Consider the following 63,050-nt stretch of genomic DNA (forward strand, 5'->3'; position numbering starts at 1 on the left):
CTGCAAGTGGATAGAAGGACATAAAAAGGCACAGCCCTTCCAGCTGCCACCACACCCCTGGGGCATGTCCTGCCACATCTTGCCCCCACCCCTACCAAGGTGGGTATTCATATTGCACATCAGGTGATGGGTAAGAATGAGGTTCCTTTAACCTGCACATCCACCTTTGGAGGGACTTCTGGTGCACACCCCTGCCGACCCTTTGCAGATGTATCCCAAGTAGGCCTGTCTCCCCTGTTGATAGGAATTTACTTGGCTTTCAGGTTTTTTTGGTTGGTTGTGGTTTGGTTTTGTTTTCCCTGCTACCAGCGTGCTGCAATGAAGCTTACTGTACATCTTAACTGCATTTGTGTTCTGCAGTCCTGGATTTTAATATGAGTCACATAGCTTTCAAAAGGTGATCATGGCCAGATGCAGTGGTGCACACCTGTAATTCTGGCAGGAGGATTCCAAGTCAGAAACCAGCCCGGGCAACTTAGACTGTCAAAAAATTAGTTTTTTTTTTGTTTGTTTTTTGATTGGTTTGTAGTGCTGGGGATGGAATCCAGGGCCTTGTGCATGCAAGACAAGCTATATCCCCAGCCCTAGACTCCAAGGGCACAGGACAGAGGACGGGAAGAAAGTGATTTTTCAGAGAAGACTGGACAAACTCTGCCAGCCAGGCGGTCAAGGTCGCCCTCAGCCATCGTGTTCTGGTGCTAGAGTGTCACTAGAGTGACGCTTGGCCGCCTCTGGACTTCCCCAAACACAAACTCCAGTTGAACCAACATAAAGCTGATCAAGCAAAGCCCAGTTGGGAGAAATAACAAAACAGCTGACCTGACCTCAAAACTGTCACCCAGGGCTGGAGCTGTCACTCATGCCCTTGCCTTGCATGTGTGTGAGGCACTGGGTTTGATCCTCAGCACAACATAAAAATAAAGAGATTGTATTGTTGTGTCCACCTACAACTAAAAAAAAAAAAAATGTTAACACTGTCAAGATCTTTAGAAGAAATTCTTAAGAATGTGGCAGAGCCAGTAGGGGCCTAAGTGTTGACTGGGCTAGTTCCCAGGATGGGATCTTGGGACAGGAAAAACAAAAGGTTGAGGGAAAAGCTCAGGAAGACCGGATAAAGCATAGATTCAGTGAATGACATCAGTATCAGTTAACTGACTAATGTGCCACACCAAGATGTTAATGGGGAAACGGTGTGGGGATGATGGGGAGTGTATTTGCCACTTTCTGTCTCAAAAATTTTATGTAGGTGCATAAAATAGCCAGACATAGTGGCACATGCCTGTGATCCCATCATCTCTGACACGGGAGGGTTGAAAATTTGAGATCAGTCTGAGCAAATTAGTGAGACTCTGTCTCAGAAAGTGGGGTGGGCTGGGGGTGTAGCTCAGTGGTAGAGTGCCCCCCTGTTCAATCCCCAGCACTGAAAAGGAAAAAAAAAAAAGGCTGAAAAACATAAAATACATCCTTCACCCATGTTTCTCATAGTACTTTCTTAATTGACAAAAACTGCATTGTGTAGCACTTTATCACATTTATTTGGCCTTCTCTCTTCCTGCTGTTCATATTTAGGTATCTGTAATGAAACAAGGGTATTTTCTCACACAGCCAGGGTCCAGTTATCAAGGTCAAAAAGTTAATGTTGCCACAATGTTCTTGTCAACAGACCTTAATCAAATTTTACCAATAGTCACATGTAATGTCCTCATAGTTATAAAAAGCCCTGGCTAATGGATCCACCAGGTTCCCACACTGCATCCTCAGGTTGGAAGCTCACAGGGTAAGTATACTGCAGACTGTGTTCAATCAGAGCTTATTGCCTGATGTTTCCCCAGAGTTAAATTCCAACTATTTGGGACAGAGTTTCCAGAAGTGACATACCTTCCTGAGAGCACACTATGAGGAGGCACAGGATGACAGTTTGTCCCTTAACTGGGGATGACTCTGATCTCTTGGTTAGGGTAGTATCTCTCTGGTCTCTTCACCATCTGGGGGACATAAAGAGGCCAGGGTTTCTCAAGTGGAGGTGGGGGAAAAGAAGGAAATGAGGTGACACATGTAACAATGGGCAAACGGGTTTCACTGTGTGACTGGAAGCCACTGATCCAATATCCAATTCTCTCTCCTTTTCACTTTTCCCAGTGTTGTTGACTTGGTGCCTGAAACTAGCAAGCTGTTTCCTGCCTCAGGACCTTTGCTCATGCTGGTCCCACCTCTTGGAATATTCTGCCCTCTCTTTACAGTCTGGCTCTTTTCTCCTCCTTCAGGTTTCAGGTCCATTGTCCCACCTCAAAAAGGCATGCTGGGCCACTATCTATGTCTAGCCTGTTCACTCATTCGTTCAACAAATATTTATTGGGCACTGACTATGTGCCAGGCACTGTTTTAAGTACTGGGGATACAGCAATAGGAGAATGGTAGACAAGAAGCCCTGCCATCATGGGGCTCAGGAACATTGGTTGGTTAGAAAGCAATAAGTGCTAAGGAGAGAATAAGTGCAGAGAATATGGGATGGGAAGTGCCTAGACTGGCACTTTTCGTGGAGAAGGTGACATCTAAATAAATGCCTTAAAGGAAATTTGGAAGGGAAACAGTCTGAGGGAAAAGCATTTCTGGCAGAGGGAACACTCAGCGCAAAGGCCTCAGGAATGAGGAAGAGGCAGAGGCCAGTGTGGGTGGCTGGGGGGACTGAGTGAGGGGGATGGACAGATGAGCTCAGAGGCTTATGTGGGGGATGGAAGCAGAAGACATAGGTGAGCTGGGCCTTCAACTTGAGGGAGAAGGGAGCCCTGGTGTAGCTCTGAACAGACGGAGGGTGTGTGTGATTTGGGTTAGGTGTGCACAGGATCCCTCTGGCTGCATGTTGGGCACAAAGTGTGGGGCATGGACCCAGGGAGAGCAGCTGCAAGGCAGGACCCACAGGTGATTCAATCACTGAAGAGCCGGCGCACAGAGCCGTTCCTTAACACTCCCACGCCTCCAGCTTTTCCGGTAGCAGGCTCCGTGCTGCACAGTCCTAGGAAATCCTTAGGACAGCCCTGTTGGCTGCAATCCCTGTTATGGTTGAGGAAAACGAGGCTCAGGGCGGCGGCTTGGGGCAGCAGGATGAGCATTTGTCACTAGCCCCTGACCTTAGGCCTTTGGAGGAGGCAGAGCCCGCCTACCGACCCTTGTCTTAGCGTTTGCAGCTGCCCAGGTGAAGGGAGCCCACTGCGCATGCGCCCGGACTACTTCAAAGCGCCCGGCGCGGGTCCCGCCCTCCAGCTGCTCGGCTTGGCGCGCTGCCTTGGCGGGAGGATGCTGGTGAGGGGCAGGGACCCGGGACGGGGCCCAGCTCCCGCGTGGGCCTCTCTCCAGGGACTGACCCCAGCCCCTCTTCCTTTCAGGGTCCTGATACCTCCCTCGATTCAGAGCTTCCGAGCGCCCCAGTCCCCGACGGGGACACCAGTGTCTCCCCGGGACGCCCCGAGAGGCTGTGCGCGCCGCCGGGGCTGGAGGAGGCCCTGAGCTCGCTGGGGCTGGAGGGGGAACGCGAGTACGCTGGGGACATCTTCGCTGAAGTCATGGTGAGCGGGCGACCCCGGCGCCGTCCCACTCCTGGCGGGCAGCCAGGGTTCGGTTGGATGGCGCCGGGCCTGGCGGGCTCTCCGCTCCGCGGGGCGTCCACACCTGCGGCTTCCAGCGCCGGCCCCCACCCCAGATCTCAAGTTCTAGGCGGTTCTTTTTTTTCCCCTCGCACAGTTACCGAAACCCCTTCCCGCCGTCCCTGGCTGTTGGCAGCCCTTCCTTCGAAAGCCCGTGGCTACCCTATTTGTGCCTCCTGAGTTCGCTTAACAAACACTGAACCCTTTATTATCGCGCTTTTGAGCAGGTCCTAGGCACCGGAGCTGCTGCGATGAGCCACAGTCTGTCCTCGTTCTGGGGAGACAGATGAGCAAATAGACTTGATAATTACAGAAGGCCACAAAGGCCAGCACACAGGTGGTGGCAGGCGTCCGTCTCCACGAGATGCCACTGCCTGAAGAGGTGCTGGAGCGAGCTTAGCCAACACCCGCCAGTCTCTCCCCAGGGCCAGGTTCTCTGCCAGGAGCTGAGATGCACCTGTGATCGGAACACAGGGCTCAGCCTTTGCTGGAGGCTGAATGCTGTGTTCCCAAATTCTTAGGTTGAACCCACATTTCCGGTAGGAAGGGATTAGGGGTTGAAGTCTTTGAGAGCGGACGAGACCAGAGAGACCGAGCCTCATGAATGGGATGGTGTCCTTACAAAAGGGGCCAAAGAGCTGGGCATGGTGGCACATGCCTGTAATCCCAGAAACTCCCAAGGCTGAGGCAGGAGGATCACAAGTTTAAAGCCAGCCTGGGCAACTTAACAGACCCTGTCTTAAAAAGAGCTGGGGGTATGTAGCTCAGGGCGTTTGTGGTGCTGGCAGCCTAGCAGGGCCAGCAGACAACACACTCAGAGAAACAATGGATATCTTTAGTGAAAAATACTAAGGAAATAGGAGTAATGAGATAATGAGGGGTGGGATGGAGGGAGGAGTATGGAGAAAGGGAAATTTTATCTGAGACTTGAAGACTCAGAAGGTAATGCAAAGAGTAAGGGAAAGACAATTACAGGCAGAGGCAAGGTAAGCACCAAGGCCCTGGGGTAGGAATAAACTTGATGTAGCCTGAAACAAGAGAAGGCTGGTGTAGCCGAAATGTGGGTTGGGAGGGAAGAGGTGACATCGGTTAGAGGCAGGGTCTGAGAGTCTGACAGGAATTAGGATTTTCTCCTAAGGGTCTGAGGTTCCTTGGTCAGATCTGTCTTTGGATGGACCCTTCTGGGTGCTCTGAGGGGGATGGATTGGAGGATTGGTGGCCAAGAGTGGAATTTGAAAACCCAGACGGGGGAAGATGCCCAGGAAGCTGTGTGGCCATGGGGGCTCCACAGTGGACAGGTGGATAGGGAGGTATCTACAGTGAAGTCCAGGATTCCAGATGGGGTTGTGGAAGAAGTGCAGCTGAGGCGGGTTTCGGTGTGGCACTCCTGCTACATCCAACTTTGCAGGAGGAGGCTGTTGCACCCCGGGCTGGAGCTCAAGAGCGACAGAGGCACAGGTGTGGAGAATGAGGCCTGTCTTGCCCATCCCCAGGTGTGCCACGCGCTGCCCCGGAGACCCCTGCCCCGCCCCGTGACTCCAGAGATGCGTGCGCTAGTGGTGGACTGGCTGGTCCAGGTGCACGTACGTAAGTGGAGAGGGGGCGAGGCTGGTTCCCTCTCACTACCTGAGACCGTGATGGTCACCTGTGCCCTTCCCCAGGAGTACTTGTGCCTGGCAGGGGACACACTTTACCTGGCGGTGCACCTGCTCGATTCCTACCTGCGCGCCGGCAGAGTGCGCCTACACCGCCTGCAGCTGCTGGGCATGGCCTGCCTGTTCCTGGCGTGCAAGATGGAAGAGTGCGTGCTTCCCGAGGTATTCGCGGGCTGGGGCTTGGGAGGGTGGAGCCTTTGCTGTAGTCACTGATTAAATGCCCACCGTGCGTTTCGGACACAAGTCAATGGCCCCGTTTTACAGACCAGGAAACTGAGGTCTGAAACTTGGACTGAAGCGACCCCAGGTGCTCCAGGGCTGGGAGTCCAAGGCCACCTCACTTCTTTCCCCGCAATCCTCAGCCTGCCTCCCTCTGCCTTCTGAGTGCCGGTTCCTTCTCGAGGGCAGAGCTGCTGCGCGCAGAGCGCCGCATCCTGAGCCGCTTGAATTTCCGACTGCACTATCCCGGGCCCTTGCTGTGCCTGGAGCTGCTCACCGCGCTGGCCGGGAGTGGCCCCCAGGTGCGCATGGGTAAGGGCGTGGCCTGTGCGAGGGAGCAGCGTGGCCAGCGGTAGCCCGAGGTTCTCACCCGGCCTCTCTGGCAGGTGATGCTGCTGGCCACCTATTTCCTGGAGCTGTCCTTACTGGAGGCTGAGGCTGCGGGATGGGAGCCTGGTCGTCGCGCAGCTGCGGCGCTGAACCTGGCGCAACGCGTGCTCGACGGAGCGGGCTCCAGGCCCAAGCCAATGCTTTACAGGTGTGGCCTGGCAGAGGGCGGTGGTAGGTCTCCGCCGCTTCAGATAGCCTCCCCTCTGGGTCGCCGTCTTTCCCATGTCAGGATGAGACAATTTGGGACGGGGAGCAACTTAGACTCGATGTCTCTGGGTGGGGGAGAGGATGTCATGTCTTCCGCCCCGAAGGGTCTGCCTTTCTCTGGGGATGTGAGTGGATAGGGGTTGTGCGCAGGCTGGGGGGCCCTTCGGCCTGCCTCAGGGGGAGATGGGATCTCTGGGTTCCCTGTGGCCGCATTCAGTGCCCCCATCACGACCTCGAGGGGGCCGCCCCCGGGGCCCGTGTCAAATGTCTTTTCAGCTTCGAGCCTTCGGCCCGGGGATAGGCTCTCCCCGCCCCTTCCCTGCCTCAGTCTCCCCATCTCTCCACTGCAGCTCCGCGGAGCTGGAGCCCCTCGAGCGGTGCATGGTCCGCGCCTCTCTGCGGGGCCCCGCACCTGGCCGCGCCGCGGTCTTCCTCAAGTACGCGCGGCCCCAGCGCCAGGGCACCAGCCTCGCCGCCGCCCTCCTGCTCCGGCGCCCCCAGCCTGGGCCTCCTTGAGCGCCACGACCCACCCAGAAAACAAACGCAAACTCTCACTGTGTGTTCGTCCCCACCTCAATAAAAGAGTGTCTTTTATTCTGAGCGTTCTTGGTCCTCCTTGTTCCAATTCTGTCCCCTTCTCGCTTTTGATTGGTCGCTTCCCTAGGCCTCTCCTCCCTCTGATTGGATGTCCTCACCCAGTCCTTAGTTGAGGAGACAGAAAATGCAAACTCTCAACTCCTCCGCCAGGGGGCACTGGAGGACTTCACCGGAGCCTCAGCTAGGAAAACTGGGGGTCTCAGGCCTGGGAACACAGGAACTGAGGACAACCGAGATGCCCGCCCCAGTCCTGAAGAATTCTACCTTCATGGTGCCAGCTTCTCAGATTTCACTCAAGTGAACCTCAAAATCTGAAATTCCATAAACACCTCTGCCTTATGTTCTTAACAAACTCTAACTTATTTATTTTTCTTTATTTTGTGCCGGGTATTGAATTTAAGAGCTCTTATCCACTGAGAGACATCCCCAGCCCTTTTCATTTTTCGAGATAGATAGGGTCTCGCTAAGTTGCCTAGGGCCTCACTAAATTGCTGGAGCTGACTTTGAACTTAGGATCCTCCTGCCTCAGCCTCCTGAGCAGCTGCAATTATACATATGGTAGTCACCATGGCTGGCATAATTTAGTCCTTCTTAATGGCTGTACAAGCCCAACACATCACATATGCTGGCCTGTGAAGGTCATCAGTTGGTTAGAGTCCTTGAGAGGAAATCAATAAATGGAGTTTGATTTACTTAACCCCGAAAGTGCCACATGTCAGTACCTAGAGCAGCAACCTCACAATTATGTGAGTGAGTTAATATGTATGCAAAGCTTTAGGGCAAGGGGGACAATAGGAATAAAAGTGTTTGCATTGTATCCTAGAATGACTGGGAGTGAGGTACAACCACCCCCATTTACCACTGTGCCCTAGCACCTAGCTAGTTAATAGGTCAGAAAACTTTAGTTATAAATCAATGGATTTCCATGTTTTCCATTTTGAAAAAACACACATACACCCCTGAGGTGCAAAAAGGTTAGTGTGATGTTTGGGATTCACACTCAGGGATTTTAGACTCCTAACCAAACCTGAGTTTGGAGGTGCAGAGAGGAAGATATTTCTGTGTCTGGGGTGTTCAAATTGGACCCCAGGAATAGGGGAGGGGCTTATTCAGTAAAAGAAATTTACAAAAATTACAATAACAGAGTCAGCTGCTGCCATTGGGATGGGAGGTATTGATTACAGGTTTTGGCTATTGGGTGGGGCCTGCCATGGAATTTTGGAACTCTGCCAGGGAGAGGATGTGCCCTTAAGGTGGCAGTGGGGACAGTGGAGATACATAAGATTATTCACTACTAATTCGACAATTAGATATAAATGTTAACGCTGGAGAGAATATGAAGAAAACTTTTACACTGTTGGTGGAATTGTCAATTAGTACAACTTCTATGGAAATTGGTATGGGGGTTCCTCAAAAGACTAGACATAAAGCCATCATATGACCCAGCCATACCACTCCTCAGTATTTATCAGTATAGTCTAATGACATTTGCATTTTATGTTTATAGCAGCACAATTCACAATAGTCGAACTATGGAACTATCCTAGGTGTCATCAATGAATGACTGGGAGAAGAAAATGTGATACATATGCATATGTACGTCTATGTTTACACATCTATACATGTATCCCATATACATACACACATACATAATGGAGTTTTAGTCATAAAAATGAAATTATCATTTGCAGGAAAATGAATGGAACTTGAGAACCTTATGTTAGTGAAATAAGCCAAACTCAGAAAGTCAAGGGCCACATTTTCTCTCCTATTTGGAAGCTAGAGGGGGAAAAAGGAAAGAAAAGGTGTGGCCGTGGGAGGGGAGTCTCATGAAAACGGAAGGGAGATCAGTAGAGGAAAGGAACCAGGGGGAGGGAAGGGGAAATGCTGGGGTGGGTATGGCCAAATTATTGTTCCATTATGTACAAATATGTAAAACAAATCCTGCCATTATGTGCAACCATAATTCAGTAAAAATTAAAAAAACAAGTACATACCAATGCTGAGGCCAAGTCAGGTATTTGTGGCCAAATACCTGAGGATCTAATGGTTGGTAAGAAATCACCTATGACTGTACCAAGGCCCGGTGCTGAGTGCTTTGCCTGCATGATAGAATTCAGTCCTCACCTAAGGTAAACTTACTTGTCATTCTCGTGTCACAGAAGGAAGTCAAAGTGGAAGATCCGAGAACTTGTGGAAGTCACAAAGCTGAGTGGGGGGCTAAGAAGGGCTGCAGGGCAATCGTCCCCTTCACCCCGTTTTGCTTTTGTGAACCTCCACATTTCCTTCCCTGCATATTCTTTCATTAGTGTGCCCCTCTCTCAGGGACTTCTTGGGGACGTGTCTGCTTTCTCACAGGAGGTGAGCTCGCTGAGCACAAGAGGCCGATTGCTCTCGGTTGTAGAGTTATCCCCTCCTCCAGGAAGCCCTCACTCGCCACCTCTGCCAAGGGCAGGTGCCTCCTCTGAGTCCTCGCCGTCTGTTATGCCTCCACCATCTCAGTCCTGAACCCTTTCCTTGCGCTTTCTAGCTAGTCCATTGTGGGCTGTCACTGTTGGTCACAGGTCTGCCTCTCTTCTGGCCTGGGGGGCCTGGTGAGAGTAAGGTCTGAAGTCCTTGGGCTTTAGTGCATCCCAGAATCATCCAGAACAGAGCCAGGCACAGAGAAGATAAAGTGAATAGTTGTTTGTTGCATAAATAAGTGAATGAATTCCAAGGTGGATATTATTAACCCACGTTACTGGATTCTGAGTTCCAGGTAATTTAAGTGAGATACAACTAGCGAGAAAATAAGGGGAATTTGATGTAGACAGCTTGAAACCCTATTCCGTGTTTATATCCAATACACCAAATGTTTAGTGGGCTGAAAACCAGCTTTTTTGCGAGGTTGATATCTTCAGGTCTTCCCCTGGGCCCATATTTTCCTGCTCAAAATCTTCGGGAGCTTTGGACACGGGGGAGGAGAGCAGACAGAGGGCGGGCGGGTGAGAGGAGTGTTGAATAAGGGAGAGGAGAATGACTGGGGCTGGTTTGAAGATAAGAAGGGAAAGTCTTGAGGGGCTTCTCTAGACCCATAGGGGGCAGCCGGAATCGGCAGCCGGAGGTGCGGGGGCGGAGAAAGGGTGGGGACCGGCCCCGCGGGGGGCGATGCGGTAGCTGCAGCGGCGGCCGCAGGAGTTTCCCACAATGCAGCGCGGCGCGCTGTCCCCGGTGCTGATGCTCAGCGCTGCCCCGGAGCCTCCGCCGCGCCCGCCTCCCGCCCTCTCCCCGCCGGGCCCTGGCCCAGGCCCCCGCCATGGCTCGGCTCGACCGGGTCCTGCCCCAGAGCCGTCGGGGGCGCTGGCTGCGGCGCTCGACAGCAGCCTGCGGGCCGCCGTGGCATTCAAGGCGGAGGGCCAGCGCTGCTATCGAGAGAAGAAGTTCCGGGAAGCCATCGGCAAGTACCACCGGGCTCTGCTGCAGCTGAAGGCGGCGCAGGGGGCCCGCCCTGGAGGCCTGCCCGCCCCCGCCCCCGGGCCCGCCACCAGCCCGGGGCCCGCCCGCCTCAGCGAGGAGCAGCGGCGCCTGGTGGAGAACACGGAGGTGGAATGTTATGACTCTCTCACGGGTACGGGGCCATCGGGGGACACGCAGAGGGGCATGTGTGAGAGAAGCGGGAAGTGAGGGACCATCAGGAGGTCTTGGGGACCGCGGGCGGGGGGCTGGAGGCTAAAGGGGCCACAGCCATGCATGGTCTGTTGAGAGAGACCTCAGAAACTTGATCAAGGCAAGGAGTTGGGGCAGATGATCAAAGCTCTGGGTCTCTGAATGGAGGGAGCTGAGATGCAGGAAATGGGCTTTGATCTGGGTCTTCAGAATCCCACTTCCCCTGTTATTTTTCTGCCCCCGGCCAATAGTGACCCTAAGATGAGAAGGGCTATCCATTCTATGCCTAGTCCCTCGCCTCTGCGGCGACCCTTAACACTCTTGTCTACCGAAACCTTGCTAATCACCGGAGTGTATCTGTGTCTTTCGCGCCCTCTAGCGGCGGCGCAGATTGAGCCTATTCTGATGGGTCAGCAGATTGGCGCCTCCTGGTGGCCTTAGCCCCCTTGGGCGATGGGGTAGGACCCAGGTTCCCTGTAGGTGGGAAACCAGACTCCTCGAAGTCACCTGGGTTCTAGATTTGCCACCAGACTCTAAGAGTACACGCCCGGCGCCCCTGCAGCTTGCCTTCTGCAGTCGGAGCTGGTGAACTATGAGCGCGTGCGTGAGTACTGCCTCAAGGTGCTGGAGAAGCAGCAGGGCAACTTCAAGGCCACCTACCGCGCCGGCATTGCCTTCTACCACCTGGGCGACTACGCACGTGCGCTGAGATACCTTCAGGAGGCCCGCAGCCGGGAGCCCACAGGTGAGGGGCAGGGCGGGAAAGAGGTGATGGCTGGGCCCCCGGCTGGGAAAGGGCTTAGAGAGAACCGGGTCGGGATAATCAGGGCAAAACAGAGTCAGCACTCCTTCCCCCCAGAGCTGCCCGGAAGGAGTGCTGCACCCCGCACTGGACATTGTCTCCCCATCCACCTACTCCTTGCACCCACCCACTTACTCCGCCCATTCATTCACCCACCCTCCACCAAACATCCGCTCCCCCACCATTCCTTTGCCATCTACTTGGTCACTCCTCATCTAGTCTGTCACTGACCTATCCTGATACCTCCCGTTCACCTACTCAGCCACTTCCCTATCCACACAGTTATCCTGTCTCCATACTTTCCCACCCCAAATACACTCATCCTTCACTTGTTCACTAACTATTCGCTCATTCACTTACTCATCCACCCAGGGCAGGTGGTGCCAGGAAACTAGTGTGTGGAGGGACGGGGCCGAGGGGTGGCAAAACTCCAGGCTCGTTCCCTGGCGTTCTGGAGGTAATGGCCAGGTGTATGCATGTCCCCACGAGCATACAGACACTTGATTTTGTATCAAGAGTCAGGAGAGGAGAGGGCTGACCGTGGGTGCATGGTGCAGAGCTGGAGCAGAAGCAAGATTAACTTCCCTGTTAAGTGGCTGGAGAGCAGACTCCTCACAGATGTCACTGGGGATGGGTGGAAGTGTGGCAGGAGCCTCTGAAGAGGCATTCCTGGCAGAGGGTGCAGCAGCTGCGTGAGCAGGGAGGTGTGAAATGTTCCTGGCTGCTGGTTGCAGCTGGGCTTCTGGGTAATGGCTCTGGCAATATGGGCTGTTGGGGAGCCTCTGGAAATGGGGGGCAATGGGTACAAGCTGAGGTGGCATGGATGTCACCTGCTGACCCAGGGGACACCCAGATAATGCCCTGCAACCTCCCCTGCAGACACCAATGTCCTTCGTTACATCCAGCTGACCCAGCTGAAGATGAACCGCTGCAGCCTCCAGCGGGAGGACAGTGGCGCTGGGGCCCCTGCCCGGGATGTGGTTGGCTGAGGGCGAGGGGCTGCCTACCCCCCCCCCCCACACCTCACCATGGAACTTCCCAGACTCTTGCATTTGCTGGTAAAGCACTTGTCACTGATGACCTCTTTGTGTGTTGTTCTTGTGGGGACAGGGAGGGGACATGGGCCTGGGTCTCATCCCTTGACCACAGAAACCCAGAGAAGCCCAGGGAGGAAGTATGGGTGTGGGAGTGTCCCACTGGGGATGAGCCAGCACAGGGGGCCTGGGCTGGGGAAAAGACATTCAGCCAAGCAAGGTAGGGGGCAGGGGTTACCTTTAATGCTGCATTTGTGCCAAATCCCCCATGATGCCCTGTCCCTGAGTATCCCTGCCCACCCTCCTCCCCACTGCAGGGTGGGCACAGGGCTCCACCCCCTGGGGTACAAAGAATAAATTAAGTGTCCCCCCTCCCTCCTTCCCCAATAAATAGTGAGTATCCTGCCCAGGGCCTCCCCCTCCTTGGGGCACGGCAGGCTGGGGAGGGGCCTGGGACGCTACATTCATGGCTGCCCAGGCGGGCGGTGGTGGGCAGGCCTCAGTGGGAGCCGTGGGCCTCACACAGGGGCACAGTGCTGTCCTGGCTCTGCCCCTCCATGTCCATGTCCAGCAGTGTAGGCTGCATGCTGGGGGGCCCAGGGCTCTCTGGAGTGTCTGGCCTGCTTGGAGGCGAGATGGTGAGTGTCCGACCAAAGGAGACCAGTTTCCAGGGGTCCAGACGGGGACGGCTGGCAGCCGGCCGGGGTCTTGGGGCAAAGGTCAGGGTAGTGGGACGGCCAGGGAACTCGGGGGGCCGGCGGCGGGTGGGGAACAGGGCCTGGGGGTCAGGCAGGCGGGGGAAGTCCAGGGGGTCTCGAGGGCCTGGGGAGAGAGGATCAGATGAGGTGAGTGGGGTGGGTGAAGGGGGACTTCCAAAGTCAGCAACAGTTACAGCAAGAGTGGAATTTTGGGCTTCCCTTGAAAAACGCTCAGATGCTGGGCCCACTGGCCAGCAGGGCCACTACCGTCTGAAGCCCGGAAGCACCGGGCTCTTGCCCTAGGCCGCCACCACTCCCATGGCTCACTCAACTCTGGGCATGATGCCACTCTGGGCATGTGCTTTAGCCCTTTGAAACAGGTTTCTTAGTGGCCCTCTAGCCAAAGCCCTGACCCTCTTACACTGGGCAGGGTGCAGGTAGACAGACATAAGGGAGAGACAGTAAGCATGACACTGTCTCTGAATCGGGATCAAAACAGCACCTCACCACCTAGGGAAGGGCTGAATAAAGCAAAGGTAACTAACCAAACCAAACAGCAGCCCCAGCCTGACAAGCACTCAACTCCCGCCCACTGCTGTCACCTTTGCCGCTGCTGGCGATGGAGTAGCTACTTAAGCGTTAGCTCCGTGAGCGCTACTGCAGTTAGAGCCACCTGGCTGCAGTTTGCCACCCCTAATTCATCTTAAGTCTCAGTCACCCTGGTGGGACTCACAATGCTGCCAGCGGTGCGGTGCATGAGGAAACAGAGGCTTCCCCCTGCGCTAGGTAGGAGGCTGCAGCCTTAGAGAGTGCCTGGGCACGGACTCTGGACATGGCGGGGACAGAAGGGTGGTTTTCAGCGCCATGGCTGCGCGGTGCCTCACTCACCCGGGCCGTGGCTGGTGGGCTCCAGCGGCCCCCGCTGCCCCAGTGCCCCGTCGGATGGCGTCCGCCGGTGTCCACGGCTCACGGCGCGCGCGGCCGTTACGTGGGTGGGTGTGAGCGACTGGCGGGGGTCCTTCTTGAAACTCTCCAGCTCCAGGTCCACCAGAGGGTTGCTGCTGGGCGAGGGCGCAGGCGGGGAGGGCGGTGGGGAGGGCACGACCTGTGCAGCCTCGTCGCTATCCGAGCGCAGCAGAGAACGTGTGGAGTTGCAATCGGACACGGACGACAGGGATACAAGGGTGGCCGAGGGCGCCAGGCCAGGGGCTGAGTCGTCACGGCGTCCCGGGGATCGCCCGGTCGGGCTCAGGCCCCGCGGGAAGCGGCCGGCGCGAGGGAAAAAGAGGCCATCTAGCCAGCGCCGCTGCTCCTCGCCATCGGCCGCGCGCGCCTCGGCCACATCGGCACCCAGGCCCACCGCGCCCAGCAGCGTGGCGCAGCCCAACAGCGCGAGGTCGCAGCGCCGCCGTGTGCCGTGCCCGGGCCGGGCCAGGGGCGCGGCTGGAGGCAATTCCCACGGCGCCCGCGCCCCTGGGGAGGGCTCGGCGGGCAGTGGCACCGTGAGGTAGGACGGGGTGGTGTAGGGGGAAGGGGGCACGCTGCTGCCTCCATCTGCCTCGGCGAACTCCTCTGCGACCAGAGAGGGATGTCAATCAGCTGGGGTGAGGGTGAGGGTGGCCCTGGCTCTGCTGCCCGCAGGGACCTCAGGGGCCCACAATGACCCCTCCAACAGCAAGACCCCAGATGCCCAGGCAACGTCTTTGAATCTTTCTCCCCCAAAAGGCTCAGGGTAGTGTGGTCCTTGCTGGGGGAATGACCTCCAACCCCCAGGGACCAGCCATCCACCTTTCCAAGAATGCCTCCTACCCGGGCTCCAGAGCCCTGCCCTCCCTCATTGCCCTGTGTCCTTCTCCTCTTTGGCAGGGACTCCCCCCCCCACCTCTTCTTCAAGCACCCACACCCTCTTACCCATCTCGTTGAGGCTGGCAAAACCAGGGGCGATGGGTGTGTGTTTGGGGGATTTTCCCAGGTTGGGGGCACTTGATGACCACTGTTTGCTCCCTTCCCCCAGAGTCTTCAGCCTGCAGCAGGCATGGGGAGATGGGGGTGGTCAGCCATGGCTGCCTGGCCCAGGATGGGCACAGGGGCCCCGAGCCCAGCAAGGCCCGTACCTCTCCTCTCCTCCAGCTCTCTCCTTCTGCAGGGTGGAGCTGGGTCCCCAAGTCCGGCCTTTCTTCTTGCCCCCAACTAGTTCTTCCTTCTTTGGGGGCCCACTGCGGCCCCATGTCCCACTGCCACCACTGCTGCTGCCACTGCTGCTGCCACCACCACAGTCCACAGGAGTCACTGGGTCAAGAAAAGCCACTTGGTTACTGGGTCTCGGAAACTCAGTCCCAACCTCTAACCTCCAAACCATTCCCCCTGGAGCCTGGGGCTCTTTCCCACCCCAGTGCGACACTCCCTGCTGTAATCTTTGCAGCGCCCCCGCCTGCTGTGGGGACCCAGCTGCTCTCCACCATCTTCAAGGGGTTAGATCGCTGGACCCTGGGCTGTTCTCTTCCCTGTCCATCCCACTCTGAATGTACCAACACTAGTATTTGCGACTACTATGGTTGTCTCTGTGTCCCCTGCTAGCGTGACCTTCCGGGACTATTATGAATCTGGTGTCCAAAGAGAGGCATGCAGAGAGACTGCAGGCTGGGGCAAGGCTGGGGAGCACCATAGGTGGGACAGACTCAGGAGTCAGCTTTGTATTCATCAACTACTCTGACATGTGACCTGGACTGTGACCATCGGTTCCTTCTGAGTCCCCCACCCAGGTCTAGTCCCTGTCATCTCAATGGCCTCTCTGCCTTTATTCCTCACAGTAGCCAGTGGAAAGAGGTCAATCTGATCACATCAAGCCTTGCTCACAGCCCCCAGTGGCCTTCCTGATGTTGGGATTGGCAGCAGAGCTTAGAGGTAGAGCGTGTGCTTGGCATGTGTGACTCTAGGTTCAATCCTTAGCACTGGGGAAAAGAGTCAAATTCCTTACCTTGGATCTCAAGGCCTTGTATGATCTGGTACCTGGGAGCCCCTTGACCACTGAACTAATGCCGTCCCTCCCATTCCCTCTCTCCGGGCCAAATTGGTCTTCTCCTCCACCCTCCAGTACTAGAGCCTGAACTGAACTACACCCCCAACCCTTTTATTTTTTGAGACAGGGTTTGGCTAAATTGCCGAGGGCCTTCTTAAATTGCTGAGGCTGGCCTTGAACTTTCTACTCTCCTGCCTCAGCCTCCTGAGTGGCTGGGATTATAGGTGTGCACCACCATGACAGGCTTTAGCCATGTTGGCCTCTGGTCTGGTAACACTCCAGGCTTGTTCTGGATTTTCGTGTTTGCAGTTCCCTCGGTTTCCTCAGATTAGTGCATGTCTCATTTTTTCCATGAAGGGCCTATTCAGACCTCACCTCCTCAGACAGACTTTCCTTCTCTGATGGCTAATTTTACTGGTCAACTTGGCGAGGCCAGGCTAAGAGATGCCAGGAGAGCTGCCAGATGTAATTTCTGGGTGTGCCTGTGATAGGGTTTATGGGAAAGTCGCTAGCATTTGAGTGGGTAATCAGAGTAAAGATGCCTTCACCAAAGTAGGTGGGCCTCACCCAATCCCTTGGGGGGCTGGGCTGAACAGAAAGGCAGAAGAAGGCGCTCTCTCTGCTTGAGCCGGGACGTCATCTCCTGCCCTTGGACGTGGTGCTTTTGGTTGGCAGGCCTTTGGACGTGGACTGGAAGCCCAGCACTAGCTTTCCTGAAAGCCATCTTGCAAACAGAAGATCAGGGAACTTCCTAGCCTCCATAATCCTGGGAGCCAATCCCTAATTTTCTATCTATATATCTAAAGACATCCTATTGATTCCATATCTCTGTAGAACCCTAATACATCTCCTCTTTTGTCTTTTGGGTACTGGGGATGGAAATCGTGCATCCTAAGCATGGGCTTCAACACTGAGCCACACTCCCAGCCCCAGAGTCTTCTCTTATATTTTCTGTCCTAATTTCTACTGGAAATTATTCAGCTTATTGATTGGTTGTCTGTTTCCCCTTGATGAGAATGAGGGAAGGGATCTTGCCTGTTATTCCTTTGGCCTGGTGCCAGGTCTATGCTCAGAGGTGTTGTTGACTGACTGGCTGACTGACGGGGCCTTGCAGATACTCACGGCGAATGGCCCTCAGTCTTGGGATGATGCTGGGGCTGGCAGGGGGACTGGCCCCATCGGATCCTTTCCGCTTGTCCAGGGTGGGAGAGGCCTGGACTGTGATCTTATGCTCAAAGCCTGAAAAATGAAGAGACTTTCCTAAGCAAATGGTTCTCTGGTAACAGAAGGGAAGTTTCCTTGTAGAAGTACAGTAGGAATGACAGCATGGGAACACCACATCTGTCATTCCCTAACACCACATCTGTCATTCCTTCCTGCAGTGGTTCTAATATGCAGGCCAGACCAGCACTACCACCAGCAGCTGGAAGCCTCTTGGAAACGCAAATACATCCTCTCTTCCTTGATTAGCAATGTGGGGGTGAGGCTTAGATCTTCACATGCTGGGCTAAGGATCTAGGTCCAAGGGTCCAAGATAGTAGCCATTGGCTCCATCAAAGGGGCACTTGAAACATGGTTGGTGCAACTAAAGAACTGGAGCTTAACCTTTATTTATCTAACCATAATTAAGTTTAAACTTAAAACAAACACTTAATTTGGTCATTGGAGACAAAAGCATGCTTAGAACAACCTGGGTATGTGAATCTAGTTTTTCCAATTCTCAATTTTAGAAATCTAAATGCAGACAATTTTTGGGGTGGTGGTGCTGGGACTGGAGCCCAGGGTCTTGCCACATACTAGACAAGGGCTTTACCACTGAGCTACATCTCCAGCCCCCAGATGAAAAATACTTTTGTGTGTGTGGTTGTAGGGATTTAACCAAGGGGTGCTCTACTACTGAGCTACATCCTGAGCCCTTTTATAATTTCATTTTGAGATAGGTTCTCATCAGGTTCCCAGGCTAGCCTTGACCTTGCACTCCTCCTGCCTTAGTCTACACAGCTGCTAGGATTACAGGTGTGAGCCACTGCAGCCAGCCCCAGATTCAAATTTCTAATGAAAATTTACCAACCAGCTTGAGATGTGATATACATATTAAAAACACAATGGATTTCAAAGATTTAGTGTAAAAAAGAGAAAGTAAGCTATCTCAATTTTGGGGTACTGGTTACATGGATGTATTAAAGCTATTGATCATCACCTGTTTCTTTTGGCTGCTAGAAAGTTTAAGATAACACACTTGGCCACATTTCCATAGGCTGCTGCTGCTACAGGGTTGGCTCTATGGCTTGTAATATCACAGAGAGAACCAACCAGACATGATGCATTATGTGCTTTCTGATGGGTGGACACATTATCTGGGAGCCAGACTTTGGGGAAAAGTTAAAAAACAGAAGAGAGCTGGGGATGTAGCTCACTGGCTTGCTGGAGGCCCTGGGTTCCATCCAAAGCATAGCAATCAATCAATCAATCAATTAATCAAGGGAAGAGTTAAACCCTGAGTCAGAGACAGTCCCAAGGCCCCTCGGAGGATGCTCAAGGAACGGGGTGTACCGGAGGGCAGGCTGATGTGGCTGCTGCCTTCCCGCAGCTTGAGCAGGCGGCTGCGCTTGAAATTGCCCTTGCGTTTGCGGACCCGGGGCTTCTCCTGGCTCAGTTGGCACATGAGCAGGTGCAGCTCCCGTTCCACGATGTCCATCTCACGCTCCGCCAGCTCCTGCTCCCGCCTCCGAAGCTGCTCCTCCTGGAAGCGCTGCTCCTGCGCAGCACGTAGCAGCTCCTCCTCGCGGCTGCGGAGCTCCTGCCGGGAGACCGGGAGACGCAGAGGCTGGGGAGGGGCTGAGCCACTCTGCCCCAGTCGGTGTCCCCTGGCCGCTGGGTCTTCGAGGTGCTCAGCACAAGAGCACCCAGCTGTGAGGCACACTGGGTTCACACTCCAACTCACACTTTGCAAGCCAAGCTGGGCGCCAGGGCAGGGCGTGTGTTAGCTCAAGAAAGGGCTGCCTCCCGCACGCGCCCGCCCCTTTCTTTTTAAACTCTTCAATTTGTAAAATTTCAAACATCCACAAAAGCAGAGAATAGTGCACCCCATCTACCCATCATCCAACCTCAACAATCATCTGTACTTTGCCAATCTCAGTCGCCCTCTCTGCAGTTTTGCTGTATATTTAAAGCCAGTTCCAGACACCATGCATATCACCTGTAGGTACTCAGCACAGGGGCTTTTTCTTACTAATCCACCAGCAGAGGCTGTCTTTTCTTAATATGCAAAAGACCCTGCATGGACCCAAAGGCTGGGGTTCAGGGGGCAGGGCTGAGGCACCAAAGGCAACAACTCATGGATCCTGCGCCACCCACCACCTTGCCCTCTCCTTCACCTTCTCCTTGGTGCGGAGGTCATCAAACATGTGCTGAATCTCCAGCTTCCAGTCCTCCTGCAGGGAGTGGAAGGACTCCAGCGGCATCTGGAACAGGGCTGACTGCTCTATGACTTCCAGCCGCTTCAAGATGCTGCCAAAATCTGGCCGCCCGTGTGGGTCTGGGTCCCAGCATTCTGGGGTGGGAGGGGGATGGCTTGTCAGCAGTCACGCTGGGGGAATGGGGCTGCTCAGAGGAAGGCAGGGCTTCTGGGGACTGTGGACAAACAGGTCCCATGGAGCCAAAGGGAAGGACTTCAAGCTAAGCTTCCGGCACATCTCAGACACTGGGAGAGGAGCCCAGGCCCTGCTCCCTATGGGGAGCCCTTGGTGGAATTAAGGATGGGATTGGGCAGGAATCCCAGGGCCAGTGGATCCTGACAGGATGCCCTCAAGGGCTCTGGCCTGCAGAAGGTCTGGGGAAGCAAGGAGCGGGCTGCTGGGAGTGTCCGCAGCCATAGCCCCTGTGTTCCAGCACCTTCTCCCTCACTCCTGGCCCACGGGTGTTGGGCAGGTATGAAGGGGAGAGAACTGGGCTCAAGGGCCCCTGCCACCCAAAGCTTAGCCTACCCTCTCCATGGGGCCCTGGCTCACCCTCCAGTAGGCGGGCAAAGGGCTCGGGGCAGGTGGAGGGGATGGGCAGCGTCAGCTTGTTCATAGCCACACCATATGCCACGGCCAAGGCGTCGATTTCTCGGTAGGGGACCTCACCCGTCAGCAGCTCCCAGAGCAGCACCCCGAAGCTGCAGGTGGGGGAGAGGAGGGGCTATGCTGCAGCCCGACCCAATCCTCACCTACCCAGCCCTACCCCATGGGGCCTCCCTCACCCCAACATCCAGCCCAGCAGATGGGGCCACAAGAACCTGCTCTGACCCTGCGGGGACCTTTCTCTGACAGACGGTGGGGTTGTCCTCTGATGTCTCCCCTTGGCTCTGCCTCTTGTCCCTTGCCTGCCTGGACACCTCTGGGTCTCCCATCCTGCTGGGCAAACTCATCCTCCTCTGGTGACCCCTGCAGCCTCACCTCTAAACACTCTTGGACCCCATTCCAACCCCAGCTTCCTCTTGCAGCCCCAAGGAACCCCTGAGTACGACCTGCTCTTCCCACCTCTGGCCTCGCACACGCCATCCCCTTGGTCAAGAACGCTCTTCCTTCTGTGTCACTGTCCTTCAAGTGCTAACTGGGTTGCCCCCTCTGCCAGGAAGCCTTTCTTGATCCCACAGCCTTCAGTGCAAGGTGGAGGTCCCTCTCTATGTTCCCCTAGAACCCACAGCACTTACCTCTAAAAACAAGGTAACACTATTTTACACTTATAGAGCACCTGCTCCAGGCCAGGCACTGTGCTAGGCACTCTCGGTAATCCTCACAATAGCCCTGTAAGGCAGAAGGCATCGGTATGACCCCTATTTTATCTGATGAGCAGGCACAGTCTCAGAGAAGTTAAGCTGCTTGCCCAAGGTCACACAGCTATAAGTGACGGAGCCTCACATGGACTCAGGTCTGCCTGATGCCCACAACACAGCCTTTGGTGCTACACAATATCGGAGTGGGCATCACTGGCTGTAGTCACCTGTGTGTTTGTCTTCCCCAGTGAACTGTTCATTCTCCTCCATCCTGATCACTTCTCTGTGCAGTTTCTAACTTGGAGTGGATCCCTGTTCTCTTCCAATATCCCTTCACGCATTTCTTTCTTTCTTTTGGATATTGGGGACGGAGCCAAGGGGCACTTTACCACTGAGTTACATCCCCAGATCCTTTGTAAATTTTGAGACACAACAGTGCCTTTGGAGGCTACACAATAAATTGCTGAGGTTCATTCAATATTTGTATTAAGTGAAACTGTGTGCTCGGTCCTGTTCTAGGCACCAGAGCAGGACAGACCTCGCTGCAGCCGACAGCACTGGTGAATTTGAACTGGGTGTTGCTGCCTGAAGACATGTTCTGTCCCTCTTCATAGCTGAGCATGCCCAGAGGGCTACTGTGCTGCACAGTGGAAAGAGGTATGTGGAGGGCAGTGAGCTTCCAGCAAGTGGCCTTAAAGAAAAGGGACGCCCTTCCCTCAGTTCTTCATCCTACTGGTTGGAATGTGGACAATAAAAGCTGGGGCTCCAGCAGCCATTCTGGAATGTGAAGTGAACTTGGGAATGGAGGCCGCCCAAGGTGGGGAAAAATAGCTCTGGTTTCCACCTGGAGGTGGTGTCATCCCCGCCTCTCCCATGTACGTGGGAACCTGTGAGGACGTTTTGAGTGTCACAGTAGATGCAGAGCGTTACTGATGTTTGGTGGCTGGGAGCCGTGGATATCCAGTGTCCTGAAAAGTGTGGGATAGGACCACACGAGGAAGAAGTAACCTGCGCCACACTGAGGAGCCAACCCAGGAGCCTGGAGCTTCCCATAAGAACCAGAACTTCGGCCTCGCTCCTGTGGTTCCCTCCTTGCGGCTGAAGGAGCTGTCTGGTGCCTGGTTAGGCCAGCCGGGCTGCTCCCAAGGGCTGCTCGCTCCAGGCTGGGCCCAAGACTTCTCGTCTGATTTGGGTTTTCCCCAAGTCCATTAATCTGCTGTTTGGGCAACCTGGAGCCTTGGCTGGGCCCTGATGGGACAGTCAATGAGGGGACCCTGGGTCTGGCTCCAACTAAGTAGAAGGCCTGGGTTGAAAAGCTTCTGTGCTACCACCGACGCTCACTGTTCCTGAGACCCACTCTCCGCCCGCAGCCCAGGGAGCTGCTCAAGTGCTAAGGTGGATCACGTCACTCATAAACGGCCCTGATGGCGTTCCTCCGCCCTGACTCAGACCCCGAGGCGTCCCTCCTGCACAGGCTGCCCGGCAGTCTGCCCGCCACCCCGCTTCCACACGCTCTGTTCCGGCCTCACAGGTTCCTGCCTGTTTCTGGAACACACTATGCTCATTTGCACCTTAGCACCTCCCTTGTGGCACCCAGACTTTGCATGGCTGGCTCCTTGTCACTGAGAACTCAGCTAAAGCCGCAGTTCTCAGAAAAGCCTTCTCAAGCGCCTCCCTCCTGGCTGCTCACGCCCCCTAATGCTCCTCTTTACTATCCTTTAGATGATCATTTTCTTAACTTAAAGACAGCTTTTATTCTTTTAGTTCCTTGTGTATTTTTGAAAGAGTTACTACCCCAGAGGGCAGCCACACTACTTTTGTTGACTGCTGTGTCCCTAGAGCCAGGGCCACTACGAAGCCAATGAATGAACAGGGGCCTCCATTTCCTGTCTAATGGGCCGGGCTCTGGCTGCCGTCTGAGGGCTCTCAGGGCCGACTTTCTGCCTATCTATAATGTGAAGTTTGTGTTCTGCATCTCTCAGGCTGGCCCTAAATAAGTCCTCTTTAAAAATCTACATCTGACCACATCGCCCCCTGCTTAAAACCCGCAGATAACTTCCGTTACGTGGAATAAAAATCCAAGGTCTCTCCTCAGGGGCCACCTCTGCTGCCAGCGCAGGTGACTGCTTGGCCTGTTTGGTGCTGTGCTAATGGGCAGGAGGGCCCCTGTGCCCGGCCCTGTGCTTCGTCAGCACCCTCCCCCGCCCCACCACCACCCCTGATGCCACCCAGCCCGCCTCTCAGCACCTCCAGACATCGCTGCTTTTGGAGAAGAGGGAGAGACGGATGACCTCCGGGGCCATCCAGGCGTAGGTCCCAGCGGCGCTCATCTTGGTGGTCTTGTGCCACTCCCGGGCGAGGCCGAAGTCTGTGATCTTGAGCACCGTGTCCGCGAGGTTGTGGCTCTCGATGGCCTCCAGGATAAGGACTGGGGAGCAGGAAGAAAGGTGGGTCACCCGACCTGTGGGCTGCAGACCGGAGACTCCTGGCCCTCGGTGTGGCTCTCCCTTCTCTCTCCAGAGGCCCCACTCTGTGGCAGCTGCTTGTCGGGCTGCAGTCCCCCAACCCCCACAGTCCCTCCTTGCAGACTATGCCAAAGGCCAAGGCCTTGGTTCCCTTTGGTCCCAACCTTGACTTCTAACCAGACTGAAAGTGGCACTGCAAACCATTAGCAGAAGAGAGGAATATGATCTCCTACAATAGGTCCCCAATGCCACCCTTTCTGAGTCCACGCTCTGCTATGTGACTATGCAGTTCCTTCTATCAAATGAGGCAGACTATGTTTTCCTAGTCTTTGTGGGACAGTCTTAAGGTCATATTTAGTTTTGATAAGAACAAAGAGGACACAGCAGGGTGCCAATTCCAAACCTAGGCCTTGGAGACTTCCGTGTCTGCTTGCCTTCTGGCACTTTTGCCATCACTGTGACAGCATGCCTCAGCTAGCCTGTTGGTCCAAGGAAGAAGGGAGATACTTGGAGCAAAACCTCTCCAGCTGACCCAAGAGCACTCCAGCTGGCTGGCAAAGGCATGGACAGTAATAGGTGATTGTTGTTTCAAGACACCAAGTTTTTGGGGTGGTTTGTTATGCAGCAGCATTGAGAAAATCTGACTGATACAACCCCAAGCATGTGGAATGGTTCCAGCTGACCCACACCTAGGGTTATTCCTAACAACAATAAGTCATGGATCTGCTTGCACTAGGCTGAGTCCTTTATGAGAACTGACTCACAAGCAACCTGTTTTTATTGACTAGCAAACTGAGGCTTAGAGTAGTCACTTGACCAAAAGCATGTGGCTAGAAAATGGCCTCCCTTCTTTGCTCTCCTGTTTGTGAAGCCCCATGACTGAGGGAACTCCTCCTGGGCTTATACTTTATTTCTGCATCACTCAGGTTGGCCCTAAATAAGTTCTCTTTAAAAATCTACATCTGACCACATCGCCCCCTGCTTAAAACCCTCAAATAACTTCCGTTACATGGAATAAAAATCCAGGGTCCTTAGCACGGCCCTAAGGTCCTGGCTCCTCATCTGATCTTCTCTCCCCAACCTCGGCCTCAGCTCCTGCTGTGCTGGACTCGCTATTTCTCCACTGAAGCAACTCATACCCATCTCAGGACATTCTCCCTGATCTCTGTAAGGCTGGGTCCTTTTTATTCAGGTCTCTGCTCAAACATGGCCTTCTCTGACCACCTGATCTAAGGAATTCCCTCTGCCCCACCATGATCTGCTTTATTTTCCCGACAGCTCCTGGGACTCTTTGAAACTTGGGTGTCTACCGTCCTTTCACCCACCCACAGGTGTCTACCTGTCATCTGTTCCTGTTTACTAGAATATAAGCACCATCCTGGGGAGGGGCACAGACCTTGCCTTGCTCACATCTGAAATCCCAGAGTTGACAACAGTGCCAAGCACACTGTAGGTGCTTAAGAATCATTAAATCAATGAACAAATGACACCAGATGAAGAGCCCCCATGAGGGAACAGTGCCATGGCCACCCTGTGCTCTCCGTCTCCAGCAGGGGGCAGTCCCACTGGCCCTGGAGGCAGCCCCAGCCTTAAAAGCTCCACCCACCTTTGTCCAGGTTCATTCACTACAGAAAAACTCAGGGGCAGGGCCGGGGTTGGGGAGAGAAGATGGGATACAGGAGCCAGGACCTTAGGCCATGCTAAGGACCTTCAAGAGGGGGATGCAGGATGGTTCCACTCCAGCCACTATCGCTCCAGAGGAGGTGGAGTGTAGGCATTCATGAAGACAGGGACCAGCTGTATCTGTCTCGCTCAGTCCCCAAGCCCAGGCATGGCCTGGACATGTTATGGGTACTCGGTAGCTCTCTGCTTAGTGTACAAGTGGCAGGCTTGGGAGGGGAGGATGACTCAGCCCCTCGATTCTAGGGACTTACAGACAAAAAACATAAAAATAGTGATAGAGATTCAAACAAATTTGGAGGGGTAGAACTAACAGGAATGGATGAGGCAGGAATGTCGAGGGAAAACGGGGAACCCTCACTTTTCTGGGCCTAAGCGTGAGCCATGTGAGGGCAGGGAACACGCTGGCCTCATTAACTGTGGATCGTTTTTGCTTCGTACACAATCTGGCCTTGAAAATACCAAATTAAAAAACGAAGACATGAATAAAAATATGAAATGGAGTAGATGGGACAGAACAAGAATGGAAGAGCTAGGAAGGTAGGCGTTTTCCCCCTGCTGTATCCCTGGGACAGCTTCTGGCACATAGCATTCCAGAATGATCCATGGAATAAATGAATGTGTAGTTTATGAGTTTTGTTAGTTTGTCGTGGTCACTTGAGATCCTAAGGTAATAAATGCTCAACTAATATTTGCTGATGCCTTAAGATGGGTCCATTATTGATTCAACCAACCCATTAACACTGGAGACTGAGTGCTAGGCCTGGCAGTCTGGGAGCTTTTATATAAGCCACATCCATTTTCTTCCTCTCTCATCTTTTCCAGTTTACATCAGAGACCTAGCAGGGATCAGGAAGTGGTTCTCACCTAGTGGAGATTTTGCCCCACAGGTGATGTATCACAATGTCTGTAGACATTTTGGGTTGTTATAGCTGGGTATGGGGAATGCTGATGGTCTCTGGTAGGCAGAGACCAAGGACACTGCTAACAACCTAAAATGCACAGGACAGCCCTCACAACAGCTCTCACAATGGTCCAGATACAAATGGCAGTAGTGCCAGACTGGAAAAAACCTGACTCCAGGTAGGGTAGGTTCTTTTTGTTTCTGCTAGGTGGACTCTAGCATCATGACTGGATGGTGTGCACCAAGAGGGCAAGCACTGCATCTGTCCTGGTTGCCACAGGGAAGGAAGGGCCTGTCCACATGTTTATGGATACTTATTTGATCTACTGTGACCGTAATCTGGGAAGCAGAATAGTCTTTCAGCCTTTTTGAACCTTTTTTTTTTTTTTTTTCCTCAATAGAGGCAAGGCCTGCCTCACCTGGCCCTAAAGGTATACTGCTGCTGCTCCTTCCTGCCTCAGGCACAATGCCATCTGGTGTCCCTTGCCCTGTTTCCTGCCATCTAGGCTTGACCTGCAAGTTTTGTGGGTTTTGGGGAGAGAATATCACTTACTGTTGATGGACTTGAGGTCCCGGTGGATGATGGGCACTGGGGCATCATTGTGTAGGTAGTTCATGCCCCGCGCCACCTGCACAGCCCAGTTGACCAGCACATGAGGGGGCACCCGACGACCTGCCAGCACCCTACTCAGTGCGCCTCCCCGGGCATACTCCATCACCAGGCAGAGATGTGGGGGGCTCAGGCAGGCGCCCCTCAGGGCAATGATGTTGGGGTGTTGCAGGGCTCCAAAAAGCCGGGCCTCCTGGCGCACCTGCTCCGCTGTCACTGCTGGGTCTCGCTCAGGGTCCAGCCGGGCGGCCTTGACTGCTACCTCCTCCCCTTGCCACAGGGCTCGATAGACCTTGCCAAAGCCCCCCACACCGATGATCTCCTCCAGTTGCAGCTCGTGGAAGGGGATCTCCTGGGGCAGCTGGAGGCCCGCGGGCGCGGCGGGTGCAGCAGGGGCCACATAGTTGCTGGGGAAGACGCCCACACGGCCGCTGGGCAGCTGCCCGGTCCACCAGCCCTCATCGCCAGACACCGCACAGTCCTGGGAAAGCACCTGGACGCGGTCGCCCCTCCGCAGGGTCAGCTCCTCGTCGCCCACCGCCTCGTAGTCGAACACAGCGGTCCAGACGGGCCCCGCGGGGGTCGTGCCCCACTCCTTGGCCGCCGCCCCCTCCTCCTCCTCCATGGGGGAGGGGCGGGGGCTGCGGGAGGCCGCTTCACACTGGCTGCCCGCGGGATGCAGAGGGCGGGCCCGGGCGGCTGGGATGGGGGGCAGTCCCTGCGGGTCCGAAGGGGCTCCGGGGGGCCATGGTTGGGGGAAGGCCTCCGCTGGAGCAAGAAGGAACCTCTTTAACCGGCAGGGTCGTCCCCTCTGATTCGGCTGTCCAGGCGGAGCGGGTGGGAGCGGGCGGCAGGTTCACCTGTCCCCCTCGGAAGTCAGGGCGCTAAGAGGGCCTGGCCGCGCGGCTTCCGAAATCCTGCCGGGGCCCGCCGGTGGGGGCCGAGGGTGAGGGCAGCAGGCGGCCGCCCCTCCTCGCGCCTCTCACCCCGCGCAGCTCCACCGGCGGCCCCCGGCTCCGCATCCCGGGCCACGACCGCCGGACCGGGCGGGGGTGGCGGGGCCCGGGGGGCGGCCGCCCCGGGCCGGGGTGGCGCGCCCCTCGGCCTCCTCACGCACGGGGCGGTCGGGCGGCCCCCATCCTTGGCACCGGGCTCCCGGTCGGCCCCAGCCCCTGCCCCCGCCCGCGCCGCTTCCCGGGGCTGCCGGCGGTGCCGGAGTGACGTGCCGCCGCCGCCGCCGCGGTGCCGCCTGGGAGTTGTAGTCCCGGGCCGCGAGGGCGCGGGGCGCATCCCCGCCCTGGCTCCCGCCGACGCTCTCGGCTCCAGGGGGGACCCCGCGGGAGATGTTCCCGGCTTCGGACCCTCCCTGGGGCCCGGTGGGCTGAGCGTGGGGAGGGGACCAGTGCTTGTGACACACCTGGTGGGGACCGCGGCCCAGGGTGGGGACCGCGGTAACCGACGCCCTTAGCGAAGCGCGATATAGGAGCTGAGCGAATGGCGGTTACTGCCCGGGTCCCCGAACGCAGCCCGGACAAGTCCCCACGAGGGACGGCCCTAAGGGTCCCCGGCCGGAGCTGCACGCCGGGAAATGAAGTCCGCCTTCGCGTCCGGGTGCTGCCGGAGGCGGCCCCCAAACCGCGGGTTTCGGGGAGCCGATGGTGGCGGGAGCAAGCCCGGGTCCCATCAGTGGCTGGGCCTGCCTCTCGGGAAAGACGGGGCGGCCGAAGCGTTTCTGTTCCCGGCAATGCCTCAGCCACGTCGCTTGCTCCCCCAGCTCGGGGTTCCTCAGCCTCCGCAGTCAGAACTCTCCAGAATCCCCCACTGCCCCTAATATGTTTCAGTTTGGGGGGTTAAATGTGCATCTTGTGCTGAGTTCTTTGTGCAGGTGGTATCATTAAATCTTCACGAAGAGCCCCATTTTACAGGTGACTCACAGAGAAGCGAAGTCACTTGTCCAAGGTCATAAATGGCAAAACAAAAATCAAGGGCAGTTTTAAAAAATTTACCCCCTGTCATAACCACCATGATTTTTAAGTGACTTGTTCAAATTCTGTAAGCTTGGAAGGGGCGGAATACTGGGTCTTTTTAGTTGTCCTCTTCTAAATGGCCTGGAGGTCAGGAGGGAGGAGAGAAGAAAGGAATTATAAGGGCCTCTGGTGCCCAAATTCCAGAGAATTGTCCTCACAGCTTCACACAAAGTTGTTTCACTCAGATGAAATTGGAGGCTACCTGGCTACCTCTCAGAAAAACTCAGGACCTGAGAGGAATGATAGTTGGCAGAGAAGACTGGCTTCATTTTTGAGTACAGGCTTTTATTTCTTCTATAGCCTGACATATACATTGTTTTCTTTTTAAGCAATCTGGAGTTCTGCAAAACAAGTGCACTAAAAATAACAAGACTTATGGGGGAAATGGTTAGGGACAGATTGCTCAACACACAAGCAACTTTATAAACTTTGTTACAAAACCAAGAAAGATCCTAATAGAAACGCTAGTACAATTTTATTTCCTCAGGCATTTGCTCTAGCAACACTTTGCAGCCTAAAGACAGGGGCTTATGCTGCCTCCTTGCAAATGTTGGTATGAGAGAGTAAATTTTTTAAAGTAATTATAAAAACTTTATTATTTTTTTTTAATGTGGTGCTGAAGCTTGTACCCAGTGCCTCACATGTGCTAGGCAAGCACTCTACCACTGAGTCACAACCCCAGCCCTGGCAAGATTAACTTGATGGAGACTGTTTGCATCAAAATTCAAAATATGATTCAAGGTGTAACCTTCTTAATTAATTTCCTGTTTTAATATAGGAGAAATAGCCTATATGATTTTTGTTAGTTTGTCGTGGTCCCTTGAGTGTTTCTTCATCTCCATTTACAGGTTTGCCATTTGGCATAATATGGTGGCAAGTGTAGTCATTTTTAAAGCCATAAACCAACCACTAAAGTGAAGACACTTTCATAGATTTGTAATTTTACAAACTCCATTTTATAATTTTGCCAGCTTATGGATCTTGAACAAGTCACTGAACCTCTGCAGGACTCGTGAAAGAAGGTCTTTCATTACTAAGACTCTTCCTTTACCTGTGAGAAAGCTTGCCTGTCCCCCATTGCTTCAAAATGTTACCTTTCTAGAAAAAATTGCAGATTAACCAATGAACTTGGGTTCAGCTGACCTCATTACTTAAAGGGTGGTAACATCAATGAAGCAGGTGGGCCGTGGAGCAGGTTTTCTCCAAGAAGGAGCCTAGACTTGGGTGAAGAAAGGGACTTAGTTCTAAACCTGGGCCCTGCAATGGGAATGGGGAGGAATGGTATGGAATTTGTCAATTTCATGAAAAACCTTTTGAATTTTGATTGAGGTTGAATTGAGTAAGTTATTAATTTAAGGAGAACTTTTATCTTTGCACTATTGAGTCATCTTTGGATAATTTCTTCTCAAAATATTTTGAACATGCTTCCTTCAGTTCACCCACTGGGACTTTATTGTTTTAATTTATTTATGGTTGGGATTTTATTTTTATTTTTCTAATCAGTTGTTGCTTTTGATTATTTATTTATTTATTTATTTTTGCAGTACTGGGCATTAAACCCAGGGATGCTCTATTCTGAGCTACACCCCAGTCTTTTTTTATGTTTTATTTTGAGACAGGATTTCACTAAGTGGCAGAAGCTGGCCTTGGAACTTGTGACCCTTCTGCCTCAGCCTCCTGAGTCACTGTGATTTACAGGCATGTACTATGGTGACTGGCTCTGTTGATTTTTTAAAATGTTGATCTAGGATCTGACTACTCTGTTGAATTCACTCATTCTAGAATAGCTTCACAGATAATTATCACTTTTCTAGCTCGATGATACTGTTGTTGGAAATAAACGAATAAATAAAAATACAGATCAGTGTTTTCAGTCCTTGTAATGCAACTTCTCATCCTCCTCCCCTTTGGGTTGGTTTCTAATACAGTGTTCAATGACAGTGGTGTTAATGGGCAATCCTTGTCTTGTTTTTGACTTCTAAAGGAATGATCCTAAGATTCCCCTATTAAGCAGGAATGATCCTAAGATTTCCCTATTAAGTAGGATGTTTCCCCCAGGCACAGGGATGCATGCCTATAATCCCAGTGGTTCAGGAGGCTGAAACAGGAGGATCTCAAGTTTAAAGCCAGCCTAAGCAAAAGTGAGGCACTAAGCAACTGAGTGAGCCGCTGTCTCTAAATAAAATACAAAGTAGGGCTGAGGATGTGGCTCAGTGGTTGAGTGCCCTGAATTAAACCCCTAGTTCTAAAAAAAACAAAAAAGAAAAAAAGAAAGAGAAAAAGAAAGAAAGAAAAAGTAGGATGTTTCCAGTAGACCTTTAGTGGAAGTCCTATATCTAATTTATTATCTTCTATTACTAATTTGCTAAGAGTGTTTCTTAAAAGATGATGTGGAATTTTGTTAAATGCTTTGTAAGTTTTGATTGATGTGATCAAATAGATTTTCTGCTTTAATCTGTTAATGCCAAGCCATTCTCGTACCCCCTTTCCCCATCAGTGGATTTGGGGTGGGAGGGTTACTGGGGTTAATACCATTGCCCCTGGGTTAAATCCCTATTCATGGTAAGGGCCTTGACAGGTATATCATCTTAAAATCCTTTATACTCTTTATAGTACCTTTTCTATGTTTAGATGTATTTATTATTATTATTATTTTAAACTCATTTCCCAATTTTTAATTTTTTTTTTTTAGGTGTAGATGGACACAACACAATGCCTTTATTTTTATGTGGTGCTGAGGATCAAACTTGGGTCCCGCCTGTGCTAGGTGAACTCTCTACCGCTGAGCCACAATCCCAGCCCCTTAGGTGTATTTAGATGCACAAATATCGTTGTGTTAAAATTGCTGTCAGTGTTTCGTATAGTGACATGTTGTACCTGTTTGTGGCCTAGAAGCAACAGGCTGCCATAGAGCCTGTGGTGTAGGCTATACCATCTAGTTTTGTGTCAGTGCTTGCTATGTTGTTGGCACAACAAAACAGCTCAACGATGCAGCTCTCCGAACATATCCCCATGGCGAAGTAACACGTGATGTATTTCCTTTGGTTTTCCCGATATTCAGTCCTTGGGCTTGTGACCCACACTTCCTTTCTTCTTACTGTGTGCCCAGGAGAGTGTCAAGCTCTACCTCTGCCCAAACGTACAAAACTCCTATGACACAGAGAACATGGCACGGTTGGTTATAAGCTTAAAAGTTCTATAAGGATGGAGGCTGCTTTGAGATATGAATTCTGAAGTTTAGAATCCTTTTGTTTTCTTTCCTTTCTGGTTTCTTTAAGGTATCCTGTGTCTCCTTCATCAGTGGCTCAGCCAAAAGGAAGGACCCAGGTGTCTGTGCCCTCCAGCTTTACCTGCTCTCTGTTATTGAATCAGAAAGCTAGTGGACATTGAAGTGATTGTACCTATGCATTTAAACATCCCTGATTTTCATGGGACAGCATACTCATTCACTCACCCATGCAAAAGTTTTTGTAATATTCTGAGAACCCCAAGGGATTGGTCACCTTATCCAAGGCATTCCTACCATGAGATGAATTCTGTGTCTCCTCCATTTATACATTGAAGTTCTAACCTCCAGCACCCCAGAACATGACTGTGAGCTAGGGCCATCAAAGGGGTGATCAAGTTAATATAAGGCTGTTAGGGTGGGCCCTAATCCAATCTGACTGGTGTCTTTATAAAAGAGGAAATTTGGGGTTGGGGTATAGCTCAGAGGTAGAGCAGCTGCCTAGCATGCACGAGGCTCTCAGTTCCATCCCCAGTGCACATGTGTGTGTGCACAGACACAGACACACACACAGGAAATTTAAGTACACAGATACTGGAATGTGTGTGTGCACACAGAGAAAAGGTTTTGTTTGGTGGCCATCTGCTAGCCAAGGAGAGGGGCTTCCTCAGACACCAAACGCCTTGATCTTGGACCTCAGAATTGTGAGAAAATACATTTCAGTTGCTGAAGCCACCCAGCCAGTGGAACTTTGCTACTGCAGCCTGAGCACATGAGCACGGTCTCCAGGGCTGTCATTTCAGACACCAATTTAGCCTAGAGGGAGGAATGGGGGTGACGAAGGGGTGGGTGGGGGAAACCTTTCCAAAGCTGTCCACATCACACCCAAAGTGCATCCTAGTGTGACTGATAGACTTAAGGAGCCCAGGCCTAGTTGCGTCACTGAGGCACCCTGAGGCCTCTTGTTTCTGAGGGTTTCCAGTCTTTCTACTCAGGAGTGAGTCTGCGGACATAGAGCGTCCTACCGAAGCTCCAGACTTGCAGACGCCTGGGGGAAGATGCTGTGTGGGAGCCTTGGGATGGGCTAACTCTGGGAGCAGCAAGAGAAGAACGATGGGGGAGAGGTGAGAACAGCAGGAGTTGGGGAGGGCGGAGGGAGAGGAACACACAGACCTGAAGCTGCCTCCAGCCAATTGGCACAGGAACAAAGCATTACTATTAATTGTCTTTCTTGTGGTGCTGGGGCTTGAACCCAGGTCCTGGCGCATGCTAAGCAGGTACTCTGCCGCTGAGCCACCATCCCAGCCCCAAGCAAGCCTCACTGTGGGGTCCAGAAACATGAGGGGAAACGCAGGCAGGGAATGATGTCAGATGAGCAAGAACTAATGGCGATCCAGGAGTGGTGCCAGGTGTCTTGGCTTGCAAACCTCCTCTGCCTCTCCTCAGTGAACCAGTGCTATCTATGCTCTGAATGTTTTTGTCCCCCAAATTCCTCTGTTGACACCTGGTCACCAGGTGATGGGATTAGAAATAAGGACTTTGGGAGGTTCTCGAGACTTGAGGGCCCTGAGCAGCCTGAGCACATGAGCATGGTCTCCAGGGCTGTCATTTCAGACACCGATTTAGCCTAGAGGGAGGAATGGGGGTGGGCTTAGTGCCCTCGTGAGGAGGCCCCAGAGCTGACTTTCCCTTACAGCGTGGCAGAACATGGAGAAGTTGCCATCCATGAGGAAGGACCCCTGCCAGATACTAAATCTGTGAGAACCTTGGCTTTGAACTCACAATCCTTGGTCCTGGACTTCCCGGCCTCCAGAACTGTGAGCAATAAATTTCTATTATTTATAAATTACCCAGTCTAAAGTATTTTGTTATAGCAACTTAAGCAGACTAAAACATCCAGAAAGCTGATTTAACATTTATTGATAATGATCACATCCATTGGTCAATTATTAATCAGTGTTAAGTATCTATTAATTGTTAATCATGGCATCTCTATGAGCCACTATTATTTCCTTCTCCCAGTCTTTACATGATAGATTCATTTTCCTTAAAAAAAGCGATTTTTTTTTGTAGTGAGAATTGAGTCCAGGGGTCTTTACCCAGCCCTTTTTATTTTTTGAGACAGGGTCTTGCTAAATTGCCCCGGTTGGCATTAAACTTGCAATCATCCTTTATCAGCCTCCCAAGTTGCTGGGATTACAGGCAAGGGCCACTGCATCTAGCTCTAAAAAATGATAAGCTGGGGGTGTGCTTAGTGGCGAAAGCCTGTAAACCCAGTGACTCAGGAGGCTGAGGCAGGAGGATTGCAAGTTCAAAGCCAGCCTCAGCAACAGCGAGGCGCTAAGCATCTCAGTGAAACCCTATATTTAAATAATTAAACAAAAATAGGGCTGGGGATTGACTCAGTGGCTGAGTGCCCCAGAGTTCAATCCCTAGTACCCCTAGTAAAAAGATATACTGGGAGATGAGGGTATAGGTCAGTGGTTGAATGCATGCAGCCCTAGGTTTGATCCCCAGCATCATAAATCAGATGTATATATACAAACTTTGCCAATTAGTTTTGCTATATTGGTACAGCGTGGTCCAGGAAATAACACCCCCCAACCTGAGCCTCCTTTGCAGTTTGAAGTGTGGGGGCCCCGCGTGCTGTGCTTCAGAAGCGGCAGTAGAGGGCGCTGTGGATGCACATGAACTGAAAGAATCGACTGGGTGCCCAACCCTCAGTGAAGAAGTTGGGAGCTGAAGGAGGGATGGGGGTGGGGGTGGGGTTGCAGAATTGTGCCATGAAAGCCCCAAATCAAGTGAGCACCTGAAGAAGCTCCGTGTGGCTGGACTGTGGAGCCCAGGGGCAGCAGAGTGGCCTCACTGACAGCAAGCAGAGGCCTTGCTGGGACGAGCTTTTTAGGAAGATTCACGTGTAGTCTCCTCTAAGGAGGGTGGACGCCCCAGAAAAATGCCAGGCAGAGGGGCAAGCGCTCTACGGTGGGTGTTGGGTGGATCACGAGTCAGTTGTAGGCTCAAGACTTGGGCAGCCACTGTAGTGGCAGCTCAGGCAAGGGATGGCGCTGGCTTGGGAGGGGGTGGCTTCTGTGGGGACAGAGAGAAGTGACAGATTTAGGACCTCCAGGGCAGTCTAAGGAATCTAGTATGGGGGTGGGGGAGAGGGAGGAAGTAAGTATGACTCAGGTTTCTAAGGAGACTGAGGAGAAGAGGCTCTGGACTTCAGGGCAGCCTGTCAAGGGAAGGAGTAGGGCTGGGTGGCATAGCCTCAGAGGGTCAGGGTGGTATTCTTTAAGTTAGAGTATGGAGAAGGGATGATAAAAATATCTGGAAATGGCTTTGGGGTGCCGAGGTATATAGCACATTGTATTATTGTCATATGTGTGTGTGTTTGTGCGTGTGTGTGTGTGTGTGTATGTGTGTGTACACTAGGGATTCAACTCAGGGGCACTCGACCACTGAGCCACATCCCCAGCCCTATTTTGTATTTTATTTAGAGACAGGGTCTCACTTAGTTGCTTAGTGCCTCAGTAAGTTGCTGAAGCTGGCTTTGAACTCACAATCCTCCTGTCTCAGCCTCCTGAGCCATTGGGATTACAGGCGTGCACCACCGTGCCTGGCTGTCCACGATATTTGATGTCCCTCCTGAAATATCCTCTACTGACAGCAGACTTGATCCTCTGACTTGCTGTGGTTTATGAGCTATGGACCCGAGTCGGGTGCATTGATTCTCTGCCAGTGCTTCAAGAGGCTGCTTGAAGTTGCCCAGGTCTCCCTTCTCTCTGCCAGGAGATGGGCAGTGTTTCAGGGACTGCCCATCAGCCTGTGTCCAGGAATGAAGATGTGGGATGGAGAACTAGAGCTCTCAGTTAATGAAGGGTACTGACCTCTCTAATTCTGTGAACGGCCAAACTGGCTGTCAGGGGTGGAACCATATCCCCATCCCTTGCTCTCCCAAATTCATGTGTAGCTATTCTAACCCTAAGTACCATAGAATTTAAATCAGTATTTAGAGACAGGGTCTTTACAGGTGTCATAAATGAAGTCCTTAGGTGGGCCTCATCCAATGCCTGGAGTCTTCATAAGAAGAGGAAGTTTGGACACAGACATTGTGAGCAGATATGGGGTGAATATGGCCATCTATGAGCCAAGGGGAGAGATCTGGGGCACACCCTACACTTGTAGCCCTCAGGAATAACCTGCTGACATCTTGATTGTGGGCCAGCCCCCAGAACTATGAGACGAAACATTTCTGTTGTTGAAGCCACTCAGTCTGTGACACTTTGTTACAGCAGGCATTGTTAACAATACTCTAGCCTAGGAGTGTTTGTAGCAAGGGGACTATCCTGTCACCCAGGAATTTCTCTTTCCTTAGTCTGTGTCTTTGCCAAGGAGAAAACTTTTCATTTTAATAATTGAGCTGGCTGCAAGGCACTGTGATCCATGTTAGTGCTAGATTTCCAAGAGTTTTCAGCTTCCCTCCAGTGACTGGGCTAATCCTTGGTCACTGAGGGTGGGTGATCTGTGCTTTACTATTGTCTTAGTTTGTTTTCTGTTGTTATAAGAAAATACCTGAAGCTGGGGAACTTATGAAGAAAATAGGTTTATTTTGCTCATGTTCTGGAGGTTCACAGGCATGGCACTGGCATTGGCCAAATTCTACTGTTGACCTCATGGCAGATGGCATCACAATGTTGGGGCATGTGTGAGACAGAGATCACATGGTGAGACAGGAAGCCAGGTGAGATTCATGGAGGGGCTCACTCTTTTATAACAACCTCCCTTGAGAACTAAATGGGGTCCCATGAGAACTACTCCTGTCTTCCAAGGGTGATGCTCATAGTGACCTAAGGACATCATTGCTAGTCACTAAACAGGCTCCATCTCTTAAGGGTCCCACCAACCTCCCAATGTCAGTATACTGAGGATCAAGCTTCCAGCATGTGAACCCTTGGGATCAAATCTCATGCAAGTTATAATAATATCCAAAATTTAGAAACTATTGAGGAAGGCCCTGCAGAGTCACATCCTCTTGAAGCTGCATGCCTTGGGAGAGGAATGAGGGAAGTAGGATTACAGCGCATGGCCTGAGCATTTGACTGCCAAAGCAGAGGGGCAGGCTTGCCTTGCATGTGCTCTGAGTAGCATTTGCTATTAAGGAGCCCGGGGCCAGCACTCAGCTCCATTGGTGTGGCCCCAAGGCCTAGGAATGTCACTCTGGGTTTTCTAATGACTTTGCAGCAAAAGTCAGAGAGATGGAGGGTGCTGGCTGAGTGGCGCTTAGTGTTCCTACCATAACCATCGATTTCTGTTTTGGAGAAGATCCTAATTTCTGGGCAACACACAATCAATAGCAGAGTTTACTGGCCAGCTGGGTGTGTTTTGGGGGAACTGAACTGCCCCAAAACAGCTAAAGGAGGCCAGCGGGAGTGTGAAGTGAGGGATTTACTAAGCAAGTGCTTGCAGTGTGCCAGATCATTGCTAGTCACTGAACATAGTATACCTTTCATCCTTAAAGCCACACTATGAAGCAAGTGCCACTTACCACATTTCAAAGAAAATAACGTGAACAGCCAATACTAAAGTTTTGCCTGAAGTCTCAATCACTGTGCTCAGGACTTAATACTCATCATCTCACTTAATCCTCACTGCTGTGGATGAGGTGGGTACTGTTCTCACCATCTCTAACAGTGGGAACATACAATGTCAGTTTTCATATGAATATACTTCAGGAAATGATTTCCACAAGCTAATTAACACACCCATCACCTCACAGTTACCTTTTTGTGGCATGTGAATCTCCCTTAGCAAATTTTGACTATATAAAAAATCTTTATTAACTATACTCACCAGGTTGCTCATTAGATTGCACAGTGAATTTATCTTTTTAAAATTTTTATTTTGAAAAATTTTTCAGTGCTGGGGATTGAACCCAGGGCCTTATACATGCTAGGAAAGCACTCTACCACTGAGTTACATCCCCAGCCACAGCTGATTTATCTTAAAACTGCAAATTGGACCAACATGTCCTTGTTTCTCCCTGTCCTTGGTAGCCATCCTTCTATCCTCTGTGTCCATCTGAACTCAATGTTATTAAAAATGTTGCCACATTTATTCATTCAATTAATATATGACTAATAGTAAACATATAATGCATGTGCACTCTAGGTGCTATGGTTTGGATGTGATTTGTCTTCCCAAGGTTTCTGGGCTCAAATCTTGGTCCCAGGTGGCAGTGTTGTTGAGGTGGTAGGAGCTTGAAGAGGGGGCCTAGTGGGAGGTAACTAGATCATGGGGTCATCACCTTTGGAAGAGATTAGTGTAAGTCTCACAGGACCCCGGTGAGCTCCTGAGAGTAGACTTTTAAAAAGATCAAGCCTGAGCCCTGGATCACTCTGGCTTCTTTCTCTCCATTGGTCTTTCTCTCTCATGTATGCTCTGCTATGTTGTGATGCAGCTGATGGGGCCTCACCAGAGACCAAACATATGGGGCTGCTTGACCTTGAACTTCAGCCTCCAAAAGCTGAGCTAACAAACGCGTGTGCATGTGCACTAGGGATTGAAACCCAGGCAGGGCCTCATGCATACTAGGCAAGCACTCTACCACTGAGCTATATTCCCAATCCTAAACCAACTTTTAATAAGTACCCTGCTTCAGGTATTTTGTTTTAAAAACAGAAAATCAGACTTATACACTAGGAAAGATATTGTGCTAAAAATGTGAAGTCATCAAAAGCCATAATTTCTGCTCAAAGACAGGTTCAGCATACTGGAAAGAAAGTCGAGCAAACAATTATAATCCACCCACTGGAGGGACGTGCTGGATTCAGTAAGATCCAGAAAGAATACAGAGTTGCATTAGATTGTATTTCTGAAAGGAATTTATGCTGGAGAAAACCAATCAAGATTTGTCTGAAATCACTGGATTAAAACAGGAAAGTGTTACAGTCAAAGAAAAGCCCAATCGCTCTTATTTACAGAACCATACAAACTTGATGGATAGCCTTTGAATTTAATAAAAAGCTTAGAAAACTACTGCAGAATCATTTCTTTATCCTCTGATATTATTTTATAAATCATCTCTAAGTTTCCAACCAATCATGGCTTTTTGTTTATGGAATTCAGTTAAAGCTGTTTCAAGCCTTAAGAAGATTTCAAGTATAAATATCTTTCACAGGAAAGAAAAACTCACACATTTCATTAGCACTGGAAGCATCCTTATCTTTTTTCGCGGGTGTCAGAAGCTTGAGAACAGTAAATATGGTGTAATTAAAAAATGCATTTGTCTTGAGATTTTTCTTTGGCCTTCAAATTCAGCTAACATTTCACCAATTGGAAGTCAGCTTTCATTCCTAAAGGGGAAGCACAGATTCCGATCTTATATTTTCTGCCTTTCATCCAGGTGAGAGACTGGTGTGACCAAAGCATAGAAACTTGACAATGTGGTTTCCTTTAGGAAATCCAAGGATTTATATATTTCTAGAAAATAAAGTTCAGGAGAGGAGAGAAATCTAGGCTGTAAGCAAAGGTGACTTTGAAGAGCCTCTTATGTTGTATAAAAAGTTGAAATTTCACTTTGTATAGGGGATTGAAACCAGGGTTGTTTAACCACTGAACCACATCTCCAACTTTTAAATATTTTATTTAGAGACAGGGGCTTGCTAAGTTGCTAGGGACCTTGCTAAGTTGCTGAGGCTGGTTTTGAACTTGAGAGCCTACTGCCGTCAGCCTCCCGAGCTGCTGGGATTAAGGCATGCACCACCGAGCCCAGCTAAAATTTCATCTTGATTGGTTGGTAGGCAATTATTAAAAGATTTTTGGTTACATGAAATAACCTGTTTTATCCATTTATAAAGCTTCTCTTGATGGCAGCCCTGGGGTTGGGACTGAGAGGACCAGGAAGATCACAAGGAGTCAGTATCAATCATGAAATTAGTTACTGTCTCTCGGCTCCACACCTACCCTCCTGTGCTCTGTATTATGATTCTGGGGCTGGAAGCCCGGTTCTCTTGGCCAGCTGCCTCGTGGTCTGTGTCAGGCTCTGGCAAGAGGGTGAGCTAGAAGACTGCAGAAATAGGTGATCAGCTCATCCCAGTCTGCCCAGAACTTTCCCACTTTTAGCACTGAAAGTTCCACATCTGGGAACCCCTTCCAGGATTGCTGGTCACCCCAAGCAAGGGCTTTGCTTCTTCCTGTCTGCCTGTGGTTCTGAGCATTACCCCAGCAACGCTTTTGTATTCTGGCAAGCAGCCGCTGAATCCACTTAGTAGTTTTCCAACTTGCAAAAGCAGCTGCTTCAGGAACAGGGCCGTCACCACCAGCAAGTGCACCTTCCTCACCAGCTTTGTTCTCCAGTTCTGAGAGGTAGCTGCCACCTGTAGCTGCTATATCTAAAAAAATTTGAGAGCAGTGATTTTTAAAGTGTGTCCACAGAACACCAGGAAAAGCAGCACCTGGGAACTTGTTAGAAACACAAGTGTTTGCCACCATCCCCCCCCCGCCCCCCAAACTGTGGGAATGGGGCTGCGCAGTCTGCATTTTAACAAGCCCTTGGGTGATTCTACTGAAGTTGGAGAACCCATTGCTTGGCGCTCTCTGGTGGCTCTTTCAATTATCTAAGTAACAACTTCTCCTCTTCCTCCTCCCCCTCCTTCTTCTTGGTACTGGGGATTGAACTGGGAGGTCCTTTGCCACAGAACCACATCCTCAATCCTTTGTATTTTTTTATTTTGAGACAGGGTCTCGATAAGTTGCTGAGAGCCTTATTAAGTTTCTGAGGATGGGCTTGAACTTGTGATCCTTCTGCCTCAGCCTCTTGAGCCACTGGGATTACAGGAATGTGCCATAGCACCCATGGCAATTCCTGATATTAAGTTCCACATGTTAAATTCTCTGTTAAAATACCTGGTGTGGGGGCTGAGGTTGTGGCTCAGTGGTAGAGTGCTCGCCTAGCACGCGTGAGGCCCTGGGTTCGGTCCTCAGCACCACATTACAAATAAATAAATTAAATAAAGGTAGTGTGTCCAACTACAACGAACTAACTAACTAAATAAATAAAATACTTGGTGTGTTTTCTGTCTCCTGACTGGATTCTGGTTGATCTAGAAATTACTGCAAAAATACAAGTTAGAGGGGCTGGGGTTGTGGCTTCATGGCAGAGTGCTTGTCTCATATGTGTAAGGCTCTAGGTTCGAATATCAGCACTACATATAAATAAATGAATAAAATGAGGGTCCATCAACAACTAAAAAAAAATAAAAAATTCAAGTTAGAGAGGAAGACCAGTAATGGATAATTCATTCATTATTTATTTAATCAATTCTTTAATGGAGTGGGGATGGCAAAGAGGTGACAGATGGAAAATATTTTAAAAGTCTTTATTACTTTTTGAAGAGGCTGGATGACTCCCAGGTTCCTGGCCTGGGTCCCAGATGGATGGTGGTACTGGCTCACAGAATACCAGTGAGGAGGAGGAGGAGGAGGGAGGGGTTGGGGGGTGGGCATCTGGCGACAGAGATGTTCAATGTGCTTTAGGATTTGATAAGGTTCCAAAAGAGATACCCAGGTACAGACACCCAGGGGAATTTGGCTATAGGGTCTTGAGGTCAGGAGAGAGGTGGGAAGAGATTTGGGAATGACCAGCTATAACTGTGGGTCCTCTTAGAGAGGTGACCAAGCAGCATGAGAAGGCTCCCTAACCAGATAGCACAGGCTTAGAGACTAGGAAAGACCGAGAAGAAATGGGCGGGAGCTGGAAGAAGACCCACAGGTGTTAAAAATTTGCAGCAAGTGAGCTACAACAGAGATCAAATGCAGCAGAAAAGCCAAGTTGGTGGACTAATTGCTCCGTTTATTTTCTGCATTCTGATGCTTTGACAGCTGGGGGTTTGCTGGCCCTGGAACTCTCATACCAGCCCCTCTCAAGGTGAGTCAGTTCCTAGATATAGTAAACAATTAGCCTGCAACTTTGCTTTTCAAAGTTTCCTGAGGCTACACCCCAAACCTCCTTCTTCTAATCACCCCAGGGCGAGGTCCCAGACAATTAGCCGCAGCCCCCACGCCCAGAGCTGGATGAAATTGTTCAAACTGGCCAATCCTAAACTTAAGGCACCTGTTCCTTCCCGTGGACCTTTCAATAAAGGTTCTGGCCCGCTGATCCCTCTGTGCCCGTGTTTCCGAGCGCCCCAGCTACACGATACGGCCCCCTCCTCTTGGGAACTGTGAGTAACAAACTCTCTTTTGAACTGTGGGTATCTGCTGATCTGTCGGCTTTACTCTCCATCAAATTTTTTGTTAATATGTTTTAACGCAGGAACTGAAAGTCATTTAGCTTTAAGCATTAGTGATTTTGGTGACAGTGGTAAGTTATTGTTTTAAACATCACTTTCCAGCTTCTGTAGTCCAGGAGGGTGAACTGGGCAGAGTTTGAGGGTGGACCTGGATCTCAGGTCACCGGGTCCATTATGCCGTGTCAAAGGACTTCCTGCAGAAGGTTGCTCAAGGAATGTGCCCTAGAAGTGTTAGGAGCCATGTTGAGGACACAGTGGCACCCAGGGAATTCAGGAGAATGGGACCTGGGACTCCAGGATATTGAAATGGTCCCTTTGAAATTAAAAACAACTTCCTGCTGGCTTTCTATTTCTTCTTACTGGCAGCCTAGCCCAGGGATCCTGGGTGGTGGAATTGGATGGCCCACCCGGCAGCATAAGAAACAGGCAACTGATGGAAAAAGGAAAAAGGAATTTTATGCACTTTGGTCAAACTGGGGAGAAGCAGTAGACGGCCTCCCCCAGGCTACAGAGTGGTTACAATTTACAGAACCGAAAGCCAGGTCATAGACACATGGAGCTTCAGCTAGGCTATGCCTAGCCCAGGAATATGCCCGTCTTAATTTCCTTGGCATTTGTCTTCAGTTTGAGGAAGATTTTATTCTCACTGTCAGAACTTGAAGAACTGTTTCAATGTTAAGCTGTCAGGATATAAAGAATTAACAAATAACTAACTAGGTTTCTGCGTGACAAATATAATTTTTTGGTTGATGAAGTCCTCAAACTGCAGAAAGACTCTAACTTAATACCATTTCTGTTCTTAGGATTATTTGTTTGTCCTGCTCTGGAACCACACCTGCTGCCAGGAATGCCCCCCCCCTTTTTTTTTATCTTGATTAATGCAGTCTTTATTTCTTTTGGTTACAGTTAGGTTGTTTTGTTTTACTGGGGATTGAACCCAGGGCTCTCTACCACTGAGCTCCATCCCTAGCCTTTTTAATTTTGAGATAAGGTCTCACTAAGTTTCCCAGGCTGACCTTGAACTTGAGATCCTCCTGCCTCAGCCTCCCTAGATGCTGGGGGCTCCAGTTAGTATTCTTTGTCCAAGGCAGGAATGTCTTCCTTGGACTGGAGTTAGTTTAGAAGCAGGACTGCGCAGGTTAGAAGAAGTAGGACTGCCCAGGTTTTGTGATTTATTTATTATTATTATTTTTGTCTTTTTTTGTTTTGGAACTGGGGGTCGCACCCAGGGCTTTGCAAATGCAAGGCAGATGCTTCGCCACTGAGCTACATCCCAGCCCAAATATTTATTTATTTATTTTTAGGTGTAGATGGACACAACAGAATGCCTTTATTTTTATGTGGTGCTGAGGATCGAACCTGGGTCCTGCCGGGGCTAGGCGAGTGCTCTACTACTAAGCCACAATCCCAGCCCCAGCCTCCTGATTTTGTGATTTAGATAAGAGTTTCAATCTTGTTGTTGGGGGTTGAAGACTATAAAGTTATTTTCCTATCTCTCCTCACTCAATTTAAGGAAATGCCCATGGAGCCTTAGGCAATCATTACAAAAACTTTTTTCAGTTCTTTTTTTTTTTTTTCTTTTAAACATTTTTTATTTTTTGGAAGTAGTTGGAAACAATACCTTTATTTTATGTGGAGCTGAGGATCAAACCCTGGGCCTCGCATGGGCTAGAGGAGCTCTCTACAACCCCAGCCCTTTTCTTCAGTTCTTAAGTGTAGTTTATCTATGGGCAGCACCTTCATTTCTTTCTTTATTTTCATTTAGCTGTTGAGACCAGGAAGTGTTGCCCACAATCTGGGTTTTGCTGCCTTCGGGGGCCTGATGTTCAGACTCACCTGGACCATTAAAAGTTCCTAGATTTCCTTCCTCTGGAGTTCTAAAAATAAGCACAAATTGAATTTCTTTCCATTTGGGGAGGCGGGGATACTGGTAATTGAACCACTGAGCTACTACCACCTTTTATTTTTTCTATTTTAAGATAGAATCAAGGTCTTGCAAAGTTGTTAAGGCTGGTCTTTAACTTCCCATCCTCTTGCCTCGGCCTCCCTCACCACTGGGATTAGAGGCGTGCACCACAGGCAGGGACTTGCACTCCATCACCCTTGCCCAGTGATGAGGATGAGTTAAATGGATGCGCCGTGGTGCTCGCGATGCACCTGGGTGGGTAAAGGAGGCACATTTGGAATCCGACAAACTGAGTGAAGGTGGGATCTTCCCATGGCTGTTAAGCTATGAGCCAAGGCCCAAGAGGGCATTTGCCCTTTGTACCTACGGTGGTCCCTGACTGTCTCGGCTCCATAGAGGGTAAGTGTTCAGTTCTGGCCACACTAATCCTGGTATGAAGACATCTCCACCTTTGAATTTTCTGATCTCAGCTGGGAGCCTTGTGCACGGGGGCTTTTCTTTCCTGCCTTTCTACCTGAGGAGGAGGCTTTATGCAGGAAATTCACTTCTCAGTGTCTGGGTTTACTCATGTTTATTCTGAAAAATTTAAAAACCTTGTTGGGCATGGTGGCACACATCCGTAATCCCAGAGACTCAGGAGGCTGATGCAGGAGAATCACAAATTTGAGGCCAACCTGGGCAACTTAGACCCTGTTCTCAAAATAAAAATAAAAAGGGCTGAGGATGTAGCTCAGTGGTGAAGCCCCAGCACTGCAAAAAATTAATTTTTTTTTTTTTTTTTTTTGCTAGGCATGGTAGCACACGCCTCAATCCCAGTGACTGGGAAGGCTGAGGCAGGAAGATTTCAAGTTCAAAGCAACCTTAAGCAACTAGGTAAGACCCCATCTCAAAATAAAAACAGAAAGTTTGGGGATATAGCTCAGTGATAAAGTGCCCTGGGTTCAATCCCAAGTACCAAATAAAATGGAAACCCTCTCTGGAAAGGCCTTTTTTTTTTTTTTTTCTTTTTTCTTTTTTGGTACCAGGAATTGAATCTAGGGGTGTTTAGCCACTTAGTCACATCCCTAGCCTCTTTTATTTTTTGAAACAGGGTCTCACTGAGTTGCCCAGGGCCTCACAAAATTGCTTGAGGCTGGCCTTGAACTTGTGATCCTCTTACCTCAGCCTCCCAAGCTGCTGGTCCACAGAAGTTCTTGATATGCCCCTTTTAGTCATATTTTATGACTGGAAATTTTTAAAATTTCACTCTTTTTGAAAATATGAACAAATGAACATGTGTAATCATTTTCCTCCTTATTGCACAAAAGGTGGTGGACTAGCACAGGTTTATTCACTTCATTGGGTCTTGGAGGTCACTACACAACACACACCCCCCACACGTGCATGCACTCTGCATGGTGCTCTATTTATGTGTATGTGGTGGGATTTTTTTTTTTTTTTTTTAACCCAAACCCTTGCTACGGCAGTCAAGAGCTTCTAGTTTTTTTGCTATGTCACATAGGACCTCGGTGAAAAGGCACATCCGCATAGTTCTATTTCTATGTCTCTCTGGGATAAGATTGTAGAAGCAGGATTGCTGGGTTAAAAGGCAAATTTACCTTGGTATTGCTGGATTCTCCATATGTATATTTGAACTGACACACAGTAACTGTACATATTTATGGGGTACAGTGTAGCATTTACTTTTGTGGAGCTGGGGATGGAGTCCAGGGCCCCCCACAGGCTCGGCAAATGTTCTGCCACTGGGCGCAGCCCTAGCCTCATCCTGGCATTTCGACACCTGTGCGTAATGTTATGAGCAGATCGGGATAACCAGCATAGTGGGCACCTCAGACCCATGTCATCTGCCTCCAAGGATGCTGTACCCTATATTCCACCAGCAGTGTGAAAGAGTCTGTTTCCCCACAGCATTGCCAGCAGTCTTGGCAAATAGGAGTTTTGGGTTTTTTTTTTTTTTTTTTTTTTTTTTTTTTGCTAATGAAATAGGTGAGAAATGTGATCTGAGTGTAGTCTCAATTTTTTTTTATTGTAAGCAAGGTCAAGTATATTTTCATATGTTCAGAAGACATTTGCATTTTTTTTCCTTTTTGGTACCAGGGACTGAACCCAGGCGTGCTTTACCACTGAGCTACATCCCAGCGCCCCCTTTTCTTTAAATTTTTTTAGTTGTTTATGGACACAATACCTTTATTTTGTTTATTTATATGCGTGCTGGGATCGAACCCAGACCCTCACACATGCTCGGCAAGCGCTAACCCCGGCCTTCCCAGCCCTTTTTATTTTAAAGTTTGAAGCAGGGCCTCACTAAGTTGCTTGAGGCTGACTTTGAACTTGGAATTCTCCTGCCTCTGCCTGGGATCACGGGTGTGTGTACACTGTGCTCGGCTATCTTTTGCATTTCTTGATGTGATCTTTCTGTTCACATATATCTTGCCCACTTTCAAAAGGTTCTTGGTCTTTTTCTCCTTTTAGAAGCTCTTTATGTTGGGGGAATATTTACGTCATGTTATAATCTGTAAATATTTTTCTCATTTTGTCTTGTAGTTTTTGATTGTGTGTGGTGTGTTTATTTTCTGGATGTGCAAAAGTTTTTCACTTTGCGTCATTTAACAAGGATCTCTTACTGGAAAATGTATCAGCCCCTGATTCATAAGGGAATTCACCAGGGTCTTACTTGAGGGTTGTATTTTTTTCTTGTAGATCTTAAGCACGTTTAAGATTTAATCTGGCATGCTGCATCAGGAGTGGATCAGCACCCTACTGGCCATGGTTAGCTAGCTGCTCCAACATTGTTAAATAAAAAAATTTCCCCAGGGGCTGGGGATGTAGCTCAGGGGTTCAGCACTTGCCTAGCATGTGCCAGGCCCTGGGTTCCATTCCCATCACCAGGCAAAACCCCAAACACCCCTGAACAAGAAACAAAACAATCTCCCTAAAATCCTTTCCTAAATTAAAAACTATCATATGATCATGTTAAATTTCCATAAGCAGTTGTGTGTGCTCCTGGGTTTTCTCATCCTTCCGTGATCTTCTTATTCATTCACTGACAATTTGTGTTTTTACTTATGGGGTAGGGCTACCCACTTTCTTGGCCAAGGTGGGGGCACTGGTTTGGCTCCCTCTATATTTGCCTATTATTTCAAATGAACCTCATAATCAAGTTGTTTAGTTCTAGGGGAAAAAAAACTTATATTTTTATTGGCCTGGCAATAAATTTTGTAACTATCTCAGCAATTAACCTCTTTTAAGACGTTGATGGCCTCCCTGGGTGCAGTGGCACACATCTGGAATCCCAGCGACTTGGGCGGCTGAGGCAGGAGGATCAGAAGTTCCACACCAGCCTCGGCAATTAGACCCAGTCTGCCCAAATGAAAAGGGCTGGCAGTGTAGCTCAGGGGTAGAGCAAGCCTGGATTCAGTCCCCAGTACCTGCCCACTGCCCCCCCCACCCCCATGTTGGCAGCCTCTTTTGCCTGTAGCCTCGGAATACAGAAGCCATCTGGTGGCCATTGAGTGAAACAGCAATTTTCTAGATTTAGAATAGAAAATGTAGCGACTCAAAGCAGTTATTATCATATACACATTTTGTCTACTGGGTATACACAAGTGGCTTATGTGGATTGTTCTGAATTGAAGACTTTGGCCAGGGCTCCAATCATCAGAGGCCTTGAATGGACCTGGAGGATCCCCCATGTGGTTGTTGGCAGGAGGCCACACAGCCCTCTCCACACCGCACACACGTGGCTGTAGGGCTCCCCACACCCCACCCCGAGGCAAGTGAACCAAAACAGCAAGAGGTGGAAGCCGCAACTAGATAACTTCAGACTTGCAGAAGTTGCAGATAGAAGGGAGAGGTCCTGAATATCCCTCATTCTGCTTCCCCTAACTTTAGCCTACTGATCAGAACCTGGAAATGAACACTGGTACCATGTGGTTAATAAACTGTTGTAGGGACAAAGGGGGCAAGGCACCGAAGATAGCAGGAAACAGTTTTATTTGGCTGCAGCCAGATTCAGAGGGCACAGCCTTTGCTGTCATCAATCAATCCCCTGAACCCCGAGTTCAGGTAGTTTCAGAGTTTTATACCCAGCATGTAAGGGGAGGGGCTCCGAAGTTCCCAGTCTGCAGAAGTTCACATAAAAGCAGCTTTTTCTCTCACTGTTCTGGGCAAGTTAACCCTTGAAGGACAGCACCTGAGAAGGGGGGAGCTGCTTCTCCCCTCCTTCCTCCCCTACCAGTGTTACCATGGAGCCCATTTGTAACTTATGTTAAAAATGTAGACATCTCTGTGAAGCCAGCCCAAGGTCAGAGGCCTTGTTTGCACATTTCTTCAAAGTACTATACTGGAAACATTTGTGAAAAAACTAGTGAGGGGTGTCCAGCACCTGGAGTGCTGGTATCTTCCCGGCCAGTGGCCAAGTAAAACAGGGCAACACGAAAACGGGAAGTTATCTACATTGGATCCTTTCACAGAGACTCTTTTGCTGACAGTCCTAAAATCAGCCAAGGCTAAAAGGGCTTTTCTGTGGAGAAAGGGGGTGCCACTTCAAAACTACCAATCTTATTTTAAACTTGGCACTTTTTTTTTTTAAGAGAGAGGGGGAGAGAGAGAATTTTAATATTTATTTATTTTTTTTTAGTTATCGGTGGACACAACATCTTTGTTTGTATGTGGTGCTGAGGATCGAACCCGGGCTGCACGCATGCCAGGCGAGCGTGCTACTGCTTGAGCCACATCCCCAGCCCTAAATTTGGCACTTCTAACTGATACAAACTTTTATTATTGCAGGATCCCACATGACTTTTAGTTCTCAAGTCTCCTGTAGACTAGAACAGTTCTTTTATATTTTATTCAATGACCGTGGTACTGGAATGGTATTGATCAGGTGTCTTATAGGATGTTCTTCAGTTTGAACTTGTCAATACTTTTGGTTCCTCCCAAAGACCTTAATCACTTGGTTAAGGGTCTGTCTCCTGCACCTCTCCACTGAAAAGATACTTCCTTCCCCTTTGTAATGAATACATATCTTGGGAGATATCCCTTGAAATATTGTTTCTCCTCAAACTTTGGCACATTATTCTTGTCATCCATTAGTGGAGTTGTCTGCCACCGTTATTACTGTGCATTTGCCTAATGGTAAATTTTCTGATTCCTTTTTTCTTCTACACTTAGAAATCTATAAAAGGAAGAGCTTTCCTTTCTCTTGAATTTATTTGGATCAGTATAGAAGAGTAGATTCTTGTTTCATTACATGGATTAAATTAAGACTTTCAGGTTTTTTCATGGCTGGGTGCAAAATGATATACAGCTGAAGTTTAATTAGAATTTCCTAGGTACAAATGAGATCGGGTATCTTTGGCCTTTCCTATTGTGGCCACTAGGAAATACTTATGGCAGCTATTTTCTGTCTTCCTCTCGTCTCCCCAGGTCAGGATATTGGCTTAGGATACAGATAGATCTGCTTCCCAAGAAATACTCCTGAAATACTTTAAGGATTGTTTATGTGTTAAATGCAACTTCAAGACTTTATATAACCAACTATATGCTGATGGGTCTTGTTAGAATTTGAGTTCTGGGGAAGTGGACTCTGAGATGTGGTTTGACATACAAAATACTAGGGTTTAACATCCATGGAAGGGCAAGGGAGGAACCCAGTTTGGATGGAAGGAATATTTGGGTCATTAACAGTGGCCTTGTAAATCCCACAAGAGCTCTGGAATACGGGTAGCTGCTATAGTCTACGTGTGCCCCGAATTCATTAGTTGGAAAGTTCATCTCCCAAATGCAACAGTGTTGGTAAATTTTCGAGAGGTGTTCAGGGCATGGGGCCTCCACCCCTGCTCTGTGAGGCACAGCTTTCCTCCACTGGCGTCACAACCTCTAAGGTGCCATCTTGGAAGCAGATCTAGATCTTTTCCAGATACTGAACCTACCAGTGCCTTGATCTTGGGTTATCAGCCTCCAGAGCCCTGGGGGAATATGTCTTTCCAAATTACCTACTCTCACAAATACTGCATGATTTATTTTTTTTAATATTTATTTTTTAGTTGTTGGTGGATACAATGCCTTTATTTTTTTTTGCATTTTTTTAAATTAATTTTTATTGTTAGTTGCCTTTATTTTTATTTATTCTATGTGGTGCTGAGGATCGAACCCAATGTCTCACCTTCACTAGGCAAGCGCTCTACCACTGAGCCACAACCCTAGCCCCAGCATTAACAATATTTTATATTTCAAAATAGAAAAGATTTTTGAATGTTCTCACGACAACAAAATGATATATACACACACACACACACACATATATATATATATATATATATATGAGATGATGAATTATATATATATATGAGATGATGAATAAGTTAAGCATTCTAATACTTAACTGACACAATATATTCATGTATCAACTTCTCAGCATGCCCCATAAATATGAATAATTATGTTATTTAAAAATAAAAATTACTGTCTCAGGTATTCTGTTACAGAAGCACAAATGGAGTGTGACAATAGCTGACTGCCATGTCATCTTTGCCCTCTCTTGCTGGGGCTTATATTCCTAGCTCCATTAATATTTTGTGAGAGGTCCCCAGAAGGACTCACATTTGGGCAGGGTGGCTCTCTGCAGCTGAGGTGGGGTGGGGAGGAAGCTGTCTGCAGACAGACCTTGGAGTAGCTGGACTGCCAATCTCCCATTGGAGGGGAATTTGGGCACAGATACCTGTGTGCACCATGAGTTCCAAACTTCTACGACCAGGGCAAACCTCTCCCCTGGATTCTACACTCCAACATCTACTGGACTCTCAAACTTCTAGCATCCAAAACTGAGCTGCTGATCTTCTTGCCAAACCTGCTTATCCTGTAGGCTTCCCCATCCTTGGTTAATGGTATCTGTATTTTTCCTGTCACTCAGTGCAAAAATTTTACAGTCATCTTTGATGGACTTCTCTGTCTTCTATGTGTCATATCTGATCTGTCAGCAGATCCTTGTGGCTTCATCACAAATGCAAACACCCTGATCCAGAATACATGCGTCTCTTCCTGGGGCTATTGCAGTGGTGCTAACCCGGCTCTGCCCTCCACCTGCCCAGCTAAATCATTCTCTTGTTGAAATGCGAATTGCAGGCTGTCCCTTTCTGCTGTAGCACCAGTGGTTTCCTGTCACTATGAATAAAATCCACATTCTCTTGAGTGGACTAGAGTCCCAGTGTGACACCACCTTGGCTTCTCTTCCTTGCTCAGTGTTTTCTACCCTGTCTGGCTCTCTTCCCCTGGGATACCCTGGCTCCCTCAGGCCTCTGCTCAGCTGTCACCCTTCTCGGTGAAGGTGTCCCTGACCACCATTTGAACTTGTGCCCCACCTCAATACTCCTGATCCCTTTTGATTGACTTTTTTTCTCTCCACCATTTAAAATTGACTTGTTCTGTCACCTGTTTCCCAGTAAAATGTGTAAGATGCACAAAGGCACAGAATCTTGCCCTTCTTGTTCTCGTGGAATCCCCAGGGCTAGAATAGTGTCTAATGCGTAGTAAGCACCCAGGACGCATCTTGAAACGGTGTTAGAAATGATATTCTATAGCTCCTCTTACTCAATTACCTTGTTGCTGCTTTAATTATACTATTGGCATATAAATGCATTTAGGAGTCATTCAAATATTCAATCAAAAAAGTCCCTCCAGACAGAGTATTGGACATTTAACACTTCTTTGTCAAATAGGGAGTCAAATATTGTGTGTGTTTAAGCGCCCCCGGGTTTAATCCCTGGTTAAACAATGAGCCATATCCCCAGCCCTTTTTATTTGGAGACAGGGTCTCTCCAAGTTGCTAGGCTGGCCTTGATCTTGAGATTCCCCCTGCCTCAGCCTTCTAACTGACTAGGGTTACAGGTGTACGCCACCACACCTGGCCAGATTTGGGAGTTTCGCTGGTCTTTTCCAAGAAGTTGTTTTAGATTTGTTGCCTTTTCTCTATTGTGTTTTCTGTTTCATCTCTAATCGTTATTTCCTTCTGTATGGGAGCTTTTGGTTGAGTTTGCTGCTCCTTTTCCAATACTTAAGGTGTAAATTTAGGTTATTGGCTTGATCTTTTTTCTTTTTAATGTGAGCATCGGTAGCTATACATTTTCCTCTGGTAATGCTTTCACGGCAACGTGTACATTTTGGTATGTTTTTTTTATTTTAATTCATCTCAAGTTCTTTTCTAATTTCTTTGATTTCTTTGACCCATTGGTTATTAGAATTAAAACACTGACTTTGTAATAGTGCACAGACCTATGCCCCTCTGCGTCTCCATTCTTGTTTTATATTGCTGTTCTCGCAGGTTACATCTTACACTAAACACTCATTCACGAAGAGTTACAATTGGTTTTCACATTTGTCCTAAATTGTATAAGAAAAAAGGAATTACAAAAGTACAGTGATACTGGACTTTATATTTACAATAAACTTTGCTAGTGTTCTTTATTTCTTCAGCTTCAAGTTTGTCTAGTAACCTCTCCTGTCCACCTGAAGGACTTGTTTTAGCATTTCTTAGAAGGCAGGTTCCCTGGTAACGAACACCCCCAGCTTTCATGTCTGTGCAAATGAAGGCATTTTATTTTTAACCATATTTTAATTGGCCGTATTGTAATATAACATTGTAACATAACATAATGGTGGGATTTGTTTACATATTTGCACATGCACACGATGTAACAATATAATTTGGCAAATATTCCTCCTTTCCCTCCCCTCCACCTCACCCTAGTTCTTTCCTCTTCTCTACTGATCTCCCTGGGATTTTCATGAGATTCCTCTTTCACACACCATTCCTTTCCTTTTTCCTCTCTAGTCTCCACATGAGAGAAAGTGTATGGAACTTGATTTTTGAGTTTGGCTTATTTTGCTTAACAAAGTGTTCTCAAGTTCCATCCATTTTCCTGCCAATGACAGAATTTCTTGTTATGGTTGAATAAAACTCCATGGGTATATATACCACATTTTCTTTATCCATTCATCCACTGACGGATGCCTAGGCTGGCTCTCTAGATTGGCTATTGTGAACCATGCTGCTATAATATGGGTATGCTTGTGTTGCTATGGTATGTGGACTTGACTTCTTTAGATAAATACCTTGGAGTAGTATGACTGGGCCATATGGTGGTTCCATTCCTAGTCTTTTTTTTTTTCTTTTTAAGAGAGAGAGAAGAGAGAGAGAATTTTTAATATTTACTTTTCAGTTTTCGGCGGACAAAACATCTTTATTTTATTTGTATGTGGTGCTGAGGCTCGAATCCAGAGCCGCATGCATGCCAGGCGAGTGCGTTACAGCTTGAGCCACATCCCCAGCCCCCATTCTAGTCTTTTGAGGAAACTCCACACTGATTTCCATAGTGATTGTACTAATTTACAGTCCTATGAATATTCTAAAAGTGTTGCTTTTTCTCCATATCTTTTCTGGCATTTATTGTCTGTTCTTGATGGCTACTATTCTAACTAGAGTCAGAGGAAATCTGTGTAGTGTTGATTTGCATTTCCCTAATTGATAATGATGTTGAACATTTTTTCATATATTTTTTGGCCATTTGGATTTTCCCCCCACAATTTATAATTTTACTTAGTTGTAGATGGACACAACATTTTATTTTAGTGGTACTGAGGATCGAACCCAGTGCCTCACATGTGCTAGGCAAGTGCTCTGCCACTGAGGCACAACTGCAGCCCTTCACAGTTTTTATTGGTGCATTATAGTGGTACATTACCGATGGGATTTGTTACATATTTGAACATGCACACAATTGTATTCTTTTGAGAAGTGTCTGTTTAGTTCATTTGACAATTTATTAATTGGGTTCTTTTTTTGGGTGTTAATTTTGAGTTCTTTATATATTCTATATATCTACCTCTGTCAGAAGAGTAGCTAGCAAATATTTTCTCCCATTCCATAGGTTCTCTCTTCACATTCCTAAGTGTTTCCTTTGTTGGGCAGAAGCTTTTTAATTTGATGCTATTCCCTTTATTAACTCTTGGCATTATTTCTTGAGCTTTAGGGGTTCCATTGAGAAAGCTGTTGCCGGTACCTATATATTGGAGTGTTGACCCTAAAATTTTCTTCTGGGAGTTGCATAGTTTCTGGGGTGTGTGTGTGTGTGTGTGTGTGTGTGTGTGTACGCACATGCATGCACAAAAACAAGGAAAAAGGGTCTGGTTTCTTTCTTCTACATATGGATAGCCAGTTTCCCCAACACCAGTTTTAAAGGCTGTATTTTCTCCAGTGTCTGTTTTAGGCACCTTCTGAAGATCAGGTGACTGTAGCTGTGTGTGCTGCTCCTGTTCTGCACTCATGCAGTGGTTTAAGTCTCGAGGCTTGTGGAAGCCCTGCAGCTGTCTCAGGGTTAACGTCCTCCGAGCTCTTGGCACACCGGAGTAAGAACAGCACACTGCTCTCGGGACACACTCTGCTGACATGGTCAGACTTGCCATCAGTTCCTCTTGAGACTGAGACTGGCTTCATGCGTTTCCCGTGGTTAACATTATTTGGGGGATATTCTTGTTAATTTGTTCCCCTTGAATTGTGCTTATCATTGGGCTTAGATCTAAGAGACCAAGGAAATGGCTTATGAACACTGCATTATTTTAATGTTATTCTTGGTATCTTATGTTAACCTCAAAAAGCTTGCTGAATTGTAAAGATTAACACAAGAGACATATATTAGCTGGGCTGCTTAAAATAAACATCCTTAGCTTTCCATAGCTTTGAGTCCCCTGCGTCCTGTTTCTCGTCTCGCTCAGTTCCTCGGCTGCACTGAGGTTTATGTGTCTGTGTTTGTGGCAGTACCATTCAGTTTTTGTCACTGAAGCTCTGTAGTGATTTGAAGCTGGGTATTAGGATGTCTCCAGCATTGCTTTTTTTGTGGCTCAGAATTGCTTTGGCTATTCTAGGTCTTCTTCCAAATGACTATTAGGACGTTTTCCCCACTAGTTCTGTGGGGAATGTCACTGGTGTTTTGATGGGGATTGCATTGAATCTATATGTTGCTATTGGTAGGAAGAATTAATATTGTTGAAATGATCATACTATTCATGAACATAGGAGGCCTTTCCATTCTTATGTCTTCAATTTTTTTCTTCATTGTTTTGTAGTTTTCATTTTACAGGTCTCTCGCCTCCTTGGTTAGATTTACTGTGTGTTTTAAGGCTATCATGAATGGAATTGTTTTTCAGTGGATGCATTATTGGTCTATGGGAAACCTATTAGGTTTTTTTGTTGTTGTTGTCATCGTCGTCATTGTTGTTGTACTGGGAATTTAACCCAGGGGCCTTGAATCTGTGATCCTCCTGCCTCAGCCTCCTGAGTTGCTGGGGTTACAGGCCTTTTGGATCTCCTGAGTATAGGATTATATCATCTGCAAAGAGTGGTGATTTGATTTCTTCCTTTCCTAATTTTAATCCCTTCTATTTCCTTCTCTTGCTTAATTGCTCTGCTAGAAGTTTTAGTATATATTGAATAGGAAAGATAAGAGGACATCTTGTCTTCCTCTGGATTTTTCAGAAATGCTTTCAGGTTTTCCCCATTTGTTGTGAAGTTGGCTTTGGGTTTGTTGCATATCTCCCTCATGATGATGAGGTAAGTTACTTCTAACCCCAGTTTCTTCAGTGTTTTTTTTTTTTGATGTTGTTTTGTTTGTTAAATCATGAATGGGGGCTGAATTTTGTCAAAGCCCCTCTCTATATTGAGATGACTATGATATTTTGGTCCTTATATCTATATGATGATTTGCATATGTTAAACCATCCTCATAACCCCTGGTGTAAAAACAGCTTGGTCATTATGTACAATCTTTTTAATATGTTGTCAAATATGATTTGCTAACATTTTATAAAGGATTTTTGCAATTACATTCATTAGGAATATTGGTCTGTAGTTTTCTTAAAGTGTCCTTCTTTGGTTTAGTATCAGGGTGATACTGGCTTTATAGAATGAATTTGGAATTGTTTCCCCCTTTCTGTTTCATGAAATAATTTGAGGGGCACTGGCATTAGTTCTTTAACAGTTTGGTGGAATCCAGCTGAGAATCCATTTGGTCGAGGGCTTTTTACTTTGCTGGAAGGCTTTTCATTATGGCTTCTTTTCATTATGGCTTCTATCTCATTGCTAGTTATTGGACTGTTTTCCTGTGTCCTTTCGATTCAATTTTGGCAGGACATATGTATCTAGAAATGTCACTTTCTTCTAGGTTTTTTAATTTACTTAAGGAGAAGTTTTCGAAACAGTCCCTAATGATCCTCCGGATTTCTGAGATGGCTGTGGCAAAATTTCCTTCTTCATCTCTAATATTTATTTAGGTTTTTCTCTTTCTTCTGGTTAGTTTTCTAAGAAAATACCAATCTTGTTTCTTTTTAAAGAACCATCTCTTCATTTCACTGACCCTTTGTAATTTTTTTTCCTCTGATCTGAATTATTTCCTTCCTTCTACTGGTTTTGAAATTTATTTGTTCCTTGTTTTTTAAGGGCCTTGGGATGCATCATTAGTTTGGTTGGGATTTTCCTATGTAGGCATTCATAGCTATAAATGTTCCTCTCAGAACCCTCTTCATAGTGTCCCAGAGGTTCTGGTATTTTTTTTTTAAAGATAAAGTAAGTTTTTATTTATAGTCTTAATAGTAAAGGGGGAAGCCTTAACTTGCAAGACAACTCTTCGGCAGTAGGTACAACGTACTTTTTATTTCCATGGAATGGAATCAAACACAGACCGAGACTGCAGAGTATACACCAGAGATCAACAAATGCCAGGAACAGAGTGGGAAAAAGACAAATGAGGCCCAAACCCACAAAACCCTTCACTGGGATCTGTTGACCACAGCCAGAACCAGGGCTGGATCACACAATGGAGACAGGTTCGGGAACAGGAGGTTAGTGGGGTGAGGGTGGGGAAAGGGGCCGCACTGGGGTGCGGGTTTACTACCAGGTAAATTGCTCCTGGAATTTATATTACAAAATCAGTTGGCTCTATTTCTTAGAAATACACATGAAAAGAAAGGAAGAATTGATCATTACTTTATAAATCTGTGGCTTTGCAATAACCGACGTCATCAGAAATAGGGACAATTCATTCAGATTCAAATTTCAGTAGCAGGAAATAAATATCAAAACATCATCACTGGCCCTCAATACAAAACCTCTACCCAACCCAATGATCCCTCCCTGTCCCACCTCCTACCCCTCCCTGGTGGCTGCCACTTCTCTGCTGCCATCTCCCGTACAAGTGTCACTCGCCCTGGGTAAGGCTGGCACTCACTGCAGGCTTAAACAGCTGGCTGAGAGAAGCAGGAGTGAAAAGTGCCAAGAACTCTGCAAATCTGTCCCCATTTTCCTTTTATACCACAAACTTCAAGGTCTGGTCTTTCAAGAAGGGATAAATAGCTTTATAGGGGGGGAAAAAAACTTATGAAGGAGAGGAGGCAATTCTGATTACTCCAAACTGGTCATCTTCTCAAAGTGGAGCAGTTCACAGATTCACAAAGTCTATCAAACAAAGGTGAGGGGGACCGGGAGGAGAGGCCCCTGGGGCTGGAGGAGCTGGTGGGGTGGGCAGGATACCAGGTGCTCAGAGGTCCGGCTGGCTGTCTGTCCTCCACAGAAAAAGCTGCCAAGTTGGGGTGTTTTGGTTTAAAACCGTCTGGTGGGGACAGGGAATCCCTGAAGGGAATACATTAAAAAAATAGTGGAAATAGGGAAGAAGGAGACTTGTTGTCCAACAGCTTCTATGTACAAATAAAAATTAAAAAAAAATAAAAAGTCTTTTAAATGGTTCTGAAGGTTCTAATGATGAACTGAGAGGAGGATGAGACGACGCAGGAGACGGACAGGTTTTATTGCGGCCTACCCTGTGTGGCTTAGGGGGCCTCCTTCCGGAGTTTCTTCCTGCTTTGGGGCTCTTCAGGCTCTCACTCTGAGGCTGTTGTCTGAGGAGGGGTGGTTGGTCTGCAGTTGGGCACTCGACCTCGCCTTCTGCAGTGCACGGACTTGCTGCTCCAGAAGAGCCTTCTGCCTCTTGAGGTCATCAATATCTTGCTGGTGCGTGTGGTTTTTCCTTCGCATAGGCTGGATATACTCTGTGGCTTTGTCTAGGATTTGGGCCTGGGATGCCTTCTCTCCTTGGAGTGATGGGACCGAGTCCTGCAAACTGTGAAAGCTGTCTTTGATGGGGTCCCTGCGTTTTTGTTCCAGTGCATTATGATGAGCCTGTTTGTCAACACTGCTCTCCACCTGGATATCATCCTTATCGCTCCTTTCCTATGGCCCAGGGAGCGGCAACAGGGAGGGGAGGGGTGGAGGGGAGGGGAAAGTCACCGACAACAACAAGCCAAAGGCCCCCCCCACACTCACTCGCTGTCTCACTCCGAGGTTCTGGTATTTTTAATTTTAAGAATTTTTAAATTTCCCCCAATTTCCTCTATCACCCTTTCATTATTCAAAAGTATACTGTTCAATCTCCATTTGTCTTTAGAGTTTCTGTAGGTTTTTTTGGGGGGGAGGGGTGTTGATTTCTAATTTCATTTCATTACAGTCAGATAAGATGCAAGAATTTATGTCATTTTAAAAATTTGTATTTGCTAAGAGTTGCTTTGTGGCCTAAAACATGGTCTGCTTTGGAGAAGGTTTTATGAAGGGCTGAGGAAAAAAGTGAATCTGGCTGTTGGATGAAATAGTGTATAGATGTCTACACTCATTTGACTCATAAGTTATAGAGGGTCTTCACTGAATTTGTCTGGATGACCTATCGGTGAGAAGGTGTGTGAAATCACCTAGTATTATTGCACTGGGGTCTGTCTGAGTCTGCAAGTTGAGTGTCTGTTTTATGTAATTAGGTGCACTGATGTTTGGGGAATAAGTATTTACTATCAGAACTTCTTGTTGGATTGATGTCTTTATCAGCATGAACTGATATCCTTTGCCTTGTTGGATATTAGAGTAGCTACTCCGGCTTGTTTTCAGGTTCCATTTACATGATACAACAATTTCCATTCTTTCACTTTTTGCCTGTGACTGTCTTTGCCTATAAGGTGAGTTTCTTGCAAACAACATATAGTTGGGTGTTATATTTAATCCATTTTAACAGCCTATGTCTTTTAATTGGAGATTTGAGACCATTTACATTCAATGTTGTTATAGAGAGATGTTTAATTCCTACCATTTTTTATTACATTCTCTCTTTTTTTTTATTACTAGGAATTGAACTCGGGGGCACTTGACTACCACGTCACATCCCCAGCTCTATTCTGCATTTTATTTAGAGACAGGGTCTTACTGAGTTGCTTAATGCTTCGCTTTTGCTGAGGCTGGCTTTGAACTCGAAATTCTCCTGCCTCAGCCTCCTGGGCCACTGGGATTACAGGTGTGCACCACCATGCCAGGCTTGATAAATTTCTAATGTTTAATGTGGTTCTGTTTCTCATTTGATTATCTGCTCTTAAAAATGATATTTGTACACTTGCTGTCTCTGGAGTTCTTTTTAAAATTTTTTTGTTGTATTTAAATATTTTTCTCTAGTTCTAACTTAGTAGTCATTAATTCTTTTAGTTTCTGTTTATCTTGTAAGGATATTATTTCCCCTTTGATTCTGAAGGGTAGCTATGCTGGATATAGTAATTTTGGTTGATTTTCTTATGGGGCTTGGAACATAGCATTCCAAGCCCTCCTGGATTGTGCTAAGAAGGCAGGAGTTATTGATTGGCTTATTTCTAAAAGTGACCTTCATAAAGGTCACAATGAAATCTTATCTCTTTTTTTAAAGAGAGAGAGAGAATTTTAATTATTTTTTAGTTTTCGGCGGACACAACATCTTTGTTTGTATGTGGTGCTGAGGATCGAACCCGGGCCGCACGCATGCCAGGCGAGCACGCTACCGCTTGAGCCACCTCCCCAGCCCAAATCTTCTCTTGAAGTTTTTAAAAATTCTTTGTTCTGTGCATTAGACATTCTAATTATAACATTCACAGAGACTTCTTTTTTATCTTGTCTATTTGGGGTTCTGAATGAATCCCATGTTTTATGTCCATCCCATTTTCAAGGTTTGGAAAATTGTCTTATTTCACTGAAGAATTTATCCATGCCATTAGTCTGCATCTCACAATGTTCTTTGATTCAAGGGATTCTTAAATTTGAACTCTTAATGTTGTCCCAGAGTTCTTGTATATTCTGGTCATGGTTAATCATTTCCTTTAATGCTGTCTGGATGTTCACAGCTGGCTACTTGGTCTTCCAGCTCAAGATTCTGTCCTTGGCATGGTCTACTCTACTAAAGAGGCTTTCAACAGAACATTTTGATTTATTGTATTTCATTTTCAAAAGTTTTGGTTATTTTTCAATATCTCTATCTCCTATTGAATCTCTCACTCATATCCTATACTGATTTCCTTAATTCATCCAGTTGTTCAAGTTCTCTAGTTTCTTGATCATTTTACAATAGTTTAAAATTCTCTAATATTTCATTGACTTCTATATCTTTGGAGTCATTTTCCGGTGAATTATAAGCTTTTGGAGGTGTCAAGTTACCTTGTTTTTTTGTTTTTTTTTTTTTTTTCATAGTTCTTGCAAACCTGGGTCAGGTTTTGTTTTGCTTTTTACAGTATTTGTTAATTGTGTTATTTTCCAAGAGAGACTATTTGTTAGCCTTTCATGTTTTATAGTTCAGGAGCACAAGTCAGTACAAACTTCTAAGGACCTCAATCCAAAGAAATTCTTTTTATTCCAAAATCACTTTGCACCCCGAAAGATTCCAGCCCTCCTCATCTCCTCAAAATCTTTCATGGAATCACGATTTCTGTGGAAATCTGCATATGCCTTCTTTCTTGACTCAGCCACACCAAACTTAGAGAACTGCAACCTCCAGGGCAAAAGTGAATGCTCCAACAACATGAAACCACAGCCGCTTGGCCAGAAGACCCCGCCTCTGAGGTTTCGCCAAAGCCCTGGAAGCCGTGGCAGTTAGTGTCCTCCACACCAGCGTCCTTCCTGGTAGATAGAGAAGTGGACCCCTGTGTCGGGCTTTATGAATCTGTTGCGGTGGAATCTTTTCTATTTTTATGTGCAGGTCTTTTTAGGGCACAGCCTTTTCTTGTCAAAGTATTCTGGGATATGAAGTTGTGGTGAATTTTTCTATATATTTATTTTTAAAAATATTTTTAGTTGTTAGATGGATACAATACCTTTGTTAATTTTTATGTGGTGCTGGGGACTGAACCCAGTGCCTCACTCATGCTAGGCAAGTGCTCTACTACTGAGCCACAACCTCAGTCCCCAATATATTTCCAAGTAGGTTTTATAGTATAGTTTCCCAGCTAGTTTTTTGGTGAAGATTAGTGTATTCTGATAGAGTGTATTGTGTTAGAGGTTGAGGATTCCATTTTCCTTGTAGGCCTCAAGAGTGCAGTCCTTCTTGTAGATGTGGCTATGGTGTTGTATACATCAGGGTGTGTGGTATACACCCTCTGATTGCTCTTCACTTAACAGTTGTATATTCTAAAGTGATATGTGAATGATCTAGACTGAGACCCATTGTAAGTGTGGTATCCACAAACTTGGTTTTTTGTGTAATTGTGGATGTCCATGAGTGGGACCTGAGGGTCCCCGCTAGACATTCCTACTCAGGGCCTGGTCATTATTTTGGGGGTTTTGTTTTTTCTGTTCTTTGTATTGAAATATCATTGCTGTTTGAGCATGGTTAGTTTGTGGAGAAAGATACGCTGTCTCTTGGCGGGATTTAGCTCGGCAGCATTCTCTACTCTCTTAACTTGTATTGTCCCAGTAGGTTCCTGACACCTCATAGAAAAAGGGGGAAACAAAGAATAGCAATATCAGAAGCAAATGATCTATAGCATTAAATACCTGGTGCCTAGTAGGGCATCTACAACACTAATTACCACAAAGACAGAAATGGTGGGGTCAGCAACGCCCGCAGCACAAACAATAACTAGCTGTGAACTAGATCTTGCATTAAAGTAAACAGCAGGAGTCAATTGTGCCACCATGGTACCAACAGCTGCAACAACATGAATGGTGGGGCAAGTAGTCACATAAACCAAAGGGTTCACTAAAAGAAAAGAAAAGGTGATGGGATGGTAAAAGAAAGCTTGGAGTCTGCAAAGATGTGAACAGTGGAGGCAGAAGAGATGTAGCAAGTGATGGCTATAAAGAAGAAAAGTAACTAAGGAAAAGAGAACAGGTGAATTTGGCTATTAGAGGAAGAAAACAAGAAAAATGAGCAAAAATAAATGAACATGAAAACCCTAATCCTTAAAAGTCGAAACAAAAGTTTCCATTAAAAATGCTAAAAATGAGGGGGAAAAGAAAGATGTATATATACAGCCACAGACCAATCAGCACAGCAAGAACATGCTCTTAATGAAAAACGAAAAACTTGTCTCCACTGAGGTGGCCAACACTGTTGAGCGCTGGGGCTCAGTGGTACAGCACTCCCCTAGCACGTTTCTATCACCATTGGGTTCAATTCTCGGCACCACATATAAATAAACTAATTAAAGGCACACTGGGGAAGAAAAACTGAGGATGAGGACAGATGATCCCTACCTATCCTTGACTGCCTTTTCATTTCTTCTTGGACTGTGTATTCCTTGGAGCAGGGCTGGGGCTGTTACATTCCTGGGTGTCCTCCTGCTGCTCCTCTGCCTCCTAGGCCCTCTTCTCCATCCCCCTCTTTCTCGCTGAGCCACTAGCTGGAGTGGCCTTAAACTGAAGCTGGTCAAAATGACTTTCAACTTTCCCTCTCCTCAGTGAAGTGAGGACAGATGAGAAGTACTGTTGACTGCAGTTCTGTTTAGACCTGATCAGTGCATTCCTGGGTGGGGCTGATGCAGAGTGCTACATGGGGAGTTTGGTAGCTGGAGCTTGACTCTGATTGGGCCTTTGGGACTTCATTGTGTGGTATCTGCTTTAGAGAGATTAGATCAACATGCCCCAGGGCCAGGTGGATGCCCATCTCCACTAGGAGTCTGGATCTCAGTATCCTCCTAAGAATTGTACTCGGAGCAGGGGTGGGGCAGCCCTCCACAGGTCTCTCTGTGCTGGCCATGAATACAGCCTTTACAGGCTCAGTCCATGAGTTGTTCACACCCACCTGGTTCCTGACCCTCTGCAGCTGGTCATGTGACACCAGACACGAAGGGAAAGTAAGTTGCACTCTTCTTCTTGACTCTGATTTGAATCTTCCTGGGTACAGTCTTCTCTGTTTCAATCATGTTCTTCTAGGTACACACTAGGCTGCACAGTAGATGCT

At 48.4% G+C, this 63,050-nt stretch overlaps 3 protein-coding genes across 4 annotated transcripts; 2 read left to right on the plus strand and 1 right to left on the minus strand.

Annotated features, from left to right (window-relative positions):
• The first annotated feature begins 3,213 nt into the window (after window positions 1–3,213).
• Window positions 3,214–6,648, plus strand: Ccnp (cyclin P). The gene is made up of 7 exons (XM_077105678.1): window positions 3,214–3,300; window positions 3,384–3,563; window positions 5,135–5,224; window positions 5,303–5,458; window positions 5,659–5,817; window positions 5,902–6,053; window positions 6,463–6,648. The coding sequence occupies exons 1-7, from the start codon at window positions 3,214–3,216 to the stop codon at window positions 6,626–6,628; spliced, it is 990 nt and encodes a 329-aa protein (XP_076961793.1). The 3' UTR covers window positions 6,629–6,648.
• A 3,247-nt stretch (window positions 6,649–9,895) lies between these two features.
• Window positions 9,896–12,145, plus strand: Ttc9b (tetratricopeptide repeat domain 9B). Its single transcript, XM_076839432.1, has 3 exons — window positions 9,896–10,316; window positions 10,917–11,099; window positions 12,036–12,145. Exons 1-3 carry the CDS (start codon window positions 9,896–9,898, stop codon window positions 12,143–12,145), a joined length of 714 nt encoding a protein of 237 aa, XP_076695547.1.
• A 278-nt stretch (window positions 12,146–12,423) lies between these two features.
• Map3k10 (mitogen-activated protein kinase kinase kinase 10) lies at window positions 12,424–27,497 on the minus strand. 2 transcript variants are annotated; one of them, XM_076838677.2, is made up of 10 exons: window positions 26,269–27,497; window positions 22,914–23,094; window positions 19,918–20,066; window positions 19,285–19,460; window positions 18,461–18,707; window positions 17,030–17,146; window positions 15,003–15,177; window positions 14,800–14,912; window positions 13,777–14,460; window positions 12,424–13,012 (listed from the first exon to the last, which is right to left on the minus strand). In XM_076838677.2, the coding sequence occupies exons 1-10, from the start codon at window positions 26,948–26,950 to the stop codon at window positions 12,690–12,692; spliced, it is 2,847 nt and encodes a 948-aa protein (XP_076694792.1). In that variant the 5' UTR covers window positions 26,951–27,497; the 3' UTR covers window positions 12,424–12,689. The 2 variants fall into 2 exon arrangements, with proteins under 2 accessions (XP_076694792.1, XP_076694790.1); XM_076838675.2 differs by having other exon boundaries at window positions 19,894–20,066.
• Window positions 27,498–63,050: the final 35,553 nt, after the last annotated feature.

This window comes from Callospermophilus lateralis, chromosome 18 (assembly GCF_048772815.1).
Source record: "Callospermophilus lateralis isolate mCalLat2 chromosome 18, mCalLat2.hap1, whole genome shotgun sequence".
NCBI lineage: Eukaryota > Metazoa > Chordata > Mammalia > Rodentia > Sciuridae > Callospermophilus > Callospermophilus lateralis.

Excerpts from the sequence above, each read along its gene's own strand:
- Ccnp (XM_077105678.1), top strand. The coding sequence starts at position 3,214 with ATGCGCCCGGACTACTTCAAAGCGCCCGGCGCGGGTCCCGCCCTCCAG. Across the intron at positions 3,301-3,383 it reads GCCTTGGCGGGAGGATGCTG|GGTCCTGATACCTCCCTCGA; the intron begins GTGAGGGGCAGG and ends TCTTCCTTTCAG. Across the intron at positions 3,564-5,134 it reads ACATCTTCGCTGAAGTCATG|GTGTGCCACGCGCTGCCCCG; the intron begins GTGAGCGGGCGA and ends GCCCATCCCCAG.
- Ttc9b (XM_076839432.1), top strand. The coding sequence starts at position 9,896 with ATGCAGCGCGGCGCGCTGTCCCCGGTGCTGATGCTCAGCGCTGCCCCG. Across the intron at positions 10,317-10,916 it reads ATGTTATGACTCTCTCACGG|CTTGCCTTCTGCAGTCGGAG; the intron begins GTACGGGGCCAT and ends GCGCCCCTGCAG. Across the intron at positions 11,100-12,035 it reads CCGCAGCCGGGAGCCCACAG|ACACCAATGTCCTTCGTTAC; the intron begins GTGAGGGGCAGG and ends CCTCCCCTGCAG.
- Map3k10 (XM_076838675.2), bottom strand. The coding sequence starts at position 26,950 with ATGGAGGAGGAGGAGGGGGCGGCGGCCAAGGAGTGGGGCACGACCCCC. Across the intron at positions 23,095-26,268 it reads GGACCTCAAGTCCATCAACA|TCCTTATCCTGGAGGCCATC; the intron begins GTAAGTGATATT and ends CCTGCTCCCCAG. Across the intron at positions 19,461-19,893 it reads GCCAGGGCCCCATGGAGAGG|AATGCTGGGACCCAGACCCA; the intron begins GTAGGCTAAGCT and ends CTCCCACCCCAG.